This window comes from Elgaria multicarinata, chromosome 3 (genome assembly GCF_023053635.1).
Source record: "Elgaria multicarinata webbii isolate HBS135686 ecotype San Diego chromosome 3, rElgMul1.1.pri, whole genome shotgun sequence".
Taxonomy (NCBI): Eukaryota; Metazoa; Chordata; class Lepidosauria; order Squamata; family Anguidae; genus Elgaria; species Elgaria multicarinata.
The window spans coordinates 171,929,760-172,001,848 of NC_086173.1; the positions used below are offsets into that span (position 1 = coordinate 171,929,760).

At 44.9% G+C, this 72,089-nt stretch overlaps 2 protein-coding genes across 2 annotated transcripts; both read right to left on the bottom strand.

The window, feature by feature from the left end:
* Window positions 1–13,774: 13,774 nt before the first annotated feature.
* Window positions 13,775–30,206, bottom strand: LOC134395794 (uncharacterized; the record flags this gene model as incomplete). The annotated part of the gene is made up of 5 exons (XM_063121955.1): window positions 30,193–30,206; window positions 27,390–27,684; window positions 18,394–18,589; window positions 14,170–14,335; window positions 13,775–14,132 (listed from the first exon to the last, which is right to left on the bottom strand). Coding segments are annotated over exons 1-5 (1,029 nt in total), but the record flags the coding sequence as incomplete, so codon positions are not given.
* Window positions 30,207–33,736: 3,530 nt separating this feature from the next.
* Window positions 33,737–51,020, bottom strand: LOC134395796 (vomeronasal type-2 receptor 26-like). Its single transcript, XM_063121956.1, has 4 exons — window positions 50,962–51,020; window positions 49,870–50,164; window positions 36,767–36,893; window positions 33,737–34,650 (listed from the first exon to the last, which is right to left on the bottom strand). Exons 1-4 carry the CDS (start codon window positions 51,018–51,020, stop codon window positions 33,737–33,739), a joined length of 1,395 nt encoding a protein of 464 aa, XP_062978026.1.
* Between the last annotated feature and the right edge of the window lie 21,069 nt (window positions 51,021–72,089).

Genomic DNA, 72,089 nt, shown 5'->3' on the forward strand with positions numbered 1-72,089 from the left:
TTGGCTTCGTTGAAGGACCCAGGCAGCTTCCTGGCTAGGAAAGCCACCGTGAAGCAGATGGCAGCCAGGAAGCCCATGTAGCCAAGGGCAACATAGAACATGGCGACAGATCCTTCATTGCATTGGAGGATGATCTGTCCAGGCTGAGAGTGCATGTCAAAGTCAGGGAATGGAGAATTGGTCCCCAGCCAGATGGTGCAGATGACAACTTGGACACAGGAACAGGAAAGTACAATGGTATTGGCCAAACTCTTCCCCAGCCATTTCCTTACTCTGTTCCCTGGTTTTGTGGCCAGGAAGGTCAACACCACAGTGATTGTTTTGGCCAAGAGAGAAGAGACGGCAACCGAGAAGATGATGCTGAAGGCTGTTTGTCGGAGGAGGCAGGTCGCTTTCCTTGGCCGGCCAATGAATAGGAAGGAGGACAAGAAGGAAAGCAGGAGAGATATAAGGAGAATGTAGGAGAGGTCCCGGTTGTTGGCTTTGACTATGGGGGTGTCTAGGAACCTAATGAAGATTCCTAACACAAAGCCTGTGATTAAGGACAAGCATAAGGCACAGGAAGCCAGGATGATCCCCAAAGTGTTTCCGAAGGACAGGAAGGTTATAATATTGGGAATGCATCGATCGTGGTCCTTGTTTGGATGCTGAACTTCTGGACACATGGTGCAAATGTCTGCATGTGGAAAGAGAAGGAGTTTCGTCAGCATCATTAATATCTCCCGTTGATATATTAGTTATGAGTGTTGAGATGCCAAGAAGGGAGAAGAGGCCAGGAACTGTTCATGCTTAGTTGGGATGGGAAGGAACAGACATTCAGTGGCAGAGGTCATAGAATGGAGTTTGGGTAGAAGGTCTGATGTGGTCTTCTTCCTCAGAAGTTGGAGAGACACTGTCCATCAGAGAGAGTTAGGCAGAATTATGGTAAAAACTACGTTGATAGCAGGGATGGGCAATTGGTGGCCATCATTGGATGTTCTGGTTAGAATTGAGAGAAATTAATTTATATACACATGATACACAGTTATATTTCTCTACTCCAGAACTCTCTTTTGATGTCCAAGAGCCTATCACGGCTTTTTGGTTGGATATTTCAGCTTGGATGATCCATCGTCACCCTTAACTTAGTATGGCCAACACTGAACTGCTCACATTTCCTCCTAAATTTTCACTGCAATATACATGTTCTATTACTGTGAATAATGTTCCTCTCTGTCCCATTGAGCAGAGATGCAGCCTTGGTTTCATTCTCAACTCTTCCCTTTCCCTTTCTTCCTCAACTTGAAACTGTTACAAAGTCATGTCATTTCCCGTCCTCTATAATATAACTAAAATTTGACATTTTTTGACGGTTTCCTCTGCAAAGATTTTAGTCCATGCTCTGGGTATCTCTCGGCTGGACTATTGTAATCTTCTTTTGACCGGCCTCCCTCAGGCTGACATTAGTTCTTTTAAACAACTGGGCATGTTTAGCCTGGAGAAGAGAAGATTGAGGGGAGACATGACAGCACTCTTCAAATTCTTAATAGGTTGTCAAACAGAGGCGGGACAGGATCTCTTCTTGATCATCTCAGAGTGCAGGACATGGAATAACGGGCTCAAATTGCAGGAAGCCGGATTCCGGTTGGACATCAGGAAAAACTTCCTGACTGTTAGAGCAGTATGACAATGGAACCAGTTATCTAGGGAGGTTGTGGGCTCTGCTCAGTTACCTAGGGAGGTTGTGGGCTCTACTATTCTATGCCAATAGAATAATAGAATAGTAAAGTTGGAAGGGGCCTATAAGGCCATCGAGTCCAACCCCCTGCACAATGCGGGAATCCACCCTAAAGCATCCCTGATGGATGTCGTAAAGCAGCCTCTTGAATGCCTCTTGTGTGGGAGAGCCCACCACCTCCCTAGGTAACTGATTCCATTGTCATGCTGCTCTAACAGTGAGGAAGTTATTCCTGATGTTGAGCCAGAATCTGGCTTCCTGTAACTTGAGCCCATTATTCCGTGTCCTGCACCTTGGAATGATCGAGAAGAGATCTTGGCCCTCCTCTGTGTGACAACCTTTTAAGTATTTGAAGAGTGCTATCGTGTCTATCAGCCCTGCCCTCTTTTGTATCTGATCATGCTAGGCTTTCTTTTAACACAAAGTTGCGCAGAGAAAAGAGAGGACATAGTCCTATTCCGTACAAGCATCCCATTCCACTAGAGTCACTTGCCTTCCTCGTTCGAAATGGTCCTTTCCGGGCAGGGAGCACAGTCATAGCAGCAACGGAGCTGTCCTTCCCGAAACACCTTGACGTAGCCAGGTCTGCAGCTCCTGCTACATCTGGAATGAGGCACTGTCTAATCATAAAGAGAGAGGACCAAGAGTTGATTGACGCTAAGAAGAGTTTCCCAACCATGTCGAATAGTAGCTCTGGAAAGGAGGTGATTTTCATCAGGATTGTGGACCAGAAGGAAATTGTGAACTCCTTCGCTTTGCACCACAATCCCAATCCTGACCACACTTTATTATATGTGTAGAATTTAACACAGGAACTTTGATTTATTATCAATTTATTATTATTTCTGCTGCATTAGTGAATCTGTAAGAGCCTCCTCTCTCAATTAAAACCAATGGTTCCATGGTTGATTTTTTTTACCAAACAAATTCTTACAATGTAAATTATTATTATTATTATTATTATTATTATTATTATTATTATTTATTTATTTATTTATTTATATAGCACCATCAATGTACATGGTGCTGTACAGAGTAAAACAGTAAATAGCAAGACCCTGCCGCATAGGCTTACAATCTAATAAAATCATAGTAAAACAATAAGGAGGGGAAGAGAATGCCAACAGGTACAGGGAAGGGTAAGCAGGCACAGGGTAGGGAAAAACTAACAGTAGAAAGTAACAGTAGAAGTCTGCACAACATCAAGTTTTAAAAGCTTTAGGAAAAAGAAAAGTTTTTAGTTGAGCTTTAAAAGCTGCGGTTGAACTTGTAGTTCTCAAATGTTCTGGAAGAGCGTTCCAGGCGTAAGGGGCAGCAGACGAAAATGGACGAAGCTGAGCAAGGGAAGTAGAGGCCCTTGGGCAGGCGAGAAACATGGCATCAGAGGAGCGAAGAGCACGAGCGGGGCAATAGTGTGAGATGAGAGAGGAGAGATAGGAAGGAGCTAGACTGTGAAAAGCTTTGTAGGTCAACAGGAGAAGTTTATATTGGATTCTGAAGTGAATTGGAAGCCAATGAAGAGATTTCAGAAGTGGAGTAACATGGTCAGAGCGGCGAGCCAAGAAGATGATCTTAGCAGCAGAGTGGTGAACAGAAACCAACGGACTGATGTGAGAAGAAGGAAGGCCAGAGAGAAGAAGGTTGCAGTAGTCCAACCGTGAAATAACCAGTGCATGAACAAGAGTCTTGGCAGAAGAGACAGACAAAAATGATCGAATCCTGGCAATATTATACAGGAAAAAACGACAAGATTTAGCTACTGCCTCAATATGAGGAATAAAGGAGAGCGAGGAGTCGAAGATAAAGCCAAGGCTACGAGCTTCCTTGACCGGAGTAAGCGTAACATCATTGACAGTAAGAGAGAATGAGAGATGAGGAGAAGGTTTAGGAGGAAAAACGAGCAATTCAGTCTTTGCCATGTTAAGTTTCAAGCGACGATGAAGCAGCCAAGCTGAGATATCTGAAAGACATGCCGAGATACGATCGTGAACATCAGGAGAAAGTTCCGGAGATGACAGATATAGTTGTGTATCATCGGTGTACAGATGATATTGGAGGCCATGAGATTGAATAAGCTTGCCCAAGGGCAACATGTATAAGGAAAACAACAACGGGCTAAACACCGAGCCTTGCGGAACCCCTACTGAAAGGGGAAAGGAGGAAGACGAGCTGCCATTAGTCAACACGCTGAAAGAGCGACCCGCTAGATAGGAGGCAAACCAGTTATAGACAGAGCCACAAAATCCAAGGTCATGAAGGGAATCTAAGAGAAGATCATGATCAACCGTGTCAAAGTCTGCAGTTAGATCAAGGAGAATAAGAACGGAATATGTTGAAGAGAATACAATGGTAAAAGTGGTTTAGACTAGGGGTGTGCACGGACCCCCCGCTCCGCTTCACTTCCAGATCAGCAATTTTCAGATCGGCCTGCTTCGCTCCACCCCCTGCTCCGCCCATGTCCGCTCCGCTCCGCTGCGGAGCTTCGGATTCGGATTGGAGCTCCATTTTTCCCTCCCCCATAGGCTTGCATTAAGCTAAAAAAGTATACAACTTTTTTTCTGTGAAAGTTAGAAACCTCATGTTTGGCACCATGACACCTCATGGAGGTATACACATGCACGCCAAGACTCAAGGCAATCCCATCATCCCCTGAATTTTGGGGAATTTATGAAAATCGGGCACCCCATTCACACCCCTTTCGATAGCTCCGTCAATTTGCACGTTAATAATCTCAATGGATGTCATAGTCATTATCTCTAAAGGCAGTCTGATGGGAAGTGGTTTTTGAGAATGTAACACAAATGCCATTTCTGATGAGCACAGGTGTGATGGTCTTTATGAACCTTTCTCCATGGTCATTGTCTGGAGCAAAAAGACCGATCCATGTCCATTTGAAATGCAGGAACAGTTGGACAATCCCCAGGTAGGGGGGTTCTTCTTCTGGGACCATCCGATAGAGAAAAGGGAATATGGTTTTGTCAAGAACATGATTAACAGGAGCATAACTGACCTAGTAAGGACAGGAAGAAATGGAAGATTTGTTTTGTGTTCAGGACAAAACAGATACATTATCAATTAACTGAACCATGTTTAGAATTATCACATAAATGGGAGGGCCCGCGATCCAGCATGTCTAGCTTACCAGAAGCAGATGGGGTGGTGGTGATACCTTTTAATCCAGTGTCTAAAACTACACAAATTCCTACAGTGTTACTCAGAATTTCACTTCTTTACACAGGAGTGAAGAGTAACTGTCCACATATATCAGAGAAATAATTGGATAAAATCAGACAAACCCTTACTGCTAATATTCCATGAACCCAGACTCCATACCGTCATACTCACAGGATTCTTCTGATCCATATTCCTCAGATGAAGAGGCTGCAGAATTAATGGATCAGAGAAATGACTTAGGCCATAGCTAGACCTAAGGTTTATCCCTGGATCGTCCAGGGGTCAAACCTGTTCATCTAGGTGACACACAGGGGATCCAGTGCTCAGGCAGGGGTGAACCTTGGATGATCCCAGGATAAACCTTAGGTCTAGCTGTGGCCTTCATCATGAAACTTCTCCAGGATGCAGTATTCCAGAAGGATTCAATGATTGCATCCAGAGGAGGTTGTATTGCCAACCTTAGGCTATGTTGGTTTTGGCCATGAAAACCCTAGCATACCAGAAACCACAACCCCTATTATGCTGGCCTGTGTTTGTTAAAATAGACAAGGCCCGTTCAAAAAACAAATTGGAGGCAGGACCAACAAACTTAAAGAAACCCAAACTTAAGGCTCAGTCTTCAACTGCTGCTTGTTGGAGCTACATAAAGACAGCCTGTCTGGCTTCCAACTCCACTTGGAACTTTCCATGGGATTTGTCTTTCCCCATCTTGCTTCTCTGTGAAGCCCATCCTGCCTGGACACCTCCTAAAGAGATGACCTATAGTAGAACCTCCCCCCCCTGAACCAGGGTCATGAAGATCTTACTCAATGGAGGGTCATGAAGCACTTTCCTCAACTGAGGCAGAGCAGCTCTCCGACATTACCCATGGCCTCAAGTTCTACAGAAGCAGAATTTGAAGGGCTAGTATTGCCCTCAGATGCACTTTTGCTCCTTCCAATACACATTTTATTTCTGAGGGATATTGTGGTTGAGTTTTAATTTTTTTAAAAATTGCTAAAAATCAGGGCATGATCCGATTTGATTCAAAGTCAGCTTGCATAAGGTCCTATGCGGAAACTATCATGGTGCCCAGTTACAAGTGTGTATCTTGAAAAATGATGGAGATAAATGCATTTCTGTAAATGGGGATTTTTTTTAAAAAAAAATCCCCCCCAAATAAGAAGGAGATTCCATTTCCTTCAAAGTGCCCATGCCTAATGTCCTATGTGGAAGCTATCATTCTGCACAGTTACATGTGTATATCTTGAAAAACGACAGAGATAAATGCATTTGTGTAAATGGCAAGAAAATCTTTTAACAATCCCCAAATATGAGGATGTATTTAGAAATGGTGCCCATTTTCATGTTTCTATCTTGAAAACTTAAAAAGTTATAGGTGTTTTACGTTTCCAATGTAAGTCTATGGGCGGAAATTTGGAGCTCTGGATCGGTTCAGATCAGGACCGGATCGATCCGAAGTGGTTTGGACCCAATCCGGAAGGCCCAGATCAGGATCCAGAGTGGATCAGGGAGTCCCTGCACAGCCCTACTTCTTTTTCAGTGCTCCAACATTTTTATTAATGATTTGGACGAGGAGGTGCAGGGAACGCTGATCAAATTTGCAGATGACACCAAATTGGGTGGGATAGCTAATACCCTGGAGGACAGAAACAAACTTCAAAGTGATCTTGATAGACCGGAGTGCTGGGCTGAAAACAACAGAATGAAATTTAATAGGGATAAATGCCAAGTTCTACATTTAGGAAATAGAAACCAAATGCAGTTACAAGATGGGGGATACTTGGCACAGCAATACTACAAATGAGAAGGATCTTGGAATTGTTGTAGATCACAAGCTGAATATGAGCCAACAGTGTGATGTTGCTGCCAAAAAAGCAAATGCTATTAATAGAAGTATAGCTTCCAAATCACGTGAGGTACTGGTTCCTCTTATTCGGCCGTGGTTAGGCCTCATCTAGAGTATTGCATCCAGTTCTGGGCTCCACAATACAAGAAGGATGCAGACAAGCCGGAGCGTGTTCAGAGGAGGGCAACCAGGATGATCAGGGGTCTGGAAACAAAGCTCTATGAAGAGAGACTGAAAGAACTGGGCCTGTTTAGCCTGGAGAAGAGAAGATTGAGGGGACACATGACAGCACTCTTCAAATACTTCAAAGGTTGTCACACAGAGGAGGGCCAGGATCTCTTCTCCATCCTCCCAGAGTGCAGGACACGGAATAACGGGCTCAAGTTAAAGGAAGTCAGATTCCAGCTGGACATCAGGAAAAACTTCCTGACTGTTAGAGCAGTACGACAATGGAATCAGTTACCTAAGGAGGTTGTGGGCTCTCCCACACTAGAGGCCTTCAAGAGGCAGCTGGACAACCACACAGCTATCAGGACTAATAGCCATTGATAGCCTTCCCCTTCAGGATTTATCCAACCCCCCTTTAAAGCCATCCAAATGGGTGGCCACCACCATATTCCCTTACCTCCATCATCGAACACTGTTATTGACAGACAATATCCTATAACAGGTGTGAGCATAAAGTAGATTGGGTTCTATCGGTAGATTTCTGGGTGATTTGTAGGAGATCAATAATGGTTTCCAAAAAAGAATCAATACAACTGTGTGTCATTGAGTGGTTTGAAGTCTCCACTTGTGGAACCATCCTTTCCACTGCACAACCGCCACCACTTCTCTGGGGGATCCCACTCAAGCCTTGCAAACCAGTGGAAGAAGGAACTGGTGACCATTGTTGGAATGGAACTCCTTCCTTCTTGGTTTTCTCTAGACAGCATTTTCTCTAGCCAGGCAGAGATTCTTTGCAGGACCCACCTGTATTTGCGCATTCTTACCTGGGGGATTTTGTAGAGGCCCAACGTAGTTGAAATGTGGATGGAGGTATCTGAGTCTGCCCCTTCAATAAAAAGTGGCACCTTGTTTTGTCGTCCGCACTTGTAGTTTGGAACATTTGCCAGCCCAGGAGAGAGCAGATCTACCATGGAATCGTATGTCGTTCTGGCGTCAAAATAGTTGTCCTTGACGTTGTAGCCCAGGGTGATGTTGGGTAGCAGCCTGGGATTCTGATTGATCTCCTCAATGGTGATCAGGAAGGACAGGAGGTTCCAGTATGAACTGGGCCTTCGTCTCCTGCCACAAGATGTGCATCACAATGTCATTCCCTATTCAACAAAAGATGTCAAACTCTAAAGGCCTTTCTAGGCAATATAAACCTTTGAATTCAAGGAAAGATTCCAGAGTCAGCACAGATCTATGCATGAAAAAGTGTCATCCTCACATAACGGCTTCTTTGTGTCTTTTGTGTGGTGAATTGTTAAGGAAAAGAAGATGGAATTGTAGTACAACGTGTTCTGCTAGGTTACCCTGGAAGCCCTTTATCTGGAACCTCCACAATTCCCTGAATTTTACTCACAATGATACACCAGTAATAGTACAGATCTAAGCAAGATGCAAAAAGTGACTCTCCCACCCTCCACAAGGCTACCTATCATCAATTGTCCTGTTCGGAAGGAGGAGCAGTGAGGGAGGTAGCAGCCAGCTGATGAAAGATTAGGTCCTACTCCATTCAGACCAGTGGTATTCAACTGGTCAAGACCTGAGACCCACCATGGACTCCCAACCTGCAATATGGAACCCACTAACACAATTTCACAATTGCCCATCATGGCAGGAACAGCTTTGTCATGACCCATCTGGACTCATCTCACGACTCACATTTGGGTTGTGACCTTCTGGTTGAAGACCACTCTCAACCAGGAGATGAGAGGAGCATGTAGCTAGGGTCTTCTTCTTCTTTTGCTCAAATGTAAGCTCGTATGGATCAGGGCTCTAGCATGGTAGATAGGGTGCTCTATCCCTTTGCCTGATGCCTGCAATGTTAGTTAGAACCGATGAAGTAAATTGCAGCCATAAAGGGGGGATTTGATCAAGATTGATACACAGTGCATGGAGGCAGGGAGGATTAGAATTTCCTGGCCCCCACGTATGAGGGTCCCAATCCATGTAGCCTCACCTTCTGAGGTCATATTTCATAACTAAAGGAATCAACATTGAACAGGTAAGGCCTTTGTAATAGAAATTCCCTGAAAATATTGGATTACTGGCAGCATTCTACCTTCAGAGTGAAACGGAGCATGCCTGATACAACTCTATATTTATTTATTTATTTATTTATTTATTTATTTATTACATTTTTATACCGCCTAATAGCCAAAGCTCTCTGGGCAGTTCACAAAAATTAAAACCACGAAGAACATAGTAAAACAACCAACAATATAAAAAGCACAACCAGGATAAAACCACACAGCAGAAATTGATATCGGATTAATGTAGGATTAAAATATTGTACCAGTAGTTGCTGCCATAGGCTTCAATGGGGGCAGAAAACCCATAACGACTTCAGAACCATTGCTCAGAATTTGAAACACCTTCTTAGAAGCCGTGATCAAGCTATTCTTCTTGGACGTAAATGATCAGAACCAGAGCTTGGATTTATATATTTTTTACATTACATTACACTACATTTATTTATTTATTTATTACATTTTTATGCTGCCCAATAGCCGAAGCTCTCTGGGCGGTTCACAAAAATTAAAACCATAATAAAACAACCAACAGGTTAAAAACCCAAATACAAAATACAGTATAAAAAGCACAACTAGGATAAAAACACGCAGCAAAATTGATATAAGATTAAAATGCAGAGTTAGAACTGTAAAATTTAAATTTAAGTTAAAATTAAGTATTGAGAAAATAAAAAGGTCTTCAGCTGGCAACAAAAAGAGCACAGTGTAGGCACCAGGCAGACCTCTCTTGGGAGCTCATTCCACAGCCGGGGTGCCACAGCGGAGAAAGCCCTCCTCCTAGTAGCCACCTGCCTCACTTCCTTCAGCAGGGGCTCACAGAGAAGGGACCCTGTGGATGATCTTAAGTAGGGGTGTGTACGGACCCCCCAATCTGCTTCATGGCCCAATCCGGAAAATCTGGATCGGGTCCGATCCCCTTCGTGCCGCTCCGCCTGTCTCCCACTCCGCTCCGCGGTGCGAGATCCGGCTTCACCACCGTCACTATATGGACGGCGGCGGCGGCGGCGGGGCAAGATATAAGTAATAATAATAATAATAATAATAATAATAATAATAATAATAATAATAATAATAATAATTCTCTGTATGGCCCCCAACAACCCCATCCAGTTTTTACTCACAAAAAGCTGTTGTTCCCTTGATTTTGTGGGTGGCTTTATTCAAGCTGCTGGTAGCAGCAAACGAGATGTTTTCGCATGTACACACCCAGTGGGATCACTATAAGCTCTCTTTCCTTGCATGCTCAGGTGTGGAGGGGGATGTGAGGAAGGAAGTATGTGCATGAGCCATGAAATGTATGCATAGGTGCAACAAGAAGTCCCCCAGCCTATCTGGCCCTTGGTGCTGGAAGGTTGTGCACCCTAGGTTTAGGGAAAGCAGTCCAAGACATTCCTGAGGCCATAGCTAGACCTCAGGTTTATCCCTGGATCATCCAGGGGTCAAACCTGTTCATCTAGGTGACACACAGGGGATCCAGTGCTCAGGCAGGGGTGAACTCTGGATGATCCCAGGATAAACCTTAGGTCTAGCTGTGGCCTGAGTGTAGAAAGGGCCAAGGAGAGGGGGGAGAAAGGCAAGCCCTTCTTCAGGACTATCTATGGCCATCTCCTAGGACAGCCTCCACTCAGACAATTATCAGAAGAGCCAAGAAAGTGCCCAGCTAAACTTGCTCAATGAGTCTGACCCATCCTGACCACACAGCTTTTTATTTATTTATTTATTTATTTATTACATTTTTATACTGCCCAATAGCCGAAGCTCTCTGAGCGGTTCACAAAAATTAGGCTTATCCCGGGATCGTCCAGGGGTTAAACCTTTTTGCAACCACTGGCCATGGCTTGACCTAAGGCTTATCCCGGGATCATCCAGGGGTTAAACCTTTTCATCTAGGTGACACACAGGGGATCCAGTGCTCAGGCAGGGGCGAACCCTGGATGATCCCAGGATAAACCATAGGTCTAGCTGTGGCCACAGTTCTTAAGACAACCATCTGTCAGGGATGCTTTAGCGTGGATTCCTGCATTGAGCAGGGGGTTGGACTCGATGGCCTTGTAGGCCCCTTCCAACTCTGCTATTCTATGATTCTATGAAGAGCGATGGTGGACCAGAACAAAGGTCCATCTAATTCAGCATTTTCTCCACACAGTGGCCAAGGAGCTGTACACATGAAACACACAAATACCCCAGCATCCGGTGTACATAGGCACATTGCTGCAGATATTGGCGGTATCATACAGCCATCAGAACTAGTAGCCATTGATAGCCCATATTCTCCATGAATGCTTCTGCACTGTTTCTGTGAGTTGGGATTACCATTTTGCATTGGTTTGGCTCTTGCCAACATGGTCAGTTCCAGAGAGTAATATTGGGTGACTGTTCATCCAGGCAGATGAACTTTGTGGTGATACAGGGCTGTGATTTGTCCCCAGTGTTATTCAGCATATATATCGGGAGCAGTCATGAGTAGATTTGGAGCTCTGTTTTGGACTCACCCTACTCTATTTCTCTTCAACATCTGAGCCAAGGGAGGTCATACATGTTTCAAACCAGTGCCTGGATGAAGAACTAAAACTGAATCCTGCTAATTTATTTATTACATTTCTATACCGCCCAATAGCCGGAGCTCTCTGGGCAGTATTAGATATAGATCATATGAGAGGCGGTGTGGATTATTCTTTTTCAGAATGTTCTGTATGGAGTTACACTCCCTTTGAAGGAACAGGTCCATTGGGTGGGAGTGGTCCTGGATCAACAGACACTCATGACCAGCTCTGGTTGGGACAATATCTATGCTAGGGCTGTGCATGGACCGCCCCGCTCCTCTCCGCTCCCGATCCGCAAATTGCGGACCAGGCCCGCGCCGCCCCGCCTCAATCTGCCTAGGGTCCTCTCTGCAACTCTGGGTCCGAATCGGAGCTCTGCAGCGGCGGGGTGCGGTGCCAGGTAAGGCCCCACTCCCTCCTCCTCCTTACCTGTGTCCGTCCTGGCTCATCGCCAGCTTCACTTGAGCCCGTGGCTCAACCAGGAACTGTAGGCCCTGCTTGCGGCCTACACTTCCTGGTTGAGCCACGGGCTCTAGTGAAGCTGCAGATGGGCCATGATGGATGCAGGTAAGACCCCCGCCCCCTTCCCCCTTACCTGGCTCTGCCACCATCGCCACATCGCAGCAGCAGGGCCAAGTAAATCCCCCTCCCTCCTCCCCCTTACCTGTGTCTGTCCACGGTCCCGCAGCTGCTTCTACTGAGCCCGAGGATTCAAACAGGAAGACAAGGCTGCTAGTCTTCCTGTCTGAGTCCTCGGGCTCAGTTGCAGCAGCCGCGGGACCGCAGACGGATGAAGGTAAGACCCCCCTCCCCCTTGCCCCCTTTCCTGGCTCTGCCGCCATTGCCACATGGGTGGTGGCGGCAGCAGAAGGGCTGCGCAAACCCCCTTACCTTTTTTGCGGAGCTCCGGATCGAGGCGAAGGATCTGCCTTCACCTCCATCCGCTCTGCGATGCTCTGCTGCTCCCCCGATCCTCTTCGCCTCCACCTTAAGTAGGGTGACCATATTTGGGAAACCAAAAAAGAGGACAGCTAGTGTGTTTGTGGGGAAGCAGCTTTCTGAGTCCTGCAGAAAGTACGTTATTCCCCCGCCACCTTAAAGAACCCGATTGGAGTGGAGGAGGGGAAAGGATTTCATTCTGCACCACCACCATCCACTCCAATTGGGGCCTTTTCTATAATGTCCACGAATGACCCACTTTCCCCTTTAAGACCTCAATTGGAGCTCGGGGTGGGGGAATGATGTGCCTCAAGAAAGCATGTCATTCCCTCCTGCCATGCTAATGGCAGCCTTAAAGGGGAAGGTGTGTCATTCCAGGACATTATTGAAAATTATAGAAAATCCCCCCTGACACCATGGAAAGAACAAAAACCAGGACAAATCCGGGGAAATCCTGACAGTTGGTCACCCTACCTTAAGGGGAGGTGAAGCACCCCGATACGCTTCTGCTTCTCTGGTCCGAGGAGAAGCAGAGCATAGCCCTAATCTATGCCCATTCCTGGATAGGGGTAGTTCACTGTGGTTCATGAAGTGCTGACCTCATGACTAGACTATTGCATTCTCTATGGGGCTGGCCTGGGGCCTGGTGCAGAAGCTACAGCAAAATGTAGCACCTACTGTGCTCTGTGGGGAACTCAGACATACTCACATTACACCTGTGTGAAAAGAACCACACAGTTGGCCTATTAGCTACTGAACCATGTTCAGTGAAATGTTGTTAACATACAAGGACTTAAATAATTGTAGAGCAAGCGACTTAGTGGACAACCTTCCCCTGCTCACCCGTAAGTTCTTCAGAGGAGGCCTTGCTGATTGTTTTGTGACCAAGAGAATGGTAACATCTCAAAGGTGGGCCTTCTTCTGGCAAACCCTCCCCCATGCAATGAGGGAGGCAGAGAATTTGGTCCATTTTAAGCACTCCCTGAAAATGCACCAATTTAATCAGGCTTTTTGTGGCCTGTAATTCAATGCAAAGAATGATATTCCTATCTTCTACTACCCCGATGCTTGTAGCTGGCATTTATGACTATCAAGATGGACACTGATTTCAGAACTGAAAAGAATATGCTAAGAATCAGATGCCATCTTTCACTTTCATCATGAGATGCTCCTTTTCATTCAGATGAGGCCTCAGTATAATGATGTAGCACTTGGGAAGAAAGATGCAGCCCAGGAGCCCAGCACTGGAGGCCAAGATGGAGAAGACCTGCACGGCGACCATGTATTTCCCCTTGGTGCTCAGGTAGGTGGGCACAAAGGACACCCAAACACTGCAAAAGACCAGCATGCTGAAGGTGATCAGCTTGGCTTCGTTGAAGGACCCAGGCAGCTTCCTGGCAAGGAAAGCCACCGTGAAGCAGATGGCAGCCAGGAAGCCCATGTAGCCAAGGGCACTATAGAACATGTTGACAGACCCTTCGTTGCATTGCAGGATGATCTCTCCAGGTTCAGAGTGCATGTCAGAGTCTGAGAATGGGGAATTGGTCCCCAACCAGATGGCGCAGATCACAACCTGAACACTAGAACAGGAAATGACCACAGAGTTGGCCAAACTCTTCCCCAGCCATTTCCTCACTTTATTTCCTGGCTGTGTGGCCAAGAAGGCCAGCACCACAGTGATTGTTTTGGCCAACAGAGAAGAAACGGCAACTGTGAAGATGATGCTGAAGGCCGTTTGTCTGAGAAGGCAGGTCGCTTTCCTTGGCTGGCCAATGAACAGGAAGGAAGACAAGAAGGAAAGCAGGAGGGAGACGAGGAGGATGTAAGAGAGGTCCCGGTTGTTGGCTTTGACTATGGGAGTGTCTAGGAACTTAATGAAGATTCCTAAGACAAAGCCTGTCATTATGGCCAAGAATAAGGCAGAGGAAGCCAGGATGATCCCCAAATAGTCTCCATAGGACAAATAGTTTATAATCTTGGGGACGCATTGATCTCGATTCCTGTTTGGATGCTGATCTTCTGGACACATAGTGCAAAGGTCTACATCTGGAAAGAAAAAAGAGGGTCTTCAGCATTTATTTGTTATGAATGTTGAGCTGCAAAGGATGGAGAACAGGCCAGTAACTGGCCAGTCATCTTCCCCAATCCTGTCCTTTTCTCTCACCAGTCCTATGTGCAGAGAGTTGCATCGGAGTTTGGGGACAAAATCACTTGTCTCGTCAGTGAGTGTGACACTGTTGTTAGTGCAGCTCGAGTTGAGGTCTCCGAAGCCACCATCTGCCCGATTTTGTGGGATCAGTTCCAGTTATTGTGGCCTGATTATTATTATTATTATTATTATTATTATTATTATTATTATTATTATTATTTATTTATATAGCACCATCAATGTACATGGTGCTGTACAGAGTAAAACAGTAAATAGCAAGACCCTGCCGCATAGGCTTACAATCTAATAAAATCATAGTAAAACAATAAGGAGGGGAAGAGAATGCAAACAGGTACAGGGTAGGGTAAGCAGGCACAGGGTAGGGTGCTTGCAACAATGCGAACAACCACTTGCCCTCTTGATCCCTGTCCCTCCTGGCTTGGATAATGAAAAAATATCTTCATCTAGCAGTCCGGCTCCATGTTTCATAAAGCAACTCAGGACCAGGACAATATGGGTGAACCATTGTTGAATATAGATATGGGTGTATGGGACCACAGACATATTTATTTATTTATTTATTTATTACATTTCTATACCGCCCAATAGCCGGAGCTCTCTGGGCGGTTCACAAAAACATACACACATAAGGTGACCATATGGGAAGGAGGACTGCGCTCCTGTACCTTTAAGAGTTGCACAGAAAAGGGAATTTCAGCAGGTGTCATTTGCATGCATGCAGCACCAACAGTGAAAGCTGCCCTCTTTTGTACCTGGTCATGCTAGGCTTTCTTTTAAATCAAAGTTGTCCAGAGAAAAGAGAGGACCTAGTTCTATTCTGTACAGATATCCCATTCTGCTGGAGTCACTTGCCTTCCTCATTCGAAATGGTCCCTTCTGGGCAGGGAGCACAATCATAGCAGCAACGGAGCTGTCCTTCCCGGATCACCTTGACATAGCCAGGTCTGCAGCTTCTGCTACATCTGGAATGAGGCACCGTCTAACCATAAAGAGAGAGGACCAATTGTTCATTGCCACTAAGAAGAGCTTCCCAACCATGTCAAATAGTATCTCTGGAAGAGAGGCAATGTTAATCAGGATTGTGGACCAGTAGGAAACTGCAAACTTCTTCACTTTGAACCAGACTCCCAATCCTGACCACGCTTTATAATAGAACCATAGAACCATAGAATCGCAGAGCTGGAAGGGGCCTACAAGGCCATCAAGTCCAACCCCCTGCTCAATGCAGGAATCCACCCTAAAGCATCCCTGACAGATGGTTGTCCAGCTGCCTCTTGAAGGCCTCTAGTGTTGGAGAGCCCACAACCTCCCTAGGTATATTTATTTATTTATTTATTTATTTATTTATTTATTTATTTCACTTATATACCGCCCCCATAGCCAGAGCTCCCTGAGCAGTTTACAGAAATTCTAAAATTGAGATAAAAACAAGTATACAAAATGTAAAAATTTAAAACACAGAACACACACACATAAAGCATTAAAAACCGTTAAAAAACTAAACATGTGGGTGATTAAGATGCGTTGCCATATACCTGGGCAAAGAGGAATGTCTTAACCTGGCGCCGGAAAGATAGCATTGGCACCAGGCGAGCCTTGTCAGGGAGATCATTCCATAGTCTGGGGGCCACCACCAAAAAGACCCTGTCCGTCGTTGCCACACTCCAAGCCTCTCTTGGAGTAGGCACCTGGAGGAGGACCTTACATGTTGAACGTAGTGACCGGGTATATTCACGTTGGGAGAGGCGTTCCATCAGGCATTGTCATCCCAAGCTGTGTAAGGCTTTATAGGTCAAAACCAGCACCTTGAATTGGGCTCAGAAACATACAGGCAGCCAGTGCAAGCGGACCAGAGCAGGTGTTATATGATCAAACCTTCTGGTTCCTGAAATCAATCTGGCCGCTCCATTCTGCACAAGCTGCAGCTTCCGAACCGTCTTCAAAGGCAGCCCCATGTAGAGGGCATTGCAGTAATCTAACTTGGAGGTTTCCAGAGCATGGACAACTGAAGCCAGGTTATCCCTGTCCAGATAGGGGTGTAGCTGGGCCACCAACTGGAGTTTGTAAAAGACAACTTATTTGTAAAAGGTAACTGATTCCATTGTCGTACTACTCTAACAGTTAGGAAGTTTTTCTGACATCAGTTTTCCTGATGACCAGCTGGAATCTGGCTTCCTTTAACTTGAGCCCATTATTCCGTGTCCTTCACGGAATATATATGTTTGTCTAACTTGCATAACTGTAGGGGATATAATGCATTTATTTATTTATTTATTTATTTATTACATTTCTATACCGTCCAATAGCCGGAGCTCTCTGGGCAGTTCACAAAAAATGGCAGGATGCATCTAATGCTTCTTTCACACATATGTTTTGGCAATGCCCAGTAGCTGCCCCATTTTGGGAGGAGGTTATAATAAGGATGACCTTTGTACTGAAACAATCTATAATATGGAATAATGTACATCTCTTTCTAAATTACCTACCGGCGTCTTGGAACCTAACACACGGTCAGCACAGATGGATTTTCAGAGCCCTTATGACAGCCAAAAGACTTATATTATCACAATGGAAGGACAAATTAAAACCTCCCATAATGCAATGGATTGAGCACCTAATAACATTATCAGCTTTTGAACGAGTGTTATAATAGACACAATTTGCAAATTATACAGATATTTGGTCTGCTTTTCTTGAAACCTTTCTACAATTCTCCCCCCTTTTTTTCAATGGTTCATATGATGGAAATGATTATAATTTTAGATACACAATTTTTGGGGTTTCCCCCCCTGTTTTCAAGATGTATTTTCTGTTTTGTTTGTTGATATTCACAATAAAAAAGTTTGATTTTTTTAAAAAAGAAAAAATATGTGTAGACTTTAACACTGGAAAACAACCCACAAGAACCTTGATTTATTATCACTGAATTTATTATTATGTCTGGTGCATGAGTGAATCTGTAAGAAACTCAGATTTCATTTTAAGTAGGGCTGTGCACGTAACCCCCAAACCGCTTTGTGGCCCGATCCACAACTTTTGGATTGGGCCATTCTGCTTTGGGTCAATTTGACCCTCCCCCGCTCCGCAGAGTGAGATCTGGAGAGGCGGATTGAGATTTTGCCCCCCCTTCCCTACTTACTTGCCTCCGCGGTGGACAGTGGTGGCAGGTAAGTGGGGAAGGGGGGCAAAATGGGGAACAAATAAGCCCCCTTCCCCTGGCTCCACCGCTGTTGCTGCATTGACTGCAGTGGTGGCAGCGGAGCCAGGTAAGCCCCCTCCCCCCACTTACCTGCCTCTGTTGCAGTCTGCTTCCGCTTTGAGGCCTGGGCCTCAGTTGAAGCCTGCGCCGGACTGCGAAGGACACAGGTAAGTCCCCTTCCCCCTTCCCTGGCTCCACCGCCATCACTGCATGGACTGTGGTGGCAGCAGCGGTGACAGGTGTGGCCCGCTCCCCCCTTACCTGCGTTCGGAAGTCTGGATGGAGGCAAACCGCTTCACCTAGATACGCAGCTCCCCCGATCTGATTTGGATCTGCCTTTGGCGGAGGCGGATCGGGTCGCTCCACTCCGGATTCGTGATCCGAATCAGAGTGGAGCACAGCCCTAATTTTAAGCTAATGGTTCCATACACACACACACACACAGAGAGAGAGAGAGAGAGACACCCAAATTCTTACAATGTAAAAGACGTGGAAGAGAATACAATGCAACCAGTGGATTTACCCACCTTGTTAAACCAGCCGGGCCATAAAATGTCACCCTGGTCAATGGTGAGTGTGATGTCTGAGGTCCCCTGTCTCTCTAGACTCCCAACTTTCTTCTCAAAAACAGAATGATTGGGGAGTTTTGCAAAGTACAAGATGTCAAAGTCAGCTGCAAGGTCTCCATTCTCATCCAGATACACTCCGTCCATGGAGTGATTGTAAAACTGGAAGTTTCCCAGGAAGGGGTGAAGCTGTAATGGCAGAGGAAACACCAGCATTTAGCAGTTGATGATTCCACCCTGTCCAAGGAGTCATGGCAGCTGGACATGCCTTTTAGACATATTGGATTCATGCATGGTTTTTCACCTTTCATGTTCATGTTCAAAAAGTACTTGAGGTCTAATGCTGGAAGCCCTCTTCTGCATTTTTAGATCATTTAGATAATTTCAGCTGCAGGGGCTGGTCGTACCATTAGGCAGCGGAAGGTGCATCTTTGGGGCAATACTTTCTGATCAAGAGTATGAAAGGGCCAGAAATGCTCAGTCACGCATTCTGTTTTCACTGCGTACATGATGATTCATGCTTTCATCCAAAGGTGTGATCACCCACAGAAATTCCAATGCCCCTCTCTCTCTCTCTCTCTCTCTCTCTCTCTCTCTCTGTGGTTTAAATTTACTTTATTTTTATATATCACTTCATATCTAAAATAGATTCTGGGGCAATGAGCATAAGTAATAAAATAGGGGGGAAATAAAAAAAATCAAAACAGCAGATTAAAATTGCTCACGTTAAAAGAGAATACCAGGAAAAACCATGGCTTTTCATTTAAATAAAACTTCCTGGAAAAGAATTGTTTTGAGATGGCACCAGTAGCAGCAGAGTGACCTTCAGGGGAAGGTAACATTTGACCTCCAGGGCCAAGGAGTTCCAAAGAAACAGGGCCACCACAGTGAAGGTCCTTCTTCAGGTGGACTCCAGTCAGGCTGTAGGTGTATGTAGAACTACCAGGAACATGTCCTCTAATGACCTCAGTTCCTGGGCAGGTTGGTAAGGGAGAAGGTGCTCTCCCAGGTATGCTGGTGCCAATTTGTTAAGGACTTTCATCTTTAGTACTTAAACCAAGAGGCAGCCAGTGCAGTTGCCTCAGTAGAGAAGCTATATGCTGGAAAAGGGCAGATCCTGACAACAGCCGAGCTGCAGCGTTCTGCACTAGCTCCAGCTTCCGGAGCAGCTTCAAGGGCAGCCCCACATTGAGCGCATTGCAGTAATCCAGCCTGGAGGTTCCTAAGAGCTGTACCAGCATGGCCAATCTATCCTCGTCCAGAAGAGGCCGTAGCTGGCAAGCCAGACAAGGCTGTGAAAAGACGGAAAAGACCTGTTCCCAAAGTGCTACCTGCTTGGATTTATTTTGGAATGGGCATGAGAAATACAGACTTCTGGTGTCTCATTTTCCCCAAAACCTCCCGTCTCCTTGGGAGACAATAAAGAGGTCAGTCACGTAATCCACAAAGCTTTATTTTGGTAAAAATAATCTCTTCCCACCTGAAGAGAGTCAACCTCTCGGAACTATCCTCTAGGCAAAACTATGCAAACTAAGCAAGACAATTGTCCTTTCAAGAAGAACGGAAAGCCTTTTCCCAGAATGCATTAACTTCAAGGAGACTGGTTCTGAAGAAGAAAAGATTGAGGGGAGACATGAGAGCACTCTTCAAATACTTAAAAGGTTGTCACACTGAGGAGGGCCAGGATCTCTTCTCGATCCTCCCAGAGTGCAGGACACGGAATAACGGGCTCAAGTTAAAGGAAGCCAGATTCGGCTGGACATCAGGAAAATCTTCCTGACTGTTAGAGCAGTACGACAATGGAATCAGTTACCTAGGGAGGTTGTGGGCTCTCCCACACTAGAGGCATTCAAGGGGCAGCTGGAAAACCATCTGTCAGGGATGCTTTAGGGTGGATTCCTGCATTGAGCAGGGGGTTAGACTCGATGGCCTTGTAGACCCCTTCCAACTCTGTTATTTTATGATTCTATGTTTCACAGTAAAGTACAATAATTTGGACCTGTGCTCTATACATTTGTAATTCTCCTCACTTTTTAAACCTTTTTAAACCTGCTATTCTTTTTAAACCTGCTCACTTTTTAGACCTTAGATCTATTGGAGGAGCCCTTCTCCACATCCCACCAATGCAACATATTCGCTATGCTGGGACAAGGGAGAGATCTTTCTCTGTGGTGGCGCCCCAACTGTGGAGTGCCCTCCCCTTGGAGGCCCGATTGGCGCCAACATTGATTTCATTTCGATGCCAAGCAAAGACATAGCTTTTTAACAAAGCCTTTGATGGTTAAACTCATTGGCACATTGTTTTAACTGTTTTAACTGCATCTATTGCTTTTAAATTATACATTGTTTTAACTTGGATCATGGTTTAATTTGTTTTTAACTGTGTATATTTATTGTTTTATACTGTATGTTTTTATCTGTACGCCGCCCTGAGAACTTAGTGATATAGGGCGGGATATAAATATTTTAAATAAATAAATAAATAAATAAATAAATAAATAAATAGAGTTGGAATGGGCCTATGAGGCCATCGAGTCCAACCCCCTGCTCAATGCAGGAATCCACCCTAAAGCATCCCTGACAGATGGTTGCCCAGCTGCATCTTGAATGACTCCAGTGTGGGAGAGACCACAACCTCCCTAGGACACTGGTTCTTAGATGTTCTAGTGTTTCTTCTTCAGGCTCTAAGTCCAATTTGGGATACACACCAGGGAGAATTGGCCAGATCCTCACAGTGACCTCCATAGCACATCCCAATCACGAGAAAAAACATATGAGACAGAGCCAGTGAAAGTAGGCCTGACGATAGAATCATAGAATAGCAGAGTTGGAAGGGGCCTACAAGGCCATCGAGTCCAACCACCTGCTCAGTGCAGAAATCCACCCTAAAGCAGCCCTGACAGATGGTTGCTAAGCTGCCTCTTGAAGGCCTCTAGTGTGGGAGAGCCCACAACCTCACCAGGCAACTGATTCCATTGTCGTACTGCTCTAACAGTCAGGACGTTTTTCCTGATGTCCAGCTGGAATCTGGCTTCCTTTAACTTGAGCCCGTTATTCCGTGTCCTGCACTCTGGGAGGATCGAGAAGAGAACCTGGCCTTCCTCTGTGTGATAACCTTTGAAGTATTTGAAGAGTGCTCTCATGTCTCCCCTCCATCTTCTCTTCTCCAGGCTAAACATGCCCAGTTCTTTCAGTCTCTCTTCATAGGGCTTTGTTTCCAGACCCCTGATCATCCTGGTTGGATGAACAAGGGAAACCAAGGAATACTCTAGAAGCTTGGGGCTTCCTATACTGGTGTAGCTAAGAAAATGGGCACCAGCAGATGCAAAGACGTTTCAGCTTAGCATGAGGGGGGTCTACCTTGCCTCAGGGATATGTAAATTTTACCATCTATCACCTCTGCTTCCAAATGCTTGCCAGTGTTTAATTGTAATTTGCATTGAAACTAGGGGTGTGCACAAACCCCCCGCTCCACTTCACTTGCAGATCCGCCATTTTCCGGATTGGGCCGCTCCGCCCCGCCCCCGCTCCGCCCACTTCCGCTCCGCTCCGCCCGGAGCTCCGGATCCGGATCCGGAGCTCCGTTTCCCCCCCCCATAGGCTTGCATTGAAAGCTAAAAAATTATACAACTTTTTTTCTGTTCAAGTTAGAAACCTCATGTTTGGCACCATGACACCTCATGGGGATATACACACGCATGCCAAGTTTCAAAGCAATCCCATCATCCCCTGATTTTTGGCGAATTTTTGAAAATCGGGCACCCCACACACAACATCCCTGCGAGGTGGGCAGGGGAGGAGGGAGGGAAGGCAGGCAGGCATGCAGCTGGCATTTCTGGGGGCATAAGGAAGTGAGCCAAGGATAAGCCAGTAATGCATATAAAATAGAATAAATCAATCAATAAACAAAGGAGGGGTGGAATTAAAAGCAGCAGTGTTGCTCAATAAACAACAAGAAGAACTTTTTTTAAAAGGCTATATCTGTCTTTTACCAGCAATAGGGGGACGTGCCCGGGGGAGGGGGAAGTAGCTGCCAGTTCAAGACACTGACAGCCACAGCTCTGAGAAGAAGTAAAACGCTCACTTCGACTCAGAACAGGCATTGCTCCACCACTGAAAAGTGAACATTCACTTCAACTCATGATAGGCATTGCTCCACCGTTTTACTCTCTTTGGAAGGCTCTAATGGCCTTCCAGTGCAGGAGAGAGTGGGGGCACGTCCACGATGAGATGCCCTAGGGGAGCTCATCCCCTTGCACCACATCGATTCAGTTGTTCCCCAAGGTTAGGGTGGGGAGCAGTGCTGTGTTTCTATCTCTTATTCTTGGCTTAGTATATGATTTCAGGTTGTGTTTGTGCATTTGGTGGGGCTACTGTGTTAAAAAACACGGGGAAAAGCCCGTTCAGATGAAGAAAGAGAAGTTTCCCAGAATCCCAAGTTACCTGTTTTGCCTATGCCCTCCTCCAACTTTGGGATCATCATGACCGGGAGCTGACTCTGCCCCTCAGCCCTTTGAAAAAGGTATTTTTCCCGCCGATTTTTTAAAAACGTCTAGCCCGCGACCCGTACGATGCAGAAAGTTGAGAGTGATCTCAAAATGACCCCCATCCACGACTCTCTGTGCACAAGAATTTTCAGAACGATAGCTTAAACCCCCCCAGTTATCCCCGATTCTTTCCCTCAATGCAATCCTATGGGCGAAAAGCCGAAAACGCAGTTTGAGCCGCGCGGTTGACCCGATTTTCACAAAAATATAGCCCGCGACCCAGACAACGCAGAAAGTTGAGAGTGGTCTCAAAATGACCCCCATCCACGACTCTCTGTGCACAAGAATTTCCAGAACGATAGCTTCAAAAACAACGTAGTTATGTGCGATTATTTGCCGCAATGCAATCCTATGGCGAAATGTTTTCAAGATGGCGACCGGAGCGCTCCACCTGAACTCGGAGCTCCGAAAAATGGTCGCTTCTCTTCGCCTTGCTTCTAGGGGGTCCGCGGTCCGCTCCTACTCCGCCTCTGGGTAAGGCGGAGCAGGCCAATCCGCTACTGCTTCTACGCTCCTAATCGGAGCGGAGCACATCCCTAATTGAAACCACAATTGAAGAAAGAAGAAATACCTGCCATGACTCAACCATTTCTCCTTCCATTCCTCCTCCATGAATGAGCACTGTCTGCTTGGATCTGGAAGAGTGGGCAGCATTTAAGGCGTGTGCTATTGCTTGGAGAGTGTGGTAAATGTTGTAGGTGTCTTGGAACACACTTTTCTCAAGGAGATGCTGTGGCAAACCTTCCAGGTTCTCTTTCACTCTGCATTGATTCTGGCCTTTCACAGATAATGTGTGTTTTGAATATTGACATTGAAGTCCTTCTCCCCTCCCTCGACCAAAAGCAAGAAAACTTGAAGATGGCATATTATGACGTTGCGGGTTCCTTTTGGTCCGGATGAAAAAAGATAAATAACCATGGATGTGATCTTGGATACGATGGTACCTTGAAGTCTCCGTCAAGCTGGAGTATGGAAAAGCTGCTGTGACCCAAATTTTTCCAGAAGTTGGTTTCCAGATTTCGTTAACTATAAATTTTAGAATCATCACATCCTCTGCAAACTGAGTTGCCCCATAGTAAAGAATTACATTGACTCCTTGAATGGCAAGCCAAGACTCCCATACCTGGATGTCATAGTCATTATCTCTAAAGGCAGTCTGATGGGAAGTGGTTTTTGAGAATGTAACACAAATGCCATTTCTGATGAGCACAGGTGTGATGCTCTTTATGAACCTTTCTCCATGGTCATTGTCTGGAGCAAAAAGACCAATCCACGTCCATTTGAAATGCAGGAGCAGTTTGACAATCCCCAGGTAGGAGGGTTCTTCTTCTGGGACCATCCGATAGAGAAAAGGGAATATGGTTTTGTCAAGAACATGATTAACAGGAGCATAACTGACCTAGTAAGGACAGGAAGAGATGGAAGATTTGTTTTGTGTTCAGGACAAAACAGATACATTATCAATTAACTGAACCATGTTTAGAATTATCACATAAATGGGAGGGCCCGCGATCCAGCATGTCTAGCTTACCAGAAGCAGATGGGGTGGTGGTGATACCTTTTAATCCAGTGTCTAAAACTACACAAATTCCTACGGTGTTACTCAGAATTTCACTTCTTTACACAGGAGTGAAGAGTAACTGTCCACATATATCAGAGAAATAATTGGATAAAATCAGACAAACCCTTACTGCTAATATTCCATGAACCCAGACTCCATACCGTCATACTCACAGGATTCTTCTGATCCATATTCCTCAGATGAAGAGGCTGCAGAATTAATGGATCAGAGAAATGACTTAGGCCATAGCTAGACCTAAGGTTTATCCCAGGATCGTCCAGTGGTCAAACCTGTTCATCTAGGTGACACACAGGGGATCCAGCGCTCAGGCAGGGGTGAACCTTGGATGATCCCAGGATAAACCTTAGGTCTAGCTGTGGCCTTCATCATGAAACTTCTCCAGGATGCAGTATTCCAGAAGGATTCAATGATTGCATCCAGAGGAGGTTGTATTGCCAACCTTAGGCTATGTTGGTTTTGGCCATGAAAACCCTAGCATGCCAGAAACCACAACCCCTATTATGCTGGCCTGTGTTTGTTAAAATAGACAAGGCCCGTTCAAAAAACAAATTGGAGGCAGGACCAACAAACTTAAAGAAACCCAAACTTAAGGCTCAGTCTTCAACTGCTGCTTGTTGGAACTACATAAAGACAGCCTGTCTGGCTTCCAACTCCACTTGGAACTTTCCATGGGATTTGTCTTTCCCCATCTTGCTTCTCTGTGAAGCCCATCCTACCTGGACACCTCCTAAAGAGATGACCTATAGTAGAACCCCCCCCCCCGAACCAGGGTCATGAAGATCTTACTCAATGGAGGGTCATGAAGCACTTTCCTCAACTGAGGCAAAGCAGCTCTCCGACATTACCCATGGCCTCAAGTTCTACAGAAGCAGAATTTGAAGGGCTAATATTGTCCTCAGATGCACTTTTGCTCCTTCCAATACACATTTTATTTCTGAGGGATATTGTGGTTGAGTTTTAATTTTAAAAATAATTGCTAAAAATCAGGGCATGATCCGATTTGATTCAAAGTCAGCTTGCATAAGGTCCTATGCGGAAACTATCATGGTGTCCAGTTACAAGTGTGTATCTTGAAAAATGACGGAGATAAATGCATTTCTGTAAATGGGGATTTTTTTTAAAAAAAAAACAAACCCAAATAAGAAGGAGATTCCATTTCCTTCAAAGTGGCCATGCCTAATGTCCTATGTGGAAGCTATCATTCTGCACAGTTACATGTGTATATCTTGAAAAACGACAGAGATAAATGCATTTGTGTAAATGGCAAGAAAATCTTTTAACAATCCCCAAATATCAGGGTATGATCCCATTTCTTTCAAAGTGGCCTTGACTGAGGATGTATTTAGAAATGGTGCCCATTTTCATGTTTCTATCTTGAAAACTTAAAAAGTTATAGGTGTTTTACGTTTCCAATGTAAGTCTATGGGCGGAAATTTGGAGCTCTGGATCAGTTCAGATCAGGACCGGATCGATCCGAAGTGGTTTGGACCCAATCTGGAAGGCCCAGATCAGGATCCAGAGTGGATCAGGGAGTCCCTGCACAACCCTACTTCTTTTTCAGTGCTCTTCAACATTTTTATTAATGATTTGGACGAGGAGGTGCAGGGAACGCTGATCAAATTTGCAGATGACACAAAATTGGGTGGGATAGCTAATACCCTGGAGGACAGAAACAAACTTCAAAGTGATCTTGATAGACCGGAGTGCTGGGCTGAAAACAACAGAATGAAATTTAATACGGATAAATGCCAAGTTCTACATTTAGGAAATAGAAACCAAATGCACAGTTAAAAGATGGGGGGTACTTGGCACAGCAACACTACAAACAAGAAGGATCTTGGAATTGTTGTAGATCACAAGTTGAATATGAGCCAACAGTGTGACGTTGCTGCCAAAAAAGCAAATGCTATTAATAGAAGTATAGCTTCCAAATCACGTGAGGTACTGGTTCCTCTTATTCGGCCGTGGTTAGGCCTCATCTAGAGTATTGCATCCAGTTCTGGGCTCCACAATACAAGAAGGATGCAGACAAGCTGGAGCGTGTTCAGAGGAGGGCAATCAGGATGATCAGGGGTCTAGAAACAAAGCCCTATGAAGAGAGACTGAAAGAACTGGGCATGTTTAGCCTGGAGAAGAGAAGATTGAGGGGACACATGAGAGCACTCTTCAAATACTTCAAAGGTTGTCACACAGAGGAGGGCCAGGATCTCTTCTCGATCCTCCCAGAGTGCAGGACACGGAATAATGGGCTCAAGTTAAAGGAAGTCAGATTCCAGCTGGACATCAGGAAAAACTTCCTGACTGTTAGAGCAGTACGACAATGGATTCAGTTACCTAAGGAGGTTGTGGGCTCTCCCACACTAGAGGCCTTCAAGAGGCAGCTGGACAACCACACAGCTATCAGGACTAATAGCCATTGATAGCCTTCCCCTTCAGGATTTATCCAACCCCCTTTAAAGACATCCAAATGGGTGGCCACCACCATATTCCCTTACCTCCATCATCGAACACTGTTATTGACAGACAATATCCTATAACAGGTGTGAGCATAAAGTAGATTGGGTTCTATCGGTAGATTTCTGGGTGATTTGTAGGAGATCAATAATGGTTTCCAAAAAGGAATCAATACAACTGTGTGTCATTGAGTGGTTTGAAGTCTCCGCTTGTGGAACCATCCTTCCCACTGCACAACCTCCACCACTTCTCTGGGGGATCCCACTCATGCCTTGCAAACCAGTGGAAGAAGGAACTGGTGACCATTGTTGGAATGGAACTCCTTCCTTCTTGGTACAACCGACAGCATTTTCTCTAGCCAGGCAGGGATTCTTTGCAGGACCCACCTGTATTTGCGCATTCTTACCTGGGGGATTTTGTAGAGGCCCAACGTAGTTGAAATGTGGATGGAGGTATCTGAGTCAGCCCCTTCAATAAAAAGTGGCACCTTGTTTTGTCGTCCGCACTTGTAGTTTGGAACATTTGCCAGCCCAGGAGAGAGCAGATCTACCATGGAATCGTATGTCGTTCTGGCGTCGAAATAGTTGTCCTTGACGTTGTAGCCCAGGGTGATGTTGGGTAGCAGCCTGGGATTCTGATTGATCTCCTCAATGGTGATCAGGAAGGACAGGAGGTTCCAGTATGAACTGGGCCTTCGTCTCCTGCCACAAGATGTGCATCACAATGTCATTCCCTATTCAACCAAAGATGTCAAACTCTAAAGGCCTTTCTAGGCAATATAAACCTCTGAATTCAAGGAAAGATTCCAGAGTCAGCACAGATCTATGCATGAAAAAGTGTCATGCCCATCATGGCAGGAACAGCTTTGTCATGACCCATCTGGACTCATCTCACGACTCACATTTGGGTTGTGACCTTCTGGTTGAAGACCACTCTCAACCAGGAGATGAGAGGAGCATGTAGCTAGGGTCTTCTTCTTCTTCTTTTGCTCAAATGTAAGCTCGTATGGATCAGGGCTCTAGCATGGTAGATAGGGTGCTCTATCCCTTTGCCTGATGCCTGCAATGTTAGTTAGAACCGATGAAGTAAATTGCAGCCATGAAGGGGGGATTTGATCAAGATTGATACACAGTGCATGGAGGCAGGGAGGATTAGAATTTCCTGGCCCACACGTATGAGGTTCCCAATCCATGTAGCCTCACCTTCTGAGGTCTTATTTCATAACTAAAGGAATCAACATTGAACAGGTAAGGCCTTTGTAATAGAAATTCCCTGAAAATATTGGATTACTGGCAGCATTCTAGCTTCAGAGTGAAACGGAGCGTGCCTGATACAACTCTATATTTATTTATTTATTTATTACATTTTTATACCGCCTAATATCCAAAGCTCTCTGGGCAGTTCACAAAAATTAAAACCATGAAGAACATAGTAAAACTACCAACAATATAAAAAGCACAATCAGGATAAAACCACACAGCAGAAATTGATATCGGAGTAATATAGGATTAAAATATTCTACCAGTAGTTGCTGCCATAGGCTTCAATGGGGGCAGAAAACCCATAACGACTTCAGAACCATTGCTCAGAATTTCACTGACCCACCGAAGCACTAAAGTAGGGTGACCCTATGAAAAGGAGGACAGGGCTCCTGTATCTTTAACAGTTGCATAGAAAAGGGAATTTCAGCAGGTGTCATTGTTATGCATGCATCACCTGTGGACATGCTCTCTTCATCATCACAGTTAAAGTTGCCGGATCCCTGCCCTTTTGACCAGATACAAAAGAAGTCAGGGCTCCTGCAGCTTTAAATGCTGTGAAGAGGAGGAAATTTCACCAGGTGCTGCATGTGTACAAATAATCCCTGCTCAAATTCTTGTCTCTATGCAACTGTTAAAGATACGGGAGCCCTGACCTCCTTTTCATATGGTCACCCTAACTAAAAAGGAAGCCTCAGTGTGAGAACACCCAAGAAAGGACCATCTTAGACACACAGCCTGCTTTTTAAAGGCTGAAATTCAGGAGAACAGCTTTTCTTTCCTAGAGGTATACTGGAAACATCTGATTGTTCTATCAAGGAAAGGAAAGGAACCTCTTGTGAAAAGCACTTGAGTCATTGCTGACTCCTAGAGGGACGCCTGCTTTCGCTGACATTTTCTTGGCTGACTTTGCAGCGGGGTGGTTTGCCCAGTCATGGTTACCTTTCTCTCAGCTAGCTGGGTACTCATTTTACCAACCTTAGACGGATGGAAGGCTGAGCCGACTCGAGCCGGCTGCCTGAGTACCAGCTTCTGCTGGGATCAAACTCAGGCCGTGGGGAGGTTTTGGATCAGCTTGTACCTGTAAAATGCACTCTGTGTGATTAATGGTCGCCCAGAGAAAGAGATAAACCATGTTCTGCAATTATAGCAGATGGTTTTCCAAGGTTGTAAAAGTGGGTGCATGAATGTTTAGCTATCCCCACGTCTTTCTCCAAGAGCAAAACCCAATCTAAATTGTGACAGCAATTTGCCAAGAACAAGTTGCAGAAAACAAGGAGTGGATGAAGTCAAACTTGGGCTTGAAATCCATAATTACTTACGGAGAAAAAATCACTTTGGGAGGATTGTGGAACCGGATTTGTTCAAAAGTTGGGCGCACTACAGATATAACGCCAGTAATGAGGTGGCCTCCTGGCTTGTAAAAATTCAGCGCATCTGGTTTATCCCTTCTCAAGGTCAGTGAGCATTTCGCCTTGAGGACCCCAGACGCCGGATGGGGGAGCAGCAGCAGCAACAGCAGCATTGTAATCATCATTCTGTGTCTGCCTACTATGATCACTGCTGTTGCGACTGCTGCTTTCATCTTGGAACGAATCGGAAGAAGCCCCAAATCTCTTAAAGACCGAGGCTCCAGGGACTTTATAAACAGATGAAAGATATCACACCTCATCCTCTCAGCAGAAACTTTTGATGGTAGTTATTCACCACAGTCCTTTCATTCTTGTTACAAGAAGTTGCACCACGCTGCTCTCAATTCTGATGTATATGGTATAGATCTAAAAGGACCATGTTTAGGAGAAGAATCCCTTGAGCTTTGGCAAGAAGGAGAAATAACCACTATGATTTGGATAACTATACAGGGGAATCATCTTCTCTTCTCTAAGTCTATGGACTCCCTTGGTTGCTACTATGTGCAGGACTGGAGAAAACATGTTTGCCAGAACTCACCAATGCTGCCCCATAGGCATAGAAAGGTCAGGTGATGGGAAAAGTTGAGGTTGGGCTGAACTTGGTTAGAGAAACACCTTCTTAGAAGCCGTGATCAAGCTATTCTTCTTGGACGTAAATGATCAGAACCAGAGCTTGGATTTATATATTTTTTACATTACATTACACTACATTTATTTATTTATTTATTACATTTTTATGCTGCCCAATAGCCGAAGCTCTCTGGGCGGTTCACAAAAATTAAAACCATAATAAAACAACCAACAGGTTAAAAACCCAAATACAAAATACAGTATAAAAACCACAACCAGGATAAAAACAAGCAGCAAAATTGATATAAGATTAAAATCCAGAGTGAGAACTGTAAAATTTAAATTTAAGTTAAAATTAAGACTTGAGAAAATAAAAAGGTCTTCAGCTGGCGACGAAAAGAGCACAGTGTAGGCACCAGGCAGACCTCTCTTGGGAGCTAATTCCACAGCCAGGGTGCCACAGCGGAGAAAGCCCTCCTCTTAGTAGCCACCTGCCTCACTTCCTTCAGCAGGGGCTCACAGAGAAGGGACCCTGTGGATGATCTTAAGTAGGGGTGTGCACGGACCCCCCAATCTGCTTCATGGCCCAATCCGGAAAATCTGGATCGGGCCCGATCCTCTTCGTGCCGCTCCGCCTGTCTTCCGCTCCGCTCCGCGGTGCGAGATCCGGCTTCGCCGCCATCACTATATGGGCGGCGGCGGCGGGGGCGGCGGGGCAAGATATAAGTAATAATAATAATAATAATAATAATAATAATAATAATAATAATAATAATTCTCTGTATGTCCCCCAACAACCCCATCCAGTTTTTACTCACAAAAAGCTGTTGTTCCCTTGATTTTGTGGGTGGCTTTATTCAAGCTGCTGGTAGCAGCAAACGAGATGTTTTCGCATGTACACACCCAGTGGGATCACTATAAGCTCTCTTTCCTTGCATGCTCAGGTGTGGAGGGGGATGTGAGGAAGGAAGTATGTGCATGAGCCATGAAATGTATGCATAGGTGCAACGAGAAGTCCCCCAGCCTATCTGGCCCTTGGTGCTGGAAGGTTGTGCACCCCAGGTTTAGGGAAAGCAGTCCAAGACATTCCTGAGGCCATAGCTAGACCTCAGGTTTATCCCTGGATCATCCCGGGGTCATCCCTGTTCATCTAAGGCCATAGCTAGACCTCAGGTTTATCCCTGGATCATCCAGGGGTTAAACCTTTTCATCTAGGTGACACACAGGGGATCCAGTGCTCAGGCAGGGGCGAACCCTGGATGATCCCAGGATAAACCATAGGTCTAGCTGTGGCCACAGTTCTTAAGACAACCATCTGTCAGGGATGCTTTAGCGTGGATTCCTGCATTGAGCAGGGGGTTGGACTCGATGGCCTTGTAGGCCCCTTCCAACTCTGCTATTCTATGATTCTATGAAGAGCCATGGTGGACCAGAACAAAGGTCCATCTAATTCAGCATTTTCTCCACACAGTGGCCAAGGAGCTGTACACATGAAACACACAAATACCCCAGCATCCGGTGTACATAGGCACATTGCTGCAGATATTGGCGGTATCATACAGCCATCAGAACTAGTAGCCATTGATAGCCCATATTCTCCATGAATGCTTCTGCACTGTTTCTGTGAGTTGGGATTACCATTTTGCATTGGTTTGGCTCTTGCCAACATGGTCAGTTCCAGAGAGTAATATTGGGTGACTGTTCATCCAGGCAGATGAACTTTGTGGTGATACAGGGCTATGATTTGTCCCCAGTGTTATTCAGCATATATATCGGGAGCAGTCATGAGTAGATTTGGAGCTCTGTTTTGGACTCCCCCTACTCTATTTCTCTTCAACATCTGAGCCAAGGGAGGTCATACATGTTTCAAACCAGTGCCTGGATGAAGAACTAAAACTGAATCCTGCTAATTTATTTATTACATTTCTATACCACCCAATAGCCGGAGCTCTCTGGGCAGTATTAGATATAGATCATATGAGAGGCGGTGTGGATTATTCTTTTTCAGAATGTTCTGTATGGAGTTACACTCCCTTTGAAGGAACAGGTCCATTGGGTGGGAGTGGTCCTGGATCAACAGACACTCATGACCAGCTCTGGTTGGGACAATATCTATGCTAGGGCTGTGCATGGACCGCCCCGCTCCGCTCCCGATCCGCAAATTGCGGACCAGGCCCGCGCCGCCCCGCCTCAATCTGCCTAGGGTCCTCTCTGCAACTCTGGGTCCGAATCGGAGCTCTGCAGCAGCGGGGTGTGGTGCCAGGTAAGGCCCCACTCCCTCCTCCTCCTTACCTGTGTCCGTCCTGGCTCATCGCCAGCTTCACTTGAGCCCGTGGCTCAACCAGGAACTGTAGGCCCTGCTTGCGGCCTACACTTCCTGGTTGAGCCACGGGCTCTAGTGAAGCTGCAGATGGGCCACGATGGATGCAGGTAAGACCCCCGCCCCCTTCCCCCTTACCTGGCTCTGCCACCATCCCCACATTGCAGCGGCAGGGCCAAGTAAATCCCCCTCCCTCCTCCCCCTTACCTGTGTCTGTCCACGGTCCCGCAGCTGCTTCTACTGAGCCCGAGGATTCAAACAGGAAGACGAGGCTGCTAGTCTTCCTGTCTGAGTCCTCGGGCTCAGTTGCAGCAGCCGCGGGACCGCAGACGGATGAAGGTAAGACCCCCCCTCCCCCTTGCCCCCTTTCCTGGCTCTGCCGCCATTGCCACATGGGTGGCGGCGGCAGCAGAAGGGCTGCGCAAACCCCCTTACTTTTTTTGCAGAGCTCCGGATCGAGGCGAAGGATCTGCCTTCACCTCCATCCGCTCTGCGATGCTCTGCTGCTCCCCCGATCCTCTTCGCCTCCACCTTAAGGGGAGGTGAAGCACCCCGATACGCTTCTGCTTCTCTGGTCCGAGGAGAAGCAGAGCATAGCCCTAATCTATGCCCATTCCTGGATAGGGGTAGTTCACTGTGGTTCATGAAGTGCTGACCTCATGACTAGACTATTGCATTCTCTATGGGGCTGGCCTGGGGCCTGGTGCAGAAGCTACACCAAAATGTAGCACCTACTGTGCTCTGTAGGGAACTCAGACATACTCACATTACACCTCTGTGAAAAGAACCACACAGTTGGCCTATTAGCTACTGAACCATGTTCAGTGAAATGTTGTTAACATACAAGGCCTTAAATAATTGTGGAGCAAGCGACTTAGTGGACAACCTTCCCCTGCTCACCCGTAAGTTCTTCAGAGGAGGCCTTGCTGATTGTTTTGTGACGAAGGGGATGGTAACATCTCAAAGGTGGGCCTTCTTCTGGCAACCCCTCCCCCATGCAATGAGGGAGGCAGAGAATGTGGTCCATTTTAAGCACTCCCTGAAAATGCACCAATTTAATCAGGCTTTTTGTGGCCTGTAATTCAATGAAAAGAATGATATTCCTATCTTCTACTACCCCGATGCTTGTAGCTGGCATTTATGACTATCAAGATGGACACTGATTTCAGAACTGAAAAGAATATGCTAAGAATCATATGCCATCTTTCACTTTCATCATGAGATGCTCCTTTTCATTCAGATGAGGCCTCAGTATAATGATGTAGCACTTGGGAAGAAAGATGCAGCCCAGGAGCCCAGCACTGGAGGCCAAGATAGAGAAGACCTGCACGGCGACCATGAATTTCCCCTTGGTGCTCAGGTAGGTGGGCACAAAGGACACCCAAACACTGCAAAAGACCAGCATGCTGAAGGTGATCAGCTTGGCTTCGTTGAAGGACCCAGGCAGCTTCCTGGCCAGGAAGGCCACCATGAAGCAGATGGCAGCCAGGAAGCCCATGTAGGCAAGGGCACTATAGAACATGTTGACAGACCCTTCATTGCATTGCAGGATGATCTGTCCAGGTTGGGAGTGCATGTCAGAGTCTGAGAATGGGGAATTGGTCCCCAACCAGATGGCGCAGATCACAACTTGAACACTAGAACAGGAAATGACCACAGAGTTGGCCAAACTCTTCCCCAGCCATTTCCTCACTTTATTTCCTGGCTGTGTGGCCAAGAAGGCCAGCACCACAGTGATTGTTTTGGCCAACAGAGAAGAAACAGCTACTGAGAAGATGATGCTGAAGGTCGTTTGTCGGAGGAGGCAGGTCACATGAATGGGCTGTCCAATGAACAGGAAGCAGGACAGAAAGGAAAGCAGGAGGGAGACGAGGAGGATGTAAGAGAGGTCCCGGTTGTTGGCTTTGACTATGGGAGTTTCTAGGAACTTAATGAAGATTCCTAAGACAAAGCCTGTCATTATGGTCAAGAATAAGGCAGAGGAAGCCAGGATGATCCCCAAATAGTCTCCATAGGACAAATAGTTTATAATCTTGGGGACGCATTGATCTCGATTCCTGTTTGGATGCTGATCTTCTGGACACATAGTGCAAAGGTCTACATCTGGAAAGAAAAAAGAGGGTCTTCAGCATTTATTTGTTATGAATGTTGAGATGCAAAGGATGGTGAACAGGTCAGTAACTGGCCAGTCATCTTCCCCAATCCTGTCCTTTTCTCTCACCAGTCCTATGTGCAGAGAGTTGCATCGGACTTTGGGGACAAAATCACTTGTCTCTTCAGCGAGTGTGACACTGCTGTTAGTGCAGCTCGAGTTGAGGTCTCCGAAGCCACCATCTGCCCGATTTTGTGGGATCAGTTTCAGTTATTGCGGCCTGATGATGTGGACAAGGTGCTTGCAACAATGCGACCAACCACTTGCCCTCTTGATCCCTGTCCCTCCTGGCTTATAAAAGCAAGCCAAGGGGGGTTGACTGGGTGGGTCCAGGGGGTGAAAAATGCTTCCCTTTGGAAGAGGTGGCACATTGCTATCCTTAAGGAGGCAGTGGTGTGACCACTCCTGAAGAATCCCACCCTAGACCCAATGGTACTAGATGTTTACCACTCTTTCACAAACAGCCCCTTCCTACGGTTGTGACAGAGCAACTGCAGGCATTCTTGAAGGATACTATCTAGACCCATTCCACTCTGGATTTCAATCTTGTTACGGGACTGAATCAGCCTTTGTTACACTGATGGATGACCTTTATCAAGAGAGGGACAGGCGGAGTTCAGTTCTGTTATTTCTGCTCACTCTCTGATCGGCTTTTGATACCATCGACCATAGTATCCTCTTGGATTGACTCCATGGGTTGGGCATTGGAGGCACTGTGCTACAATGGTTCTGGTCCTGCCTTCGGGGTCATTTTTAGAGAGCAACATTGGGTGATCATTCCTCAGCCCCTTGGCAGTAGAGCTATTGGGGTGTGTGTGCAGGGCACCATCTTGTCCCCAATGTTATTTAACATTTATATGAAGCTGCTGGGAGTGGTCATTAGGGGATTTGGAGCTAAATGCCTTCAATATGCTGATGATAGCAACTCTATCTCCCTGTGACAACTGAATCAGGTGAGGCTGTGAAGGTCCTGGACCGGTGCCTAAACTCAGTAATGGGCTATGATTCTATGGCTGCTATATGCGGAGTATTGGAAAAAAACACGTACCAACAATGGAAGAATGGCTCCTCAAGGTGATGGAATTGGCGGAGATGGTGAAATTAACGGCACTAGTACATGAAAGATCGATAGCCTCATATGTATTGGACTGGAAACCTCTTATCGAGTATATACAAGAACAGCAAAAGGATGATTTATTTGTTTGTGGGTTTTATATATAACTTGTACTTTTGCCTTTGAAATATATATATATATACACACTAGCTTGTTGTTATGAAATTCGTACCTGGCAATTTAGAAACAACGAATGTTTGCCGTCTGACATGAAGATGGCTTTAAATGAAATATAGCCTTATGTATTGTGTTTATTTTAGTAGATGTATGTGTGGTGTAGTAGTTTGTAAAGTTTGTAGTGGGTTGGTTTTTTTTGGGGGGGGGACCTTTCCTTATGTGTCTGTTTTTTGTGGAAAATAAATAAAAGTATTAATTGGGGGGGGGGAAGAGTTGCCCACTGCTGATGAATGAACATTGGTGATGAGAGGGATGAATTAATTCTTCTCCATGGGATGCCTGATGTGGAGCATGGGATCTGGAATGCCTTTTCTAGTTCTTTCCATTACAAACCTGATTGTCCTGGTCCTGCATTGCCTTATGAAGTATCTGGGCCTCACTGCTGGAAACTTCTTGGGCCTGTTCATTGCTCACATCTGTATGTAGCAGGATTCATTGGATGATGAAAAATATCTTCATCTAGCAGTCCGGCTCCATGCTTCGTAAAGCAACTCAGGACCAGGACAATGTGGGAGAACCTTTGTTGAATATAGATATGGGTGTATGGAACCACAGTCATACACACACAGGGTGACCATATGGAAAGGAGGACAGCGCTCCTGTACCTTTAAGAGTTGCACAGAAAAGGGAATTTCAGCAGGTGTCGTTTGCATGCATGGAGCCCTGCCCTCTTTTTTACCTGGTCATGCTAGGCTTTCTTTTAAATCAAAGTTGTCCATAGAAAAGAGAGGACCTAGTCCTATTCTGTACAGACATTCCATTCTGCTGGAGTCACTTGCCTTCCTCGTTCGAAATGGTCCCTTCCGGGCAGGGAGCACAGTCATAGCAGCAACGGAGCTGTCCTTCCTGGATCACCTTGACGTAGCCGGGTCTGCAGCTCCTGCTACATCTGGAATGAGGCACTGTCTAATCATAAAGAGAGAGGACCAAGAGTTGATTGATGCTAAGAAGAGTTTCCCAGCCATGTCAAATAGTAGCTCTGGAAAGGAGGTGATTTTCATCAGGTTTGTGGACCAGAAGAAAATTGTGAACTCCTTCGCTTTGCACCACAATCCCAATCCTGACCACACTTTATTATATGTGTAGAATTAAACACAGGAACCTTGATTTATTATCAATTTATTATTATTTCTGGTTCATTAGTGAATCTGTAAGAGCCTCAATTAAAATCAATGGTTCCATGGTTGTTGTGTGTATATATATATTCATACTAAACAAATTCTTACAATGTAAAATATATTGAAGAGAATACAATGGTAAAAGTGTCTTTAGACACCTTGTTAAACCAGCCGGGCCATAAAATAACATCCTGGTCAATGGTGAATGAGATGTCTGAAGTCCCCTGTCTCTCTAGACTCCCAACTTTCTTCTCAAAAACAGAACTATTGGGGAATTTTGCAAAGTACAAGATGTCAAAGTCAGCTGCAAGTTCTCCGTTCTCATCCAAATACACTCTGTCCATGGAGTTATTGTAAAACTGGAAATTTCCCAGGAAATGATGAAGCTGTAATAGCAGAGGAAACACCAGCATTTAGATGTTTATTTATTTATTTATTTATTGCATTTTTATATCACCCAACAGCCAAAGCTCCCTGATGATTTCCACCCTGTCCAAGGACTCATGGTTGGTGGACATGCCTCTTAAACAGAGTGCCCCTATGGAAAGGAGGACAGGGCTCCTGTATCTTTAACAGTTGTATTGAAAAGGGAATTTCAGCAGGTGTCATTTGTATATATTAGGGGTGTGCACGGACCCCCCAATCCTCTTTGCACCCGATCTACAAATTGCAGATCGGGCCCGCTCCGCCCCATCTCGCTCCGCCTAGGAGCCACTCCGCTCCGCTGCGGAGCTCCAGCTCCGAATGGGAGCTCCGCAGTGGTGGGGAGTGGTGCCAGGTAAGGCTTCCCTCCCTCCTCCCCCTTACCTGTGTCTGTCCCGGCCCATCCCAGCTTCACTAGAGCCCGCGGCTCAACCAGGAATTGTAGGTCCCGATTGTGGCCTACACTTCCTGGTTGATCTGCGGGCTCTAGTGAAGCTGGGATGGACCGGGATGGACAGAGGTAAGACCCCCTCCCCTTTGCCCCCTTACCTGGTTCTGCCACCATCGCTGCATGGGCAGTGGCAGTGGCAGGGCCAGGTAACCCCCTCCCTCCTCTCCCTTACCTGCATCCGCGGGACCGTGGACGGATGCAGGTAAGACCCCCCTCCCCCTTGCCCCCTTACTTGGCTCTGCTGCCGTCGCCGCATGGGCAGCAGCGACAGCAGCAGGGCCAAGTAAACCCCCCTTACCCTTTTTGCGGAGCTCCAGATTGAGGTGAAAGATCCGCCTTCACCTTGATCTGCTCTGCAATGCTCCGCGGCACCCCCAATCTTCTTTGCCTCCACCTTAACGGGAGGCGAAGCCCCCAATCTGCTCCTGCTTCTCCGGTCCGAGGAGAAGCGGAGCACATCCCTAGTATATATGGGGAACCTGGTGAAATTCCCTCTTCATCACAACAGTTAAGGCTGCAGGTGCCCTGCCCTCTTTTAAATCTGGTCACTCTAGTATAGCTTCTGCACTTCAACTGTTGTGTTGAACAGGGAATTTCACCAGGTTCTCCATAAATACAAATCACAGCTGCTGAAATCCCCCTTTCTATTCAACTTTTAAAGATACAGGAGCCCTGTCCTCCTTTTCATAGGGACACCCTAAAACAACAACAACGTATACACAGGGGAAAAAAATAGAATAAAAAAGACTCGATCCTTGCTAGTTTCAGTTTAGGCTCAGGTCTTAGACCCTAGAGAGCAATCCATTAACTAAAGCAAGTTTAAGAATTCAACTTATCCCTTGCTTTTTATTTAAAAACAAGAACAACCAACGAACCCAAACACAAAGAGAAAGAACACGTCTCAGCCACAGTGACAAAGCATAGGACACACACGAGTTAAACCACTGGGTGAGGTTAGCAGCAGGGCGAGGAAGCCAGGTTGGTAAATTCTTTCCTTTCCTACTCACAGTAAGTAACTTTAGATTAAAACCAACCAACAAACACTAAGCTCTAAATAAACTCCCTACCTTCTCGCAGTAACAAACTCCTAATAAACAAACTGTGTAAGAGCACTAATAACAATAAAAACCAGTTATGAGGGCAGAATGCCAGCAGGGGTGTGGGAGCTTCCCAGTGTATTGCACTGAGTGCCACATGGATGATTATCTCCCTGCTGGACAGAAGTCATGGGTGTGTGCTTGGTGTAATGAGCTCCTGGCTCACAGGGAACAAGTTCGTCCCCTTGAGGCCAAGGTTGCTGACCTGGGGAAGCTAAGAGAGACAGAGAGGTTGATAGATGAGACCTTCAGGGACCCAACCTCAATGTCCTACTCCAGTGGTAACAGCTCCTCTGCAGTCACGGAGAATGAGGGTCTAGAGGAAGGAGGACGTCACACTGAGGAAGAGGGAAACGATCCCTCAGAAGGGACCCATTTCTCAGGAGACATTCAAATATCCTCTTGCACTGAAGGTGTGCATCTAGAGGGAGGGGGGCTTGTGGTAGTGGGAGATTCAATCATTAGACACCTAGACAGCTCGGTTTGTGACGTGTGTATAGACTGCCTGATAAATTGTGTGAAGGTTGCGGATATCACGCGCCATCTAGATAGCATAGTAGACAGTGCTGGGGTGGAGTCAGTTGTCGTGGTCCATGTTGGTACCAACAATGTGGGGGAATGTAGTCATGAGGTCCTGGAAGCCAAATTTAGGTTGCTAGGCAGGAGGTTGAAATCCAAGACCACCAAGGTAGCCTTCTCTGAAATGCTACCAGTTCCACATGCAGGGCCAGCTAGACGAGCACAGCTGAGAAGTCTCAATGTGTGGATGAGATGATGGTGGCAGTGGTGACTGTTAGAGCAGTACAACAATGGAACCAGTTACCTAGGGAGGTTGTGGGCTCTCCCACACTAGAGGCCTTCAAGAGGCAGCTGGACAACCAGTTCCTTTAGGGTGGATTCCTGCATTGAGCAGGGGGTTGGACTCGATGGCCTTGTAGGCCCCTTCCAACTCTGTTATTCTATGATTCTATGATTTAGTTGAACAAAGCAAGGCAGTTGCCTATTGTCAAAATGTTCAGTTTCTTGCTATGCCTGGCAGGCTTTTCCCAAAACCCCTCCTTCAGGGAGAGTCTTTAAATTATAATCTCCAGTGAGTGGCATCCCACCTCCTCTCAATAATTCCTCCTTGACTCTGTGGCAGACTCTGGGATCTGATGCTCCTTCCACGTTTGACAAAGACTGAATTCCCAGGCAAGGGGAGGATGATGTCCATGTCTGGGCATCCTATCTGATAAGCTCTTGGGAAGATTATTCCTTGACTCTGAAAGGGTCTTGGAAAATTCCCACCGCTGCTGCTGCTGCTGCTGCTGCTGCTGCTTCTTCTTCTTCTTCTTCTTCTTCTTCTTCTTCTTCTTCTTCTTCTTCTTCTTCTTCTTCTTCTTCTTCTTCCTTTAAGTCTGATTCTGGATACACACCAGGGAAAATGCACCTGATTCTGATAGTGGCCTCCAGAGCACAACCAAATCAGGAGGAAGGAGGCATGAGACAAAGCCAGTGAAAGGCCTGACCAAGGAATTCTTTAGAAACTTGAGACTTGAAGGTCAGTGTGGCTTTGTGGGGGGTAGACAAATGCCTAATTTGGTTGGAAGAGTTTTAAATATGGTACAAGAGGTTAAAAAAATGGGAACAAAAGCAGGGATAATAGCGTTGGATATATTTAAGGCATTTGATTGTGTGAGTTGACAAGCACTAAAGAGGATAATAGAAAAAATGGGGTTTGGAAATAGATTTAAAGGTATAATTGAGCAATTATACTCACAAAATACAGCTTCAGAGGTGATAAATGATGGAGTTACAGAAAAGATACAATTGGCTCGAGGGACCAGACAAGGATGCCCACTCTCACCGATCCTATTTGTATTGGTTATAAAACTATTGGCAAATGTGATAAGAGAAGACAATATTATAGAGGGAGTAGGTTGTAATAATAATAAAATAATAAAAATAAATATGTTTGCAGATTATACATTATTGATAATTAAGAATCAATGTCTAAATGCAATTCACAATAGAGTCACATTTGAAGAAAGAAGAAATACCTGCCGAGGCTCAACCCTTTCTCCTTCCATTCTTCCTCTGTGAAGCAGCATTTTCCGCTTGGATCTGGAAGAGTGGGCAGCATTTAAGGTCTGAGCTATTGCTCGGAGAGTGTGGTATATGTTGTAGGTGTCTTGGAACACACTTTTCTCAAGGAGATGCTGTGGCAAACCTTCCAGGTTCTCTTTCACTCTGCATTGATTCTGGCCTTTCACAGATAATGTGTATTTTGAATATTGACAATGAAGTCCATTTCTCCTCCCTGGACCAAAAGCAAGAAAAGTTGAAGATGGCATATTATGACGTTGCGGGTTCCTTTTGGTCCGGATGAAAAAAGATAAATAACCATGGATGTGATCTTGGATACGATGGTACGTTAATGTCTCCGTCAAGCTGGAGTACGGTAAAGCTACTGTGACCCAAATTTTTCCAGAAATTGGTTTCCAGACTTGGTTAACTATAAATTTTAGAATCATCACATCCTCCGCAAACTGAGTTGCCCCGTAGTAAAGAATTACATTGACTCCTTGAATGGAAAGTGAAGACTTCCATACCTGCCTTGCAGAGACATCTCTATATGCAGTCTGATGGGAAGTGGTTTTTGAGAATGTAACACAAATGCCATTTCTGATGAGCTCAGGTGTGATGGTCTTTATGAACCTTTCTCCATGGTCATTGTCTGGAGCAAAAAGACCGATCCACGTCCATTTGAAATGCAGGAGCAGTTTGACAATCCCCAGGTAGGAGGGTTCTTCTTCTGGGACCATCCGATAGAGAAAAGGGAATGTGGTTTTGTCAAGAACATGATTAACAGGAGCATAACTGACCTTGTAAGGACAGGAAGAGATGGAAGATTTGTTTTGTGTTCAGGACAAAAAAGATACATTATCAATTAACTGAACAATGTTTGGAATTATCACATTAATGGGAGGGGCCCGATCCAGCATGTCTAGCTTACCAGAAGCAGATGGGGTGGTGGTAAAACCTTTAAATCCAGTATCTAAAACTACACAAATTCCTACAGTGTTACTCAGAATTTCACTTCTTTGCACAGGAGTGAAGAGTAACTGTCCACATATATCAGAGAAATAATTGGATATAATCAGACAAACCCTTACTGCTAATATTCCATGAACCCAGACTCCATACCATCATACTCACAGGATTCTTCTGAGGCTCCAGAATTAATGGGTCAGAGAAATGACTTAGTAATGAAACTTCTCCAGGCTGCAGTATTCCAGAAGGATTCAAGGACTGCATCCAGAGGAGGTTGTATTGCCAACCTTAGGCTATGTTGCTTTTGGCCATGAAAACCCTAGCATGCCAGAAACCACAACCCCTATTATGCTGGCCTGTGTTTGTTAAAATAGACAAGGCCCATTCAAAAAACAAATTGGAGGCAGGACCAACAAACTTAAAGAAAGCCAAACTTAAGGCTCAGTCTTCAACTGCTGCTTGTTGGTGTCAGGGATTGCAATCAAGCTGAGCACGGAGGCTTTCAGAAGGATAAGCAAGCGGAGCGAGCCAAGGCTTTGCTGATGTTAAGTATGCATAACAGTCAATTGCTTTACATAGATCGCTTGGATGCGTCAAATGTTATTTGGACCAAACTAAGAAGTGTCTACGTGAGAGAGACAGCTGCTAATAGGATTACATTGACGAGGGAACTCTATTGGACGCGGATGGCTGAGAATGGAAGCATGTCTAAACATCTGCAAGTATTGAGAGAATGTTTTGGCCAGCTGTTAGCATCAGAGATGCGAATGTCTAGGAGAATATGTGCTATGTAATTCTGTTGAGTTTACCTCCCTCTTATGATACCTCCTAACAGTTTTTTCCATGCTCAGCTTGATTGCAATCCCTGACAAGGTTATGGGCCCAGGTTGCTGATACCTAGGTTGCTGAAACCAATTTGCAGACACCCAATGTGCTGGAGCCAGTGTGCAGTGAGCAGGAATGCTGAGAGAAACTCGAACTGCTGAGACGCAGGACTGCTGAGAGACCAGGAAACGGTGCAGAGGTCTGCGGTTTTCCAGTGAATGGTTTTCTGTCTGCAGTTACCTGATTGTAGTTTGTGAGTTTGTATTTGCCCAGGACGTGTCTGTGTGACTGGAAGGAATAAAAACAAAATAGCACCAGTGTGACTTGCCGTGGAAGCTGACTCAGTGCCCAGAAGTGACTGTGTGTCGCTGGAGTGGTTGAGAAGTCAGAACGGAGGTCTGTATGCTAAGCTGAGGTGAAGTGTGCTAACTCTGATGCCGAGTCTGAAAGTGAGCAGCCGAGCATGGAAGAGTTAAGCAGGAAGGACATCAAGATGGTTCAATACCAGATGAATAAGAACGTGCCTATGAAAATGCTAACAGATTCCAACTACCTCTCTTGGTCTTTTAAGATGGAAATGGCTCTTAAAAGAGATAATTTGTGGAATGCAGTAGCTAATCCACGGCCCGGAGGGATGCACAGAGATGAGCAAGCCGAGTGGGATAAGCAAGCAGAGCGAGCCAAGGCTTTGCTGGTGTTAAGTACGCATAACAGTCAATTGCTTTACATAGATTGCTCGGGTGCACCAAATGTTATTTAGACCAAACTAAGAAGTGTCTATGTGAGAGAGACAGCCACTAATAGGATTACATTGACGAGGCAATTCTATTGGATGAAGATGGCTGAGAACGGAAGCATGTCTAAACATCTGCAAGTATTGAGAGAATGTTTTGGCCAGCTGTTCGCATCGGGGATGTGAATGTCTGAGGAGAATATGTGCTATGTAATTCTGTCGAGTTTACCTTGTTGGATCCTGGAATGGATCCTGGTTATGTTTCCAGGGATTTACTAATTGCTGAGGAGCTGGAGGAATCAGAAGACTCAGCAGAAAACTTAAAGGTCAACGTTGCACCTGGACATTGATGTCATGATTGAATAATTGGTGACTTGATTGTTTCAATTAAGGGATTGCAAGCAGTTGCATCACTGTACAGTTAGCCTATAAAAAGGATTGTATTCCCATGTACATGTAACTCATTCTATCAGAAATGCTCAGAGATCAGAGATGATCAGAGATCAGAACTCACTCCATCTATGTATCAGAGCTGTATTGACTGACCGTATGTAAGTATTTGTATTTGTGATTGCCATAACTAAATTATATTTTTATATGCCAGTAAAGGTTTGTTTAAACCTACTGAAAGTCTCAGTCTTAATCTGTGTCTGTGCTGACTTTGCTGGAAACCGCTGCAAAAACTCTGCTATATGGTTATTGGCCAGAAGCCCAGTCTGGCAATAACTAAAATAAGGTTGTAAATATTAGACCATCACATCCCAACATACCTCCCTCTTATGACGTATTAGTAACTACTCTGGAAAATACTCCTGTGGGAGAAATGACGACAAATTATGTCTGTGGTCGTTTGATCGGTGAGGAGAAAAAACGGCTTGAGAGGGCTGCTGAAGTCCAGGAGCAAAAGCCGGCCGGAGTGGAGAAAAATGTGTTGCTGAAATATGAGAAGGCAGAGAGTGTTGCTTATGTTAATAGCAAGAGGAGAGAGAGGAGGAAGAAGATTAAATGTTTTCAGTGCCAGAAGACGGGTCATGTGATCAAGGACTGCCGAGTGAACCTGAAACCTAACACTGCTTGTGTTGAAGTAACTGCTTGTGTTGAAGTTTAGCTGCTGTGAACATTCCTCTAAGTTTGAGAAGGAAGGGGGCGCTAGATCTCTGAAGTTGAAGTTTGTGGGGTACCAGGGCACTAATTGGAGATTTTTACAAAGTCCATATTTTTGAGACTACCGGAGCTGAAGCAGTTCTTGAAAAGATTGCATCAGGCTAGGCATTGCATCAGCCAGTGTCAAAGGTTAATTGACAGCTGTGATGTGGTGTGATTGACTCATGTGATCTGCTGTATCTGTATTTAAAGAGTGTCTGTACATTAAGTTTTTCTCTCCTGTGTGATGCATTTCTGAACGTGTTACGTTTCGTGAGTATATCTGTATGTGATTGTCCTGAACCTATCTACCTCAAAGTAAAGCTATATTCGTGTTGCTATATTTGCTGCTGTGTTTATTCCTGATCCTGTGGTGTATTCTCAATTCTGCTGCACAGTCGGGTGCAACAATCTAGGAACTCAGCTAAAACTCTGTTTACAACATTACTTTGCTTTCAACTGAGCTATTTGTTCCAGAGAGGAGAAGCCAGTTCCTCTTAACAGTTTTTTCCCATGCTCAGCTTGATTGCAATCCCTGACAGTTGGAGCTACATAAAGACAACCTGTCTGGCTTCAAACCCCACTTGGAACTTTCCATGGGATTTCTCTTTCCCCATCTTGCTTCTCTGTGAAGTCCATCCTGCCTGGACAACTCCTAAAGAGATGACCTATAGTAGAACCCCCAAAACCAGGGTCATGAAGATCTTACTCAATGGATGGTCATGAAGCTCTTTCCTCAACTGAGGCAGAGCAGCTCTCTGACATTACCCATGGCCTCAAGTTCTACAGAAGCAGAATCTGAAGGGCTAATATTGTCCTGAGATGCACTTTCACTCCTTCCAATACACATTTTATTTCTGAGGGATATTGTGGTTGAGGTTTAATTATTTTTAAAATTGCTAAAAATCAGGGCATGATCTGATTTGATTCAAAGTCAATTTGCATAAGGTCCTATCTGGAAGCTATCATGGTGTCCAGTTACAAGTGTGTATCTTGAAAAATGACGGAGATAAATGCATTTCTGTAAATAGGGATTTTTTTAAAAAAAATTCCCCCAAAATCAGAGGGTGATCCCATTTCCTTCAAAGTGGCCATGCCTAAGGTCCTATGTGGAAGCTATCATGGTGCCCAGTTACATAGGACACGGAATAACGGGCTCAAGTTAAAGGAAGCCAGATTCCAGCTGGACATCAGGAAAAACTTCCTGTCTGCTAGAGCAGTATGACAATGGAATCAGTGACCTAGGGAGGTTGCGGGCTTTCCCGCACTAGAGGCCTTCAAGAGGCAGCTGGACAAGCATCTGTCAGGGATGCTTTAGGGTAGATTCCTGCATTGAGCAGGGGGTTGGACTCGATGGCCTTGTAGGCCCCTTCCAACTCTGCTGTTCTATGATTCTATGTGTATATCTTGAAAAATGACAGAGATAAATGCATTTCTGTAAATGGCAGGGAAATCTTTTAACAATCCCCAAATATCAGGGTATGATCCTATTTCTTTCAAAGTGGCCTTGACTAAGGATGTATTTAGAAGCTATCATGGTGCCCATTTTCATGTTTCTATCTAGAAAACTAAAAAAGTTACTGGTGTTTTACATTTCCAATGTAAGTCTATGGGGGGAGCTCTGGATTCAGATCAGGACCGGATTGATCCGAAGCGGTTTGGACCCAACCCAGAAGGTCCAGATCAGGATCCAGAGTGGATTGCGGAGTCCCTGCACAGCCCTTCTTCTTTTTCAGTGCTCTTCAACATTTTTATTAATAATTTGGATGAGGAGGTGCAGGGAACGCTGATCAAATTTGCAGATGAACCAAAATTGGGTGGGATAGTTAATACCCTGGAATAGGGTGACCATATTTGGGAAACCAAAAAAGAGGACACCTAGTGTGTGTGTGGGGAAGCAGCTTTCTGAGTCCTGCAAAAAGTACGTTATTCCCCCACCACCTTAAAGAACCCGATTGGAGTGGAGGAGGGGAAAGGATTTCATTCTGCACCACCACCATCCACTTCAATTGGGGCCTTTTCTATAATGTCCATGAATGACCCACTTTCCCCTTTAAGACCTCAATTGGAGCTTGGGGTGGGTGAATGATGTGCCTCAAGAAAGCATGTCATTCACTCCTGCCATGCTAATGGCAGCCTTAAAGGGGAAGGTGTGTCATTCCAGGACATTATTGAAAATTATAGAAAATCCCCCCTGACACTATGGAAAGAACAAAAACCAGGACAAATCCGGGAAAATCCTGACAGTTGGTCACCCTACCCTGGAAGACAGAAACAAACTTCAAAGTGATCTTGATAGGCTGGAGTGCTGGGCTGAAAACAACAGAATGACCTTTAATAGGGATAAATGCCAAGTTCTACATCTAGGAAATAGAAACCAAAGGAACAGTTACAAGATGGGGGTACTTGGCTCAGCAATACTACAAACAAGAAGGATCTTGGAATTGTTGCAGATCGCAAGCTGAATATGAGCCAACAGTGCGATATGGCTGCAAGAAAGGCAAATGCTATTTTGGGCTGCATTAATAGAAGTATAGCTTCCAAATCACGTGAGGTACTACTGGTTCCTCTCTTTTCGGCCCTGGTTAGGCCTCATCTAGAGTATTGCGTCCAGTTCTGGGCTACACAATTCAAGAAGGACGCAGACAAGATGGAGCATGTTCAGAGGAGGGCAACCAGGATGACCAGGGGTCTGGAAACAAAGCTCTATGAAGAGAGACTGAAAGAACTGGGCATGTTTAGCCTGGAGAAGAGAAGATTGAGGGGAGACATGATAGCACTCTTCAAATACTTAAAAGTTTGTCACACAGAGGAGGGCCAGGATCTCTTCTCGATCCTCCCGGAGTGCAGGACACGGAATTACGGGCTAAAGTTAAAGGAAGCCAGATTTCAGCTGGACATCAGAAAAACCTCCTGACTGTTAGAGCAGTACGACAATGGAATCAGTTACCTAGGGAGGCTGTGGGCTCTCCCACACTAGAGGCATCCAAGAGGCAGCTGGACAATCATCTGTCAGGAATGCTTTAGGTTGGATTCCTGCATTGAGCAGGGGGTTGGACTCGATGGCCTTGTAGGTCCCTTCCAACTCTGCTGTTCTATGATTCTCTTTCCATGGGCCTGAACCCCAAACCCTCATACTCAGATGATTCTTCTGACCCCTTTTCATTAGATGAAGAGGATCCAGACTAAATAGGACAGGGAAAGGACTCTGTCACAAAATGTCTCCAGGACATAGTACTCCAGAAGGATTCAAGGACTGCATCCAGATTAGGTTGTATCACCACAGTTAGACTCTGATGACATTTTATTGAGGGGGCTGACTCACTCCCACATCATAACTTGGTCATGAAGACTCTAGCATGCCAGACTCACTCCTACATCATGACTGCCTGAGTTCATGAAAACAGACAAGGCCCCTTTGAAAAGCAAAGTCGTGGTCATTATGTAGGCAGGAACAACCATCCCCCCAAAAGTCTAACTACTACTTTAGGCTCAGACTTTATCCGCTGCGTGTTGGAGCTACGTAACCAGCTCTTGACCAGGAACCCAAAAGCAGGACATGGCGCAACAGCATACTCCCACCCATGTTCCCCAGCAGCTGCTGCTTATAGACTTACTGCCTCTGATATTAGAGGTAGCACACAACTATTAGGGCTAGTAGCCATTGATAGCCTCCCCTCCAGGATTTATACAACACCCTTTTGAATCCATCCAAATTAATGGCCATCCCAATAGCCCCCTCACTTCCGAGATCGAACATTATTATTGCAAGACAATCCCATATAACAGGGTTGAGCAGAAAGTAGATTGGGTTCTATGGGTAGATTTCTGGGTGATTTGTAGGAGATCAGTAATGGTTTCTCACTCTCCTGTTCCCTAACAACAATAATAACAACAACAACAACAGCAACAACAAATCCTTTCCTCCTTAAATTGGGTTGCTGAAAAACTATGCTTGAGGGAAAGCCAGAACTCAATTTGAGTTTGAATGGATTTGTATTTGGTCCTGATACTAGAATTCTGGGATTGGCACATGCTCAAAGGCCCACGAGCCAGCTACTTGGAGAATCCAGGTATTGAATCTGGAACCTTCTAAATGCAAAACAGATGCTCTACCACTGAGCCACAGCCCCTCAAGGAAAGGTTTTTGGATGATCAGGTTCTAATAAAAAGTAAATTAGATCCTGCATAGCTTATGTCAGCACATGTACCTTCCAAGGCCATGCAGGAGGCTGCATTTCTATCTCTCTGGGGTAGAACTTCAGCCTATGACTCATGTCATAAGTCAGCACATCTGCCTTCCAAGGCCATGTAGAGGCTGCATTTCTATCACCCTGGGATAGAACTTGAGTGCTCACCTCATGACCTACCAGGGGCCTTAGCTAGACTTAAGGTTTATCCTGGGATCATCCTGGGATCATCCCTGCCTGCTCCCAGGATGTCCTGTGTGTCATTTACATGAACAGGGATGACCCCGGGATGATCCCGGGATAAACCTTAGGTAAGGTGACCATATGAAAAGGAGGACAGGGCTCCTGTATCTTTAACAGTTGTATTGAAAAGGGAATTTCAGCAGATGTCATTTGTATATATGGAGAACCTGGTGAAATTCCATCTTCATCACAACAGTTAAACGTGCAGGAGCTATACTAGAGTGACCAGATTTAAAAGAGGGCAGGGCACCTTCAGCTTTAACTGTGGTGATGAAGAGGAAATTTCACCAGGTTCCCCATACAGACAAATAGTACCTGCTGAAATTCCCTTTTCAATTCAGCTGTTAAAAATACAGGAGCCCTATCCTCCTTTTCATACGGTCACCCTACCGTATGAAAGGCCCTAGCGTTCTTGGTTCAACGTCTCCTTTTGTGGAACCATCCTTCCCACTGCAGAACCACCACCACTTCTCTGGAGGATCCCAACCATGCCTTGCAAACCAGTGGAATATGGGACTGATGCCCATTGCTGGAATGGAACTTCTTCCTTCTCTGTATGAGCGAAAGCATTTTCTCTAGCCAAACAGTGATACTTTGCAGGACTGCCTGTGTTTGTGCATTCTTACCTGAGGGATTTTGTAGAGGCTCAACATAGTTGAAATGTGGATGGAGGTATCTGAGTCAGCCCCTTCGATAAAAAGCGGCACCTTGTTCTGTCGTCCGCACTTGTAGTTCGGAACATTTGCCGGCCCAGGAGAGAGCAGATCTACCACGGCATCGTAAGTCATTCTGGCATCGAAATAGTTGTCCTTGACATTGTAGCCCAGGGTGATGTTGGGTAGCAGGCTGGGATTCCGATTGATCTCATCAATGGTGATCAGGAAGGACAGGAGGTTCCAGTATGAACTGGGCCTTCGTCTCCTGCCGCAAGAGGTGCATTATAATGTCATTCTCTATGCAATCAAAGATGTCAAATTCTAAAGACCCTTTTCGAAGCAATATAAGATTTAAGAGTCAGCACAGATCTACTGAGGAAAACAGGTGTTCCTCACATAATGGCTTTTGGGTGATGAATTTCTTAAGGAAAGAAAATGCATCTCCTCCACAAGCTGAATTTCAGAATTTGAAATTTAAATTTGAAATGATATGTGAAACTATTGCTTGCTTAACAAAATACAACTTAATAATTGTCGTATGCAGTATTTTAGTAAGACATAAAGTAGAATTCGAAATACGTTGGCATTTTGTGTTCTGGCAACGAAGAAAGGACAATCTTATTTATTTATTCATTTAAAACATTTCTATCCCACCCTATATCAATAAGGTGTCAGGGCGGTGTACAGATAAAAGCATACAGTATAAAACAGTAAATATGCACAGCTAAAAACAAATTAAACTTAGATACACTGCCTGCTTTTTTAAAGCTGAAATTCAGAACAGTTCCTCTTTGGTTAGAGTTATACCATAAACCTCTGATTATTATATCAAATGTTACTTTAAAATGAACCTCATCCGCTTCTGTCTGTGAAATGACTATATGGTTAAAGGTCACCCAAAGAAAGAGATAAACCACATTCTACAATTAGAAAAGGTATTAAGTAGACGTTTCTATAGCAGATGGTTTTCCAGGGTTGTAAAAGTGGGTGCATGCATGTTTATCTATCCCCAACGTCTTTGTCCAAGCGCAAAACCCAATCTAAATTGGGACAGCAATTTACCAAGAACAAGTTGCAGAAAACAAGGAGTGTACAAAGTCAAAGTTGGGCTTGAAATCCATAATTACTTACGGAGAAAAAATCACTTTGGGAGGATTGGAGAACCAGATTCGTTCAAACATTGGGCGCACTACAGATATAACACCAGTAATGAGGTGGCCTCCTGGCTTGTAAAAATTCAGCGCATCTGGCTCATCCCTTGTCAAGGTCAGTGAGCATTTCGCCTTGAGGACCCCAGAGGCTGGATGGGGGAGCAGCAACAGCAGCAATATCATCATCATTCTGGGTCTGCCTGCTATGATTGCTGCAGTTGCAATTGCTGCCTTCATCGGAAGAAGCCCAAAGTCCCTTAAAGACCAAGGCTGCAGTGACTCTGTAAACACAGGAAAGACACCACACCTCATTGCTTCATTGTCTCTGTGTGCCCTAAATCTCAGCAGAAGTTCTCAGTGGTAATTGTGCACACAAGTCCTTTCATTCTTGTTTCAAGAAGTTGCACCACACTGCTTTCAATTCTGATGTTTATGCTATGGATCTGAAAGGACCATCTTTAAGGGGAGAATCCCTTGAGTTTTGGCAAGAAGAAGAAGAAATAACCACTATGATTTGGATAATTATAAAGGGGAATCAACTTCTCCTCTCCAAGTCCATGGACTCTCTTGGTTGCCTCCATGTGCAGGGCTGGAGAAAACATGTTTGCCAGAACTCATCAATGCTGCCCCATAGGCAAAGAAAGGTCAGGTGATGGGAAAAGTTGAGGTTGGACTGAACGTTCTTAGAGAAACACCATCTTAGAAGCCATGATCCAGCTATTCGGACCAAGGTTCATAGAACAATCTGTTGTGGCTTCAAAAGAACAAAATTAAGAATGATTTTCATGCTGCCACACTGGTTGAATACTGCAGGCACTAATGTATCCCATGAAGACTCGGGATACATAAAGAACCGGGCATGCTTTGGGGCAATCCAGAATTTATCAAAAAGTGGCGCAATCAACTCAATAAGTGTTCCCAGGATTTAATGATTTTGCTCATTGAAACTTCCTTGCAAGCCTATGTGTCTCTGCAGAGTATTTATTTATTTACTTATTTATTTATATTTTCATTATATTTTTATACTGCCCAATAGCCGAAGCTCTCTGGGCAGTTCACAAATTTTTTTACCATAGAGGACAGGGTTTGAGAGCTCAAAACAGCTTATAACTCTAATGTCTTTGATCACAAATTGGCATCCATGGATAAGGAATTGAAAAAGTTCCATGAAGGTCTCAAAGAGTTTAAACACAAGAAATTTATCAGGGGGTAATGAAGATTATGACAAAAACCGGGTGTATGCATGGGTGCAGAGACGTAGGAAGAAAGTCACATTTGCCAGGCATCATGAATTGCCTCCAGAACACATGGCGTGGGAGTTCTCTACTGGAGAACAGAGTGATTTGTCTACGAGTTCCATATGGAATCATTCTTTTCAGGCTGCTCCAAGAAAAACAGGCTGCTTCAAGGGAGTTCAACAGGGCCATCAAAGCCAGTTAGAAGAACATTCACCCAGACAGCTGAGAAGAAGGAAACATAAATTGTTAATTTATCAGATAGAGTCCTGATGGGATTAGAACAACAGGAGTTGGATAAAGGTCTTTCCTTTGTCCCCACCTCTAAATATGATATAGACCAGACATGGTTTGATTCATATCAAAAAGATTTGTAATATTAAATTGAAAGTTTATTTCCAGAGTCAAGGTATGACATCTATAAAGTATAATCTAGGTTCAGGACTCCCTTGAATTTCATACCACATCATCTGTCCAACAATACAGATATTGTGATCAAAGAGGAAGATAAGGGTGGGGCAATAATTATTCAAAACTGTAATGATTATGAGGCAGTGGTTAGACATCAGTTACAAGATGAGACAGCATATGCTCATGGGATGGATCAGTTTATCAGAATATAATTTTTTACTCAAGTAAAATCCTAGAATTCCTTTATTTTATATTCTACTACCAAAAATCTGGAACCATTATCATAGAATCATAGAATAGCTGAGTTGGAAGGGGCCTACAAGGCCATCTAGTTCAACCCCCTGCTCAATGCAGGAATCCACTCTAAAGCATCCCTGACAGATGGTTGTCCAGCTGCCTCTTGAAGGCCTCCAGTGTGGGAGAGCCCACAACCTCCCTACGTAACTGATTCCATTGTCGTATTGGAATTCCACACCCGCATTTAGATGTTGATGATTTCCACCCTGCCCAAGGACTCATGGCTGATGGACATGGCTTTTAGCCATATTGGAGGCATCCATGGGTTTTTCACCTTCCATTTTTATGTTCAGCAAGTACTTTAGGTTCAATGGTGGAAGCCCTGTTCTGCATTTTTAGATCATTTGGATAAATTCAGCTGCAGGGGCTGGTCGTACCATTAGGTAGAGGCAGGTGCCTTTTGGGGGCAATAGAATCATAGAATCATAGAATAGCAGAGTTGGAAGGGGCCTACAAGGCCATCGAGTCCAACCCCCTGCTCAATGCAGGAATCCACCCTAAAGCATCCCTGACAGATGGTTGTCCAGCTGCCTCTTGAAGGCCTCTAGTGTGGGAGAGCCCACAACCTCCCTACGTAACTGATTCCATTGTCGTATTGCTCTAACAGTCAGGAAGTTTTTCCTGATGTCGAGCTGGAATCCGGCTTCCTTTAACTTGAGCCCATTATTCCGTGTCCTGCACTCTGGGAGGATCGAGAAGAGATCCTGGCCCTCCTCTATGTGACAGCCTTTCAAGTATTTGAAGAGTGCTATCATGTCTCCCCTCAATCTTCTCTTCTACCACCTAAACATGCCCAGTTCTTTCAGTCTCTCTTCATAAGGCTTTGTTTCCAGACCCCTGATCATCCTGGTTGCCCTCCTCTGAACACACTACAGCTTGTCTGCATCCTTCTTGAATTGTGGAGCCCAGAACTGGATGCAATACTCTAGATGAGGCCTAACCAAGGCCGAATAAAGAGGAACCAGTACCTCACGTGATTCACATGATATCACAATTTCTGGACTACTATTTAAAGCCATTTATTCCATCGATGCAGTCATATAGTCGTGACTCTACACATTTTTTTTTTTTTACAAAGAATAGATTCCTCCAAGACACAACCAGAAGACGTGCTGGTAACCATGGACATCAGGTCGTTATGCACTAGTATACCACACCACAGGACCAAGTGCTAGACATAGTATTTGGAATTTTGCAAAAATGTGCAATACAGCTGTCACCATCACATTTCTAAGTGGCTCTAGGAGATATAGCTTTATATAAATATATACTTTCATTTGATATATTTTTCTTTTTTTGGAAGGTTAAAGGAGTAGCAATGGGGTGCCCCATGGCACCAGAAATTACGCAGGAGTTTGAACAGCAGTTTATTTTCTTCTAACAATGGCTATGAATCAAAATTAATCATATGGCTAAGAAATATAGATCTTCTTCTTCTTCTTCTTCTTCTTCTTCTTCTTCTTCTTCTTCTTCTTCTTCTTCTTCTTCTTCTTTTTCAGGGTACACAGGTTGGACTAAAGGAGCTCATTGAATGGGAGAACCCCAGAGATCCTAACCTTAGCTTTGAGACTAGGGAAGTCCAGGTGGGCCATGGTTCAGGGTCTAGGAACAGGTGAGCCGGCATGTTAATCTGAAGTTGCACTTCAGTGCTGGGCTGTGAATTCCAACTGCATTTATATTGTATTTTATATTATGGTTTTATACTGTTGTTTTATACTTTGAATGTTTTTTAATTTTTATGAACCGCCCAGAGACCTCCGGCTATTGGGCGGTATAGAAATGTAATAAATAAATAAATAAATAAATAAATAAATAAATAAATAAATAAATAAATAAATAAATAAATAAAATTTAACTCCAGTGTCCTGTTTTTGTTTTATACAGACCTCCTCTGTATGGCAAATACTTGAAAGGTGGTCACACAGAGGAGGGCCAGGATCTCTTCTCAATCCTCCAAGAGTAGGGTGACCCTATGAAAAGGAGGACAGGGCTCCTGTATCTTTAACAGTTGCATAGAAAAGGGAATTTCAGCAGGTGTCATTTGTATATATAGAGAACCTGGTGAAATTCCCTCTTCATCACAACACTTAAAGCTGCAGGTGCCCTGCCCTCTTTTAAATCTGGTCACTCTAGTATGGCTCCTCCAGCTTTAACAGTTGTGATGGAGAGGAAATTTCATCAGGTTCTCCATACGTACAAGTTACACCTGCTGAAATTTCCTTTTCCAATACAACTGTTAAAGATACAGGAGCCCTGTCCTCCTTTTCATATTGTCACCCTATCCCAGAATGCAGGACATGGAATAATGGGCTCAAGTTACAGGAAGCCAGATTCCGGCTGGACATCAGGAAAAACCTCCTGACAGTTAGAGCAGTACGACAATGCAACCAGTTACCTAGGGAGTTTGTGGGCTCTCCCACACTAGAGGCCTTCAAGAGGCAGCTAGACAACCATCTGTCAGGGATGCTTTAGGGTGGATTCCTGCATTGAGCAGGGGGTTGGACTCGATGGCCTTAAGAGGACCCTACCAACTCAGCTATGCTATGATTCTATTATTCCATGACTGCTTACAGTCCCCAACAGGTTAATTTTCTAAACATTGTTGTGAAAAAACAATCTCAGCGCTTCACCACTACAATATATTTTTAAAAAATCTACAGACAGGCAGCACAGAAGTAGCTCCAGAGCCCCCACTGCCGGATCATGGCCAATGCCCTGCCCCAGCCCTTCTGCCAGATGTGGAGGACCACCATTCTGCTGACCCCTGCAGAGCGATGGAGGCTTAATGTGAAAGAGCAGTGGAGACCAGTGTTGGTCAGTGTAAAACAAAAACCCTGCATGCTCCAGGACAATGGAGTTAAATGCAGCTGGAATTCACAGCCCAGCACTGAAGTGCATCTTCATATTAATGCGCTGCATCTCCTCCAGCTGTCCCTAGACCCTGAACCTTGCTCCACCTGGACTTCCCTGGATTTTGGACCCTGGACTGGAAAAAGGACTCTTCCCTGTCTCAGTAAACTGGCTTTGAAGAACTAGCCCTCCTGCGTTGTCTCATCTTGACCACCCTTCTTCCCTGGCCCTGGTGGGTTTATTGTTGGTTATCTGCAGGAGATTTACAGCCATTTCTTGTAAGTCAGCATAGGTCAGCCAGGAAAGCCTGACAAAAATAGATTCCTTATTCAAATGTTGACTAACGGTGGGGCCAGCCATGGTGGGGAGTGTTCTGCTCCCCACCCACAGTTCCATGGGATCTCCTGCAGAGAGCAAATTCTTCTCTTGGCCTCCTTTTCAGATCCAGTTCTTGCACATGTTGACCTTCACTCATAACAGACTTTATTTATTTCTCTTGTTCATAGAATCATAGAATAGCAGAGTTGGAAGGGGCCTACAAGGCCATCGAATCTAACCCCCCTGCTCAATGCAGGAATCCAGCCTAAAGCATCCCTGACAGAGGGTTGTCCAGCTGCCTCTTGAAGGCCTCTAGTGCCTCTAGAGGCCTCTAACAGTCAGGAGAGCCCACAACCTTCCTACGTCATTGATTCCATTGTCGTACTGTTCTAATAGTCAGGAAGTTTTTCCTGATGTCCAGCTGGAATCTGGCTTCCTTTAACTTGAGCCCATTATTCCATGTCCTGCACTCTAGGAGGATCGAGAAGAGATCCTGGCCCTCCTCTGTGTGACAACCTTTTAAGTGTTTGAAGAGTGCTATCATGTCTCCCCTCAATCTTCTCTTCTCCAGGCTAAACATGCCCAGTTCTTTCAGCCTCTCTTCATAGGGCTTTGTTTCCAGACCCCTGATCATCCTGGTTGCCCTCCTCTGAACACGCTCACCCCAGACTCCATAGTACTTTCTTCAAGGAGCGCAGAGAGAAAAGCAAGCCCTCCTTTGTAACTGTCCATCCATGGCCATCTCTGAGAACAGCCTCCCTAATCCACAGAAGAGTCAAAAAACTGATTTTGACCCATTCTAACCACCTCTTTTTGCAACCATGGACTCACAAGTTTGGGCTGTTAACCTTGAAAGGTAATTTAGACCAACCCCCAGTTTAGAAGAATCTGCAGCTGCCTTCTGTCAAATCAAAACATGGAGCCACCAAGATCAATATTGACACTCAGTGGCTCCTCCAAGATTTCATGCTGAGAGGACAAGAGATTTTAGCCTTCAGGGCAGAGACAACTTTTACTGTAACCCCAAGACTATTCTGGCTAAGCAGAGAAGGACGCAAAGGAGAACAGACACCCTCACATGGTGGCTCAGAACAATAAAATATGTAAAAACAGTTAAAATATATTATTATTATTATTATTATTATTATTATTATTATTATTATTATTATTATTACTGTTGTTATTGTTATTATTATTTCTTAACTGCCTCTCCCTCTGGATCAAGGTGGGGAACAACACCGAATACAATGATACAAAATACATAAAATTGATAAAAACATAAAACCAATACATCATCAAAATCCAAGGCAGGATCTACACTACTGCTTTAAAACGTGTTATAACAGTAGTGACAACCGTTGGGGCCCAGGATATACTCCATATACAGTTTTCAAAATGTTTTCAAAGTGTCATATCCTGCTTGGTGTAGATCTGGCCCTAGAATTTTTAAGACAGTTTAAAATTTGAGCAGGTAGGCCTCCCGGAAGAGATCTGTCTTTACAGGTTTTTTAAATTCAGAAAGACTATAGGGTGACCATTTGAAAAGGAGGACAGGGCTCCTGTATCTTTAACAGTTGCACAGAAAAGGGAATTTCTGCAGGTGTCATTTGTTTATATGGAGAACCTGGTGAAATTCACTCTTCATCACCACAGTTAAAGCTGCAGGTGCCCTGCCCTCTTTTAAATCAGCTCACTCTAGTATAGCTCCTGCAGCTTTGACTGTTGTGATAAAGAGGGAATTTCACCAGGTTTTCCATATATATAAATGACACCTGCTGAAATCCTCCTTTCTATGCAACTGTTAAAGATACAAGAGCCCTGTCCTCCTTTTCATATGGTCACCCTTATTAAGCTGGAAGATCTCTCCCAGCAGTCTATTCCACATTCCGGGAGCAGCAGAAGAGAAGGTCCTCTGGGTTATGGTTGTCAGCCTAGTTTTTGCTGACTGAAGTAGATTCTTCCCAGAGGACCTGAGTGTGCGGGGCTGATTGTACAGGAGAAGGCGATCCCGCAGGTAACCTGGACCCAAACCATGTAGCACTTTAATGGTAATAACCAACACTACATAATTCGACCTTGAAACTAATTGGCAGCCAGTGTAGTAATTTTAAAGTTGGTGTAATACGCTCACCCCTAGGCATACTGGTGACCAACCTGGCTGCCATATTTTACACTAGTTGAAGTTTCCAGACTAGGCACACAGGTAGCCCTATGTAAGCGCATTGCAGAAGTCAAGCCTCAAAGTTACCAGCGAGTGTGCTACCGTCTTTAGGTCTTTCAACTCTAGGAAGGGGCGCAGCTGGCGGATCAGCCGAAGCTGATAGTTGGTACTCCTGGTCATCGCATCTATCTGAGCTGTCATTTGGAGTGACGGATCCAGAAGCACCCCCAAGCTGCGAACACAGTCTTTCAGGGGGAGTGTAACCCCATCCAGAACTGGTAGACACAGCTCCAAACCCAGATTGGGGCCTTTGACGGTAATCACCTCCGTCTTGTCTGGATTCAACGTCAGTTTGTTATTCCTCATCCAGCCCATTACACCCTCCAAGCATTCATTCAGAGGAGACACACTATCCTTAAATGCAATAAATCATGACCACAATAAAATAGCAATTAAAATAATAAAGGCATCAATAAAAAAACAACAATAGCAGCAATAACAGTTCTGATCACGGGAAGGCAAGGGTAAAATACAATGTTTTTAAAGTTTGCCACACTGCAGAGAATCAGATGCCATCTTTCAGTTTCGTCATGAGATGCTCCTTTTCATTCAGATAAGGCCTCAGTATAATGATGTAGCACTTGGGAAGAAAGATGCAGCCCAGGAGCCCAGCACTGGAGGCCAAGATGGAGAAGACCTGCACGGCCACCATGTATTTCCCCTTGGTGCTCAGGTAGGTGGGCACAAAGGAGACCCAGATGCTGCAGAAGACCAGCATGCTGAAGGTGATCAGCTTGGCTTCATTGAAGGCTCCAGGCAGCTTCCTGGCCAGGAAGGCCACTGTGAAGCAGATGGCAGCCAGGAAGCCCATGTAGCCAAGGGCAGCATAGAACATGGAGACAGACCCTTCATTGCATTGTAGGATGATCTGTCCAGGTTGGGAGTGCATGTCGGAGTCTGGGAATGGGGAATTGGTCCCCAGCCAGATGGTGCAGATGACAACTTGGACACTGGAACAGGAAAGGACAATGGTGTTGGCCAAACTCTTCCCCAGCCACCTCTTCACCCTGTTCCCTGGCTTTGTGGCCAGGAAGGCCAGCACCACAGTCACTGTTTTGGCCAAGAGAGAAGAAACAGCTACTGAGAAGATGACACTGAAGGCTGTTTGTTGAAGGAGGCAGGTCGCTTTCCTTGGCTGGCCAATGAACAGGAAGGAGGACAAAAAGGAAAGCAGGAGAGAGACCAGAAGAACGTAGGAGAGGTCCCGGTTGTTGGCTTTGACTATGGGAGTTTCTAGGAACTTAATGAAGATTCCTAACACAAAGCCTGTGATTAAGGACAAGAATAAGGCAGAGAAAGTCAGGATGATCCCCAAATAGTCTCCATAGGACAAGAAGGTTATAATCTTGGGAATGCATTGATCTCGGTCCCTATTTGGATGCTGATCTTCTGAACATATAGTGCAAATGCCTGCATCTGGAAAGAAAAAGAGTGTCTTCAGCATCGTTTATATCTCCCGTTGATATATCTTTTATGAGTGTTGGGATGACAAGGAGGGAGAAATGGCCAGGAACTATCCATGCGTAGTAGGGATGGGAAGGGACGGGCACCCAATGGCAGAGGTTATAGAATGGGGTTTGGGCAGAAGGGATGATGTGGTCTCTTCCTCCTCAGCACTTAGAGAGACACTGTTCATCAGACAGACTGTACTGGGCTAGAAAGAATGATGGTAACAACGTGTTGGCAGCAATGGGCAGGTGGTGGTCCTCCAGATGTTGTTGGAATGGAACTCCCATCATGCATTATCATTGGATGTGCTGAGAGAAATTGCAGACTGACAACATCTGTCACGGCAAGACTTGCCCACTGCTGATGTATGAACATTGGTGATCAGAGGATGCCTGATGTGGAGCATGGGATGTGGAATGCCTTTTCTAGTTCTTTTCTTTTCAAACCTCATAGTCCTGGTCCAGTATTGCCTTACGAAATATATGGTCCTCACAGCTGGAAAATTCATGTGTCTGTTGCTTACATCAGTAACTGACTGGATGCATTGGGTAATGAAAGAAATCTTCATCTAGCAGTCACGCTCCATCCTTCATAAGGCAACACAGGACCAGGACAATGTGGGAGAACCTTTGTTGAATATAGATATGGGTGTATGGAACCACAGTCATAGACACACAGGGTGACCATATGGAAAGGAGGACAGGGCTCCTGTATCTTTAAGAGTTTATTTATTTATTTATTTATTTATTACATTTCTATACCGCCCAATAGCTGGAGGTCTCTGGGCGGTTCACAAAAATTAAAAACATTCAAAGTATAAAACAACAGTATAAAACAAATAAATAAATAAATAAATAAATAAAATATAAAAGCTCGACCAGATAAAAACAGCAGCAATGAAAAATTATGAATTTAAAACACCAAGTTAAAATTTATTTATAGACTGTTAAAATGCTGGGAGAATAAAAAGGTCTTCACCTGGCATCTAAAAGCAAACAATGTAGGTGCCAAGCGAACCTCCTTAGGGAGCTCGTTCCACAGCTGGGGTGCCACAGCAGAGAAGGCCCTCCTCCTGGTAGCCACCTGCCTCACTTCCATTGGCACAGAAAGAGTTGCACAGAAAAGGGAATTTCAGCAGGTGTACTTTGTAAGCATGCAGCACCTGGTGAAACTCCCTCTTCATCACCACAGTTCAAGCTGCAGGAGCCCTGCCCTCTTTTGTATCTGATCATGCTAGGCTTTCTTTTAACTTAAAGTTGTCCAGAGAAAAACTGGAGTGGGCATTAGGGGATTTGGAGCTAAATGCCATCACTATGCTGATGAAAGTAGCATTATCTCCCTGTGACAAATGAATGAGGCTGTTCAGATCCTGGACTGGTGCCTAGACTCATTAATGGGCTGGATGCGGGCCAATAAACTGAAACTTAATCCTGGCAAGATGGAAGCCCTGTGGGTAAGTGATTCCCGTCTGGGAGATAGGCTCATCGACAGTTCTGGATGTGGGAGAACGTTTGTTGAATATAGATATGGGTGTATGGAACAACAGTCATAGACACATAGGTTGACCATATGGAAAGGAGGACAGCACTCCTGTATCTTTAAGCGTTGCCCAGAAACGCTTAAAGCAGGTGTCATTTGCATGCATGCAGCACCTGGTGAAATTGCTTCTTCATCACCACAGTTCAAGCTGCAGGAGCCCTGCCCTCTTTTGTATCTGATCATGCTAGGCTTTCTTTTAACTCAAAGTTGTCCAGAGAAAAGAGAGGACCTAGTCCTATTCTGTTCAGACATCCCATTCCAGTGGAATCACTTGCCTTCCTCATTCGAAATGGCCCCTTCCGGGCAGGGAGCACAGTCATAGCAGCAACGTGGCTGTCCTTCCTGGATCATCTTGACGTAGCCAGGTCTGCAGCTCCTGCTACATCTGGAATAGGGCACCGTCTAACCAAAAAGAGAGAGGACCCAGAGTTCATTGCCCCAAAGTAGAGTTTCCAAACCATGAAAATTAGTAGCTCTGGAATGGAATTGATTTTCATCAGGATTGTGGACCAGAAGGAAATTGTGAACTCCTTCACTTTACACCATAGTCACAACCCTGACCACACATTATTATATGTGTAGAATTTAACACAGGAACCTTGATTTATAATCACTTAATTAATTGTTATTTCTGGTGCATTAGCAAATCTGTAAGAACCTCAGCTCTCGTTTTAAACCAATGGTTCCAATTTTTAATTCAAAAATTACATATTAATACCCAACAAATTCTCACAATGATAATACAAGGGTAGAAGTGCCTTTACCCACCTTGTTAAAACAGCCAGGCCATAAAATGTCACCCTGGTCAATGGTGAATGTGATGTCTGAGGTCCCTCGTCTCTCTAGACTCCCAACTTCCTTCTCAAAAACAGAACGATTGGGGAATTTTGCAAAGTACAAGATGTCAAAGTCAGCTGCAAGGTCTCCATTCTCATCCAGATATACTCCGTCCATGGAGTGATTGTAAAACTGGAAGTTTCCAAGGAAATGATGAAGCTGTAATGGCAGAGGAGACACCAGCATTTAGACGTTGGTGATTTCCACCCTGCCCAAGGACTCATGGCTGGTGGACATGCCTTTTAGCCATATTGGAGACATGTATGGTTTTTTCACCTTTCATTTTCATGTTCAGCAAATACATGAGGTCTAATGCTGGAAGCCCTCTTCTGCATTTTTAAATCATTTTTAAATCATTTAGATAACTTCAGACGCAGGGTCTGGTTGTACCATTAGGCAGAGGCAGGTGCATCTTTGGGGCAATACTTTCTGATCAAGAGTATGAAAGGGCCAGAAATGCTCAATTACGCGTTCTGTTTTCACTGCGTACATGATGATTCATGCTTTCATCCAAAGGTGTGAACCCCACAGAGAATTCACAGCCTCTAATATATACAATTTCACTTTATTTTATTTACTATAATTTTATGTAGTATCATATCTAGATTCCAGAGCAATGAGCATAAGAAGTATAACTGGATTTTTTTTTCTAAAAAAGATCAAAACAGCATATTAAAATTGGTCACTTTAAAACAGAAGGCCTCATCTAGGGTATTGCGTCCAGTTCTGGGCTCCACAATTCAAGAAGGACGCAGACAAGCTGGAGCGTGTTCAGAGGAGGGCAACCAGGATGATCAGGGGTCTGGAAACAAAGCCCTATGAAGAGAGACTGAAAGAACTGGGCATGTTTAGCCTGGAGAAGAGAAGATGGCGGGGAGACATGATATTAGGATGACCATATGAAAAGGGGGACAGGGCTCCTGTATCTTTAACAGTTGTGGAGAAATGGGATTTTCAGCAGGTGTCATTTGTATGAATACAGCATCTGGTGAAATTCCCTCTTCATCACAATAGTTAAAGCTGCAGGTGCCCTCCTCTCTTTTGTATCTGGTCAAGAGGGCAGGACTCCTGCAGCTTTAACTGTTAAGATGAAAACAAAATTTCACCAGGTGCTACATGCATTCAAATGACACCTGCCAGGAGGAGGCCATAGCTAGACCTCAGTTTTATCCCTGGATCGTCCAGGGGTCAGACCTGTTCATCTAGGTGACACACAGGGGATCCAGTGCTCAGGCAGGGGCGAACCCTGGATGATCCCAGGATAAACCTTAGGTCTAGCTTTGGCCTTAGATAAAGGGAGGCCAACCCATTACCCATAGGGAAGCAACCCATATAACAGCAAAACATAAGCTTTTCCAGAAAAAGATGGAACTGGGTGGAGGGAATTGGATGTCAGCAGAACCAGGTACCAGTCATGATTCCAAGTCCTCCTCATTCAGTAAATGGTTGTCTCTTCACACCTGCAGGGAATGTGGAAGCTAGTAACTATCATCTAAGCTTATTTGGCTGAACAAAGCAAGGTGGTTGCTAATAGACACAATGTACAGTTTCCTGTCATGCCACAGATAAGTTTTCCCAAACCCCTCCTTCAGGAAGAGTCTTTCAGTTCTAATAACTAGTGAGTGGCTAGGCTAGTGGACCATCTCCTATCTTCTTTCAGCTCTGCCTTCTTGACTCTTTAGTGGACTTTGGGACCTGTCAATTCCTTTGCTCCCTCCACCTTTGACAAAGACCAAGTTCCCAGGGGTGGGGTGGATGATCTCTGAGTCTGAGCCTCCTGTCCGATATGCTCTTGGAAAGATTCTTCCTTGACTCTGGGAGAGTGTAAGAGAATGTCCACACCCAGTTCCCCCCCCTCCTCCTCCTCCTCCTCCTTCTTCTCCTTCTTCTTCTTCTTCTTCTGACTTTAAGTCTGATTCAGGATACACACAGGGAAGATGCACCTGATCCTGATAGTGGCCTCCAGAGCACAACCCAATCAGAAGAAAGAAGGCATGAGACAAAGCCAGTGAAAGTTGGCCTGACCAAGGAATTCTATGCAAACTTGGGGCTTCTTATAGTGGTGTAGCTGAGAAAATGGGCAACAGCCGATGCAAATTTTACCTTATCTCATCAACATTTCCAAAAACATATCAGAGTCTGATTGTAATTTGCAATAGAATCATATTTGACAAAAGAAGAAATACCTGCCATGGCTCAACCCTGTCTCCTCCCAAGCTTCCTCCATGAACCAGCATCTTCCGCTTGGATCTGGATGAGTGGGCAGCATTTAAGGCATGCGCTATGGTTTGGATGGTGTGGTAAATGTTGTAGGTGTCTTGGAACAAACTTTTCTCAAGGAGTCGCTGATCCAAGCCTTCCAGGTTCTCTTCCACTCTGCATTGTTTCTGGCCTTTCACAGATAATGTGTGTTTTAAATATTGACAATGAAGTCCATTTCCCCACCCTGGACCGAAAACAAGAAACATTGTAAATGGCATATTATGACGTTGTGGGTTCTTTTTGGTCCGGATGAAAAAAGATAAATAACCATGGATGGGGTCGTGGATACGATGGTACGTTAATGTCTCCTTCAAGCTGGAGTATGGTAAAGCTACTGTGACCCAAATTTTGCCAGACATCGGTTTCCAGACTTCGTAAACTATATATTTCAGAATTGTCACATCCTCCGCAAACTGAGTTGCCCCGTAGTAAAGAATTACATTGACTCCTTGAATGGAAAGTGAAGACTTCCATATCTGCCTTGCAGAGACATCTCTAAATGCAATCTGATGGGAAGTGGTTTTTGAGAATGTCACACAAATGCCATTCCTGATGAGCTCAGGTGTGATGGTCTTTATGAACCTTTCTCCATGATCATTGTCTGGAGCAAAAAGACCGATCCACATCCATCTGAAATGCAGGAGCAGCTTGACAATCCCCAGGTAGGAGGGTTCTTCTTCTGGGACCATCCGATAGACAAGAGGGAACAGGGATTTGTCAAGAACATTGTTAATAGGGGCATAACTGACCTAGTAAGGAAAGGAAGAGATGGATTATTTGTTTTGTGTTCAAGAGGAAACAGATATATTACTGATTAACTGAAAATTGTTCAGAAGTATCTCATTGGCTGCCATTGTAATGGACAGGTTGATTGCAGGTGGAGGGCTTTATACAACAGAAGCTCTGCACTTCAACAGCATTCTTATGTCCCTGCCCCCGCGCCCGCCAAAAAAACCCAGACAGTAGAGACCGGTGACAGGAGGAGAAGAAAGTGTTGTCCCCATCATCAGTCAAAATGTCAGAGCAGTTCAGGGGACAGACGTAAAGTGTCCTACTCAGTACAGTTAACAGGAGGACCCCTGACCCGGGACATCTAGCATACCAGAAGCAGATGGGGGTGACACCATTAAATCAAGAGTTTAAAATTACACAAATGCCTCCAGTGTCACTCAGAATTTCCCTTCTTTGCACAGGAGTGAAGAGGAACTGTCCACATATATCAGAGAAATATTTATTTATTTATTTGTTTATTTATTACATTTCTATACCGCCCAATAGCCGGAGCTCTCTGGGCGGTTCACAAAAATTAAAAACATTCAAAGTATAAAACAACAGTATAAAACCATAATATAAAATACAATATAAAAGCTCAACCCGATAAAAATAGCAGCAATGAAAAATTACAAATTTAAAACACCGTTAAAATTTATTTATAGACTGTTAAAATGCTGGGAGAATAAAAAGGTCTTCACCTGGCGTCTAAAAGCATATAATGTAGGTGCCAAGCGAACTTCCTTAGGGAGCTCATTCCACAGCTGGGGTGCCACATCAGAGAGGGCCCTCCTCTTGGTAGCCACCTGCCTCACTTCCTTTGGCAGGGGCTCGCGGAGAAGGACCCCTGAGGATGATCTTACGGTCCGGGCAGGTACATATGGGAGGAGGCGTTCCTTTGGATAGCCTGGCCCCAAACCGTTTAGGGCTTTAAATGTTAATACCAGCAGTTTGAATCGGGCCCGGACCTGGACTGGCAGCCAATGAAGCTGGAAAAGGACTGGCATAATGTGGTCTCGTCGGCCAGTCCCTGTTAGTAAATGGGCTGCCCTGTTTTGTACCAGTTGAAGTTTCCGGACCTTTTTCAAAGGCAGCCCCACGTATAACGCATTGCAGTAATCCAAACGAGAGGTTATCAGAGCATGGATAACTGTAGCTAGGCTATCTCTGTCCAGATAAGGGCGTAGTTGGTATATCAACCTAAGCTGATAAAAGGTGCTCTTTGCCGCTGAGTTCACCTGTGCCTCAAGTGACAGTTCTGGATCCAAGAGCACCCCCAAACTACAGACCCGATCCTTTAGGGAGAGTGCAACCCCGTCCAGGACAGGGCAAACATCACCTCGCCGGACAGATGAACCACCCGCTAACAGTACCTCCGTCTTGTCTGGATTGAGTCTCAGTTTGTTAGCCCTCATCCAGTCCATTACCGTGCCCAGGCACTGGTTCAGAACAGTCACTGCCTCACCTGGGTTTGATGAAAAGGAAAGGTAGAGATGGGTATCATCCACATATTGATGACACCTCAGTCCACATCTCCGGATAACCTCCCCCAGCGGCTTCATGTATATGTTAAACAGCATAGGGGATAAGATAGAGCCCTGTGGAACCCCATGGCTTAGGTGCCACGGCACAGAGCAATAATCCCCCAGCACCACCTTCTGGAATCGGCCATCCAAGTAGGAGCGGAACCACTGCAACGCAGTACCTCCAACTCCCAGCTCAGACAACCTATCCAGAAGGATACCATGGTCGATGGTATCGAAGGCCGCTGAGAGGTCCAGGAGAACCAACAGGGTCGCACTCCCCCTGTCTCTCTCCCGACAGAGGTCATCCCACAGGGCGACCAAGGCAGTTTCCGTTCCAAAACCAGGCCTGAAACCCGATTGAAATGGATCTAGATAATCCGTTTCATTCAAGAGCGCCTGGAGTTGTCCTGCAACCACCCGCTCAAGCACGTTGCCTAGGAAGGGGATATTAGCCAGCGGCCTGTAGTTGTTAACATCCTCTGGGTCCAGATTAGACTTGTTCAGGAGTGGTCTAATTACCGCCTCTTTTAATAATTGGATATACTCAGACAAACCCTTACTGCAGATATTCCATGAACCCAGACCCCAAACCCTCATATTCAGAGGATTCTTCTGACCCAGTTTCAACAGATAAAGAGGATCCAGACATAATGGGACAGGGAAAGGACTCTGTCACAAATGTCTCCAGGACATAGCACTCCAGAAAGATTCAAGGCCTGCATCCAGAAGAGGTTCTATTGCCATACTTAGACTCTGATGTCTGTGGTGTGTCACAACCACTCCCACATTATGACTGCATGAGCCTGTTAACACAAACAAGGCCACTTAAAAAAAACAAAGCCTTGGTCATTATGTAGCGAGGAACAACCATCCTAAAGAAAGGCCAACCAGTACTTTAGGCTCAGTCTTTATCTGCTGCTTGTTGGAGCTACATAACCAGCTCTTGACCAGGAACCCAAAAGCAGGACAAAGTGCAACAGCATACCCCCACCCATGTTCCCCAGCATCTGGTGCATATAGGCTTACTGACCCTGATCCTGGAGATAGCACACAGCCGTTAGGACTAATACACATTGATAGCCTTCCCCTGAAAGATTTATCCAACCCACTTTCAAAACTGGGGTGAGGAGAAAGTAGATTGGGTTCTACGGATAGATTTCTGGGTGATTTGTAGGAGTTTAGTAATGGCTTCTCATGCCCCTATTCTCTATCATCATCATCATCATCATCATCATCATCATCATCATCATCTATAAGGTCTATAGTTGAGGAGAAGCCAGAACTCAATTTTAGTTTCAACAGACTTCTATTTGGTCCTGATGAGAGTACTAGAATTCCTGGGACTGGCACATGCTCAGAGGCACACATCTCCTATGCTCAGGAAATGTCTGCCCACATGAGCAAGAACTCTTTAACTGGATCTGGTTGGAACACTGGAAGCTGCCTTATTCTGAGTCCGACCATCTGTCCATCTAGCCCAGTATTGTCAACACTGACTGGCAGCCGCAGCTCTTCACAGTTTGTGGCAGGTTTCTTTCCTAGCCCTACGTGGAGATTCCAGGTATTGAACCTGCGACCTTCTGCATGCCAAGCAGATATTCTACCACTGAGCCACAGCCCCTCAAGGAAAGGTTTTTGGATGATCAGGTTCTAATAAAAAGTAAATTAGATCCTGCATAGCTTATGTCAGCACATGTACCTTCCAAGGCCATGCAGGAGGCTGCATTTCTATCTCTCTGGGGTAGAACTTCAGCCTATGACTCATGTCATAAGTCAGCACATGTACCTTCCAAGGCCATGCAGAGGCTGCATTTCTATCTCTCTGGGGTAGAATTTCAGCCTTGACCTCATTCCCTATCATGGTGTTCTTTGCCACTAAGCTCACTTGTGAATTTTCTATTATAACTTCAATGATTCTTCCTTCCTTCCAAAAAGGAATTAACACAAGCATGTTTCATTGAGTGATCTGAAGTCTCCTGTTGTGGAAGCATTCTTCTCACAGCACAACCACCATCACTTCTCTGGAGGAATCATACAACATGTCTTGCAAACCAGTGGAACAAGGGTCTGGTGACCATTGCTGGAATACAAGTCCTTCCTTCTCTGTACGACCAGTGGCATTTTCTCTGGCCAAGCAGGGATTCTTTTCAGGGTTGCCTGTGTTTGTGGATTCTTACCTGGGGAATTTTGTAGAGGCTCAACATAGTTGAAATGTGGATGGAGGTGTCTGAGTCAGCCCCTTCAATAAAAAGTGGCACCTTGTTCTGTCGTCCGCACTTGTAGTTCGGAACATTTGCTGGCCCAGGAGAGAGCAGATCTACCATGGCATCGTAAGTCATTCTGGCATCGAAATAGTTGTCCTTGACATTGTAGCCCAGGGTGATGTTGGGTAGCAGGCTGGGATTCCGATTGATCTCATCAATGGTGATCAGGAAGGACAGGAGGTTCCAGTATGAACTGGGCCTTGGTCTCCTGCTACAAGATGTGCATTATAACGTCATTCTCTACTGTATGTCAAATTGTAAGATTTAAGAGTCAGCACAGATCTATGGAAGTAAAGACATGTTCCTCACATAATGGCTTTTGTGTGTCTGTTGTGTGGTGAATTTGTTAAGGAAAAGAAAATGCGTCTCTTCCACAAACCTAACTTCAGAATTCAAAATTTAAATTTGAAATGAAATGTGAAACTATTGCTTGATTTAAAAAATCAACTTAATAATTCTCATATGCAGTATTTTAATAAGCCATAAAGAGGAAGGCACAATACGTTGGCATTTTGAGTCCTAACTACCAAGAAAGAACCATCTTAGACACACAGCCTGCTTTTTTAATGCTGAAATTCAGGAGAACAGCTGTTCTTTGGTTAGAGTTATAACAGTAACATCTGATTATTATATCAAATTTTACTTGAAAACAAACCTCATCAGCAATGACTAAGTGATTAATGGTCACCCAAAGAAAGAGATAAACCACATACCACAATTGGAAAAAGTATGAAATAGACGTTTCTACAGCAGATGGTTTTCCAGGCTTGTAAAAGTGGGTGCATGAATGTTTATCTATCCCCAATGTCTTTCTCCAGGAGCAAAACCCAATCTAACTTGGGACAGCAATTTATTGAGAGGAAGTTAGAGAAAACAAGGAGTGTACAAAATCAAACTTGGGCTTGACATCCAAAATTACTTACCCAGAAAAAATCACTTTCGGAGGTTTCAGGAACAAGATTTGTTCAAAAGCTGGGCGCATTGCAGATATAACGCCAGTAATGAGGTGGCCTCCTGGCTTGTAAAAATTCAGCGCATCTGGCTCATCCCTTGTCAAGGTCAGTGAGCATTTCGCCTTGAGGATCCCAGATGCCGGATGGGGGAACAGCAGCAGCAATAGCAGCATTATAATCATCATTCTGGGTCTGCCTACTATGATCGCTGCTGTTGCAATTGCTGCCTTGATCGGAAGAAGCCCAAAGTCCCTTAAAGACCAAGGCTGCAGTGACTCTGTAAACACAGGAAAGATACTACACCTTATTGCTTCATTGTCTCTGTGTGCCCTAAATCTCCGCAGAAGTTCTCAATGGTATTTATGTGCACAAATCCTTTCATTCTTGTTACAAGAAGTTGCACTAGGCTGCCCTCAATTCTGATGTTTATGGTATGGATCTGAAAGGACCATGATTAGGAGAAGAATCCCTTGAGCTTTGGCAAGAAGAAGAAATAACCGCTATGATTTGGATAACTATACAGGGGAATCATCTTCTCTTCTCTAAGTCTATGGACTCCCTTGGTTGCTACTATGTGCAGGACTGGAGAAAACATGTTTGCCAGAACTCACCAATGCTGCCCCATAGGCAAAGAAAGGTCAGGTGATGGGAAAAGTTGAGGTTGGCCTGAACATTCTTAGAGAAACACCATTTTGGAAGCCATTATCCAGCTATTCTGACTAAGGCTGTAGTCAGGTTTATCCCTGAATCGTCCAGGGGTCAAACCTGTTCATCTAGGTGACACACATTGAAAGGAAATATGCACCATGTACATTGACAGTGCTATATAAATAAATAAATAAATAATATGCCCACCTCCAATAATGCAATAGACTTTTTAACACTATCAGTGTTTGAACAGGTGTTATATAGGTACAACTTCCGAGTGCAGAAACGCATGGATATTTGGTCTGCTTTTCCCTATGCATAACTCTCTCCACTTTTTTAAATATACGAACGGTACACTCAATGGAAAAATAACAGTGTTCCTGTATATGTAATGTAAAGGGTTTATTTTTATTTTTCACTATTTGTTTTTCATTCTGTTTTGTGGATATTCACAATAAAATGGGGGGAAAGGCTTGGTGATATTGTCACGTTCTCTGCAAATCCCTGCGTCACTGTTTGAAGCAGCTGAGAAGTCATCACCTGGGAGCAGTGGAGAAGGAAAACCAAGTGGGTGAGGAATGTCATTTCCTCTGTGCTGCCGAGTCAATCTCATTTGGAAAAGACCATGGAGACATCTGCAAAATAACATCTCCTTCTTTCGCCTTTTGTTGCTACTCTGCTAAGGAAGCAGAACAACTCTGGGAGGAGAGGGGGAGTCCTACACCTGTGCTTTGAGTATCTCTGGAATAGCATAAAAAGGGTGTGGTTTATTTGGTGCCTCACAGGGAGAAGCAGGTGGTCACATGTGGCTGCAGGACCGAAGGTTGTGCACTCCTACCCTAAACAACTCTGATGGAGGTTTAATGCTGGGAAACCTCAGTTTATTCTCATCTTGTATATATGTGTAAATCAGGGCTTGATGCTTCCAAATAGGCTCCGATCCACCTCAACCAGCTTCGGGCCCATTCCAACCTGCTTCAGTTCAAGATCCTCAGCAAGATCCGGACATCCAAAGAAGGTCCCCACACATTTCACCTTTCCGCCAGGGATGCATATGCATAACAACATGTTTTGTTGTTCATTCGTTCAGTAGCTTCCAACTATTCATGACTTCATGGACCAGCCCACGACACAGCTTTCTGTCAGCCGTTGCCACCCCTAGCTCCCCCAAGGTCAAGTCTGTCACCTCCAGAATATCATCCATCCATCTTGCCCTTGGTCGGCCCCTCTTCCTTTTGCCTTCCACTTTCCCTAGCATCAGCCTCTTCTCCAGGGTATCCTGTCTTCTCATTATGTGGCCAAAGTACTTCAGTTTTGCCTTTGATACCATTCCCTCAAGTGAGCAGTCTGGCTTTATTTCCTGGAGTATGGACTGGTTTGATCTTCTTGCAGTCCAAGGCACTCTCAGAATTTTCCTCCAACACCACAGTTCAAAAGCATCTATCTTCTTTCGCTCAG

Bases quoted from the DNA above. Each gene is read 5' to 3' on its own strand.
- LOC134395796 (XM_063121956.1), bottom strand. From the start codon at position 51,020: ATGGATTTCAAGCCCAACTTTGACTTTGTACACTCCTTGTTTTCTGCA. The intron at 50,165-50,961 runs GTAAATTGCTGT...CTCTTGCGGCAG, and splicing joins TTTTCTGCAACTTGTTCTTG to GAGACGAAGGCCCAGTTCAT. The intron at 34,651-36,766 runs GCAAGTGACTCC...CTTTTTTCTTTC, and splicing joins GACCATTTCGAACGAGGAAG to CAGATGTAGACCTTTGCACT.